The 72,089-nt window shown below is 35.8% G+C and overlaps 2 protein-coding genes across 2 annotated transcripts; both read right to left on the bottom strand.

Annotated features, from left to right (window-relative positions):
* Positions 1-32,649: 32,649 nt before the first annotated feature.
* Positions 32,650-35,445, bottom strand: LOC149139712 (short-chain dehydrogenase reductase 2a-like). The gene is made up of 3 exons (XM_089447869.1): positions 35,295-35,445; positions 34,723-35,145; positions 32,650-33,206 (listed from the first exon to the last, which is right to left on the bottom strand). Exons 1-3 carry the CDS (start codon positions 35,363-35,365, stop codon positions 32,819-32,821), a joined length of 882 nt encoding a protein of 293 aa, XP_089303995.1. The 5' UTR covers positions 35,366-35,445; the 3' UTR covers positions 32,650-32,818.
* Positions 35,446-39,429: 3,984 nt separating this feature from the next.
* LOC149139711 (short-chain dehydrogenase reductase 2a-like) lies at positions 39,430-40,682 on the bottom strand. The gene is made up of 2 exons (XM_089449599.1): positions 40,528-40,682; positions 39,430-40,360 (listed from the first exon to the last, which is right to left on the bottom strand). The coding sequence occupies exons 1-2, from the start codon at positions 40,596-40,598 to the stop codon at positions 39,556-39,558; spliced, it is 876 nt and encodes a 291-aa protein (XP_089305725.1). The 5' UTR covers positions 40,599-40,682; the 3' UTR covers positions 39,430-39,555.
* Positions 40,683-72,089: the final 31,407 nt, after the last annotated feature.

Here is a 72,089-nt window from a genome sequence, read left to right as displayed (position 1 = left end):
ATATATTCAAAAAATATGATGGAAAGATTAACTACGTAGACCATGAAACAATAAATCAGTCACATTTTCGTAAAAAAAAAATAAGTCACTATACAGTTTTGAAATACCCAAATTGCAAAGTTGAGAATATTGCAATCTCTATGTCACAATTTGAGTTGAATCCTCCATAAAAAAAATATGGGAAATTAGGACTGACAGTTTCACCATGTGCAAATTTTATTTCTTTTCCCATGTAAATGTAAATGAAGATTATAAGACTCTTTTCCGGTTCCAATTATTAGTCTTTTGGTAAATTTTTATATAAGGTTAATTAACGTTATTAATAATGTATATGTAAATGCCTTATATATAAACCTTTTAAATTATAAATTTTTTATTGATCAAGAAGCTTGTTGAGAATGATTAATCTAAGCTTCAGGCCACTGTTAAAAAAAATATTTAAAACTTTAAAAAACTATATAAAATTGGCATTGATACAACCATAATTGGTAAATGAGGATTAATGAAATGCTATAGGTTTAGTTCCATAATTAAATAATGAACGAGTACATTAATACTTACCATAACATAACACAAAGATGAATTTGATATATAGTTTACTTTTCATGAATTCCAGAGCAGGTCGATTCCCGGAATCGACCTGCTCTGGAATCCCATTCATAACACAAAGATGAATTTGATATATAGTTTACTATTAATAATCCCACGTTGTGGACATGCTCTGGAATTGCAGTAACATCAACTTTCAGTTTGTTCTCGGTTTTGAGTGTCCACATTCTTGTTTTTGTTTTCAAAGGATGGGGAGGATTTAGTATATATATAGATATATTCAAAAAATATGATGGAAAGATTAACTACGTAGACCATGAAACAATAATTCGGTCACATTTTCGTAAAAAAAAAATAAGTCACTATACAGTTTTGAAATACCCAAATTGCAAAGTTGAGAATATTGCAATCTCCATGTCACAATTTGAGTTGAATCCTCCATAAAAAAAAATATGGGAAATTAGGACTGACAGTTTCACCATGTGCAAATTTTATTTCTTTTCCCATGTAAATGTAAATGAAGATTATAAGACTCTTTTCCGGTTCCAATTATTAGTCTTTTGGTAAATTTTTATATAAGGTTAATTAACGTTATTAATAATGTATATGTAAATGCCTTATATATAAACCTTTTAAATTATAAATTTTTTATTGATTAAGAAGCTTGTTGAGACTGATCAATCTAAGCTTCAGGCCACTGTTAAAAAAATATTTAAAACTTTAAAAAACTATATAAAATTGGCATTGATACAACCATAATTGGTAAACGAGGATTAATGAAATGCTATAGGTTTAGTTCCATAATTCATTAATGAACGAGTACATTAATACTTACCATAACATAACACAAAGATGAATTTGATATATAGTTTACTTTTCATGAATTCCAGAGCAGGTCGATTCCCGGAATCGACCTGCTCTGGAATCTCATTCATAAGACAAAGATGAATTTGATATATAGTTTACTATTAATAATCCCACGTTGTGGACATGCTCTGGAATTGCAGTAACATCAACTTTCAGTTTGTTCTCGGTTTTGAGTGTCCACATTCTTGTTTTTCTTTTTCAAAGGATGGGGAGGTTTTAGTATATATATAGATATATTCAAAAAATATGATGGAAAGATTAACTACGTAGACCATGAAACAATAATTCGGTCACATTTTCGTAAAAAAAAAATAAGTCACTATACAGTTTTGAAATACCCAAATTGCAAAGTTGAGAATATTGCAATCTCCATGTCACAATTTGAGTTGAATCCTCCATAAAAAAAAATATGGGAAATTAGGACTGACAGTTTCACCATGTGCAAATTTTATTTCTTTTCCCATGTAAATGTAAATGAAGATTATAAGACTCTTTTCCGGTTCCAATTATTAGTCTTTTGGTAAATTTTTATATAAGGTTAATTAACGTTATTAATAATGTATATGTAAATGCCTTATATATAAACCTTTTAAATTATAAATTTTTTATTGATTAAGAAGCTTGTTGAGACTGATCAATCTAAGCTTCAGGCCACTGTTAAAAAAATATTTAAAACTTTAAAAAACTATATAAAATTGGCATTGATACAACCATAATTGGTAAACGAGGATTAATGAAATGCTATAGGTTTAGTTCCATAATTCATTAATGAACGAGTACATTAATACTTACCATAACATAACACAAAGATGAATTTGATATATAGTTTACTTTTCATGAATTCCAGAGCAGGTCGATTCCCGGAATCGACCTGCTCTGGAATCTCATTCATAAGACAAAGATGAATTTGATATATAGTTTACTATTAATAATCCCACGTTGTGGACATGCTCTGGAATTGCAGTAACATCAACTTTCAGTTTGTTCTCGGTTTTGAGTGTCCACATTCTTGTTTTTCTTTTTCAAAGGATGGGGAGGTTTTAGTATATATATAGATATATTCAAAAAATATGATGGAAAGATTAACTACGTAGACCATGAAACAATAATTCGGTCACATTTTCGTAAAAAAAAAATAAGTCACTATACAGTTTTGAAATACCCAAATTGCAAAGTTGAGAATATTGCAATCTCCATGTCACAATTTGAGTTGAATCCTCCATAAAAAAAAATATGGGAAATTAGGACTGACAGTTTCACCATGTGCAAATTTTATTTCTTTTCCCATGTAAATGTAAATGAAGATTATAAGACTCTTTTCCGGTTCCAATTATTAGTCTTTTGGTAAATTTTTATATAAGGTTAATTAACATTATTAATAATGTATATGTACATGCCTTATATATAAACCTTTTAAATTATAAATTTTTTATTGATTAAGAAGCTTGTTGAGACTGATTAATCTAAGCTTCAGGCCACTATTAAAAAAAATATTTAAAACTTTAAAAAACTATATAAAATTGGCATTGATACAACCATAATTGGTAAACGAGGATTAATGAAATGCTATAGGTTTAGTTCCATAATTCATTAATGAACGAGTACATTAATACTTACCATAACATAACACAAAGATGAATTTGATATATAGTTTAATTTTCATGAATTCCAGAGCAGGTCGATTCCCGGAATCGACCTGCTCTGGAATCCCATTCATAACACAAAGATGAATTTGATATATAGTTTACTATTAATAATCCCACGTTGTGGACATGCTCTGGAATTGCAGTAACATCAACTTTCAGTTTGTTCTCGGTTTTGAGTGTCCACATTCTTGTTTTTCTTTTCAAAGGATGGGGAGGTTTTAGTATATATATAGATATATTCAAAAAATATGATGGAAAGATTAACTACGTAGACCATGAAACAATAATTCGGTCACATTTTCGTAAAAAAAAAATAAGTCACTATACAGTTTTGAAATACCCAAATTGCAAAGTTGAGAATATTGCAATCTCCATGTCACAATTTGAGTTGAATCCTCCATAAAAAAAATATGGGAAATTAGGACTGACAGTTTCACCATGTGCAAATTTTATTTCTTTTCCCATGTAAATGTAAATGAAGATTATAAGACTCTTTTCCGGTTCCAATTATTAGTTTTTTGGTAGATTTTTATATAAGGTTAATTAACGTTATTAATAATGTATATGTAAATGCCTTATATATAAACCTTTTAAATTATAAATTTTTTATTGATTAAGAAGCTTGTTGAGACTGATTAATCTAAGCTTCAGGCCACTGTTAAAAAAAATATTTAAAACTTTAAAAACTATATAAAATTGGCATTGATACAACCATAATTGGTAAACGAGGATTAATGAAATGCTATAGGTTTAGTTCCATAATTCATTAATGAAAGAGTACATTAATACTTACCATAATATAACACAAAGATGAATTTGATATATAGTTTACTTTTCATGAATTCCAGAGCAGGTCGATTCCCGGAATCGACCTGCTCCCGGAATCGACCTGCTCTGGAATCTCATTCATAACACAAAGATGAATTTGATATATAGTTTACTATTAATAATCCCACGTTGTGGATATGCTCTGGAATTGCAGTAACATCAACTTTCAATTTGTTCTTAGTTTTGAGTGTCCACATTCTTGTTTTTCTTTTCAAAGGATGGGGGGGAGGTTTTAGTATATATATAGATATATTAAAAAAATATGATGGAAAGAATAACTACGTAGACCATGAAACAATAATTCGGTCACATTTTCGTAAAAAAAAAATAAGTCACTATACAGTTTTGAAATACCCAAATTGCAAAGTTGAGAGTATTGCAATCTCCATGTCACAATTTGAGTTGAATCCTCCATAAAAAAATATGGGAAATTAGGACTGACAGTTTCACCATGTGCAAATTTTATTTCTTTTCCCATGTAAATGTAAATGAAAATTATAAAACTCTTTTCCGGTTCCAATTATGTCTTTTGGTAAATTTTTGTATAAGGTTAATTAACGTTATTAATAATGTATATGTAAATGCCTTATATATAAACCTTTTAAATTATAAATTTTTTATTGATTAAGATGCTTGTTGAGACTGATTAATCTAAGCTTGCTTCAGGCCACTGATAAAAAAAATATTTAAAACTTTAAAAAACTATATAAAATTGGCATTGATACAACCATAATTGGTAAACGAGGATTAATGAAATGCTATAGGTTTAGTTCCATAATTCATTAATGAACGAGTACATTAATACTTACCATAACATAACACAAAGATGAATTTGATATATAGTTTACTTTTCATGAATTCCAAAGCAGGTCGATTCCCGGAATCGACCTGCTCTAGAATCCCATTCATAACACAAAGATGAATTTGATATATAGTTTACTATTAATAATCCCACGTTGTGGACATGCTCTGGAATTGCAGTAACATCAACTTTCAGTTTGTTCTCGGTTTTGAGTGTCCACATTCTTGTTTTTCTTTTCAAAGGATGGGGAGGTTTTAGTATATATATAGATATATTCAAAAAATATGATGGAAAGATTAACTACGTAGGCCATGAAACAATAATTCGGTCACATTTTCGTAAAAAAAAAATAAGTCACTATACAGTTTTGAAATACCCAAATTGCAAAGTTGAGAATATTGCAATCTCCATGTCACAATTTGAGTTGAATCCTCCATAAAAAAAATATGGGAAATTAGGACTGACAGTTTCACCATGTGCAAATTTTATTTCTTTTCCCATGTAAATGTAAATGAAGATTATAAGACTCTTTTCCGGTTCCAATTATTAGTCTTTTGGTAAATTTTTATATAAGGTTAATTAACGTTATTAATAATGTATATGTAAATGCCTTATATATAAACCTTTTAAATTATAAATTTTTTATTGATTAAGAAGCTTGTTGAGACTGATTAATCTAAGCTTCAGGCCACTTTTAAAAAAACTATTTAAAACTTTAAAAAACTATATAAAATTGGCATTGATACAACCATAATTGGTAAACGAGGATTAATGAAATGCTATAGGTTTAGTTCCATAATTCATTAATGAACGAGTACATTAATACTTACCATAACATAACACAAAGATGAATTTGATATATAGTTTACTTTTCATGAATTCCAGAGCAGGTCGATTCCTGCTCTGGAATCCCATTCATAACACAAAGATGAATTTGATATATAGTTTACTATTAATAATCCCACGTTGTGGACATGCTCTGGAATTGCAGTAACATCAACTTTCAGTTTGTTCTCGGTTTTGAGTGTCCACATTCTTGTTTTTCTTTTCAAGGGATGGGGAGGTTTTAGTATATATATAGATATATTCAAAAAATATGATGGAAAGATTAACTACGTAGACCATGAAACAATAATTCGGTCACATTTTCGTAAAAAAAAAAAAGTCACTATACAGTTTTGAAATACCCAAATTGCAAAGTTGAGAATATTGAAATCTCTATGTCACAATTTGAGTTGAATCCTCCATAAAAAAAAATATGGGAAATTAGGACTGACAGTTTCACCATGTGCAAATTTTATTTCTTTTCCCATGTAAATGTAAATGAAGATTATAAGACTCTTTTCCGGTTCCAATTATTAGTCTTTTGGTAAATTTTTATATAAGGTTAATTAACGTTATTAATAATGTATATGTAAATGCCTTATATATAAACCTTTTAAATTATAAATTTTTTATTGATTAAGAAGCTTGTTGAGACTGATTAATCTAAGCTTCAGGCCACTGTTAAAAAAAATATTTAAAACTTTAAAAAACTATATAAAATTGGCATTGATACATATCTTCCACGTCACCAACGTGTCGTTGGCTTGGATTAATTGATGCTCTAGGTACGCACATTATCGTTGGCTGGAATTAAAGCGCCATCGACCACATTCCCGATGTGTCTTTGTGCTAGCTCGTTGGATATCGAAAGATAGAATAGCTGCGTCACACTTGCAAGTTGTAAATAAGACCCAAACTAAATGACTGAGACTTGCTAGCACCCGCATTTCCTTCTTGTTAGCATAAGGTCTACGAAAATGAATATTTTTTGAAATCCAAGTCTTAACCATGAATAAAGCAACTTAGGTCATTTTATTTGGGTCAATCTAACTGTAAGTCAACCTCTTTGGACTCTGATAAAAACCGTCGGATGTTCTTCTTCCCATTGGATAGACAGTTAAAAGCCTAAACATAATATTTCAAAAAAATACAATTATTAAAAACTAACGTGGTTGACTTTATCAATCTCGTTGCCAACTCGCTCTTGTAAATCGGCTGGACTGTATCCATATGAATATGCTGGTCAATCGATCTTTGGAAATCTAGCGGAGCGAAATCTCCTTTGTTACTTCCTACTGATCAGCACCGTCTTATTAACAAAAATGTCTCAGCAACATGAGGTAGTGAATCTGCAGGTGGATGCTAAATGCTGCGGCAACGTAACTACTCTATCCTTACGCGGTCAAGCTTCTCTTTCTCTTTTTTGGCCCTCAAACATATGATTCATAACCACCCACGGATCGCTGAATCATATCACAGAAATGTCGAAATCGATGGAGCAAAACTGACAGAAAGGCGTTCTAGAACATCCCACAGTAAAAACAACGTAAACGAAGCTGAAGAAGCTCACGAAAATGGCGCCCTTCAATTTATAAAGTCTGAATGTAACCACTGGCGCTTGTAAAACCGTCCGAGAAAGGATGAAAAATTATCGTACTCATAAATATATATGTAGCACGTCTATTTATAAATTATAATAATTTAATAGGTGCAAAAGGGTGGAACTTCTAATAATTCAAAGAAATGGAAAAGATTAAATACATTTACTTAAAAATATCACAATATAATGCAATTTAAAAAGATTTATGACCCACAAAATTTGCAGCTGAGGAATGCCGAGAGGCCTTTCAGCAATGGGATTTGGGTGAAGAGGGCCATACATTTGGACATTCCGGTAGTCCCAGACGAGGTAACCTACAGAAATGGTGATTAACGTTGACTGCACTCGTATGGATAATGGGGAGTAGGTTGAAAACATCCCTCATTCATATTTAAATTATAAAACGGGTCGATTAGGTTGGAATCGACCCGCCGCTAGTCGGGCGGGGCGGGGCGGGGTGGCCCGGGGGTGGCGTTGCCACGCAGTAATTATCCTTAATTTAATATAATATAAAACAATATTCTTTCATGTCAACTGATTAGAATTTTTAACGTCCTTGCTCTCAAAAGAACTGTGCATTGCTGATTTGGTTTCTAAATATGCACACCGTGATTCAAGCTCTCAATGAGGCACCCAAATCCTTCATAGCAAACCATCAAAACTCGAAGGACTAACTGTGAAATCTGACAACTTCTCAGCCTGTCTATTCGATCATATCTTGATCTTGATATGAGCTTCAACGAGGCCTTGATACTTAGTCATAAACCTAGATATATAACTGCACAATCTTGATCTACTACTTCTAGATATTCAGGTTATGCTTGATTGCGAAATTTCTGTTTTTAAATTTTTTAAAAAGCAGCAGCACACACCACAGATTGTTCTGCTACTATGATATAAGATTGGAAATGCACCAATAAGGTCAAAAGAAAACATGATATTGACAAAGGAGAACACCTGGTTGGAAATAAAGTAAGTTTATGCAGTGTCATGCCCTTTTTCTTGATAAAATAATGGTGGATTGTTAAAATCTAAATCCATAAAGCTTATTGCAAAACTATGATATTATGGTGCTTTTCTCCTATGCTCTATTATATGCTTCCTCTCATTGGATGCTTTATTACAGAATATATAATCTAAAAAATATCTGGTAAAGTGTTTCTCCTCCTTTAAAGGCCTTAATCATTAAAGTTATTGAAGATAAATAAATAATAATAAATGTCACTGGTGTATGTGAGCAGACTAATATTAATTATCTGTCCAATTAGAGTATATACAAAAATCGAAGCACAATAGGGAGCCAAACCATGAGGTAAGTTTATAAATGAGTTGTATTGGATGTCCAGCCATGAAAAAGATTCCTTCAATGAAATTAACTATTTTGTATATGTATATGGTATGGTTTGGAATGGAGTAATTATTATATATTTTTTTATTTATATTTATAAATTTTAACTATTTTGTATATATATATGGTATGGTTTGGAATGGAGTAATTATTATATATATTTTTTATTTATATTTATAAATTTTGAGTGAGATTTGGGGTTTAGAACTTTATATAGTTATTTAGACATTTCAATCAACCAACACTTTTTTGGGTTAATTTTTTTTATTATAGCTCACAACTCCTAAACATTATTATGAAAATAAAGACATTTCTAACCATGTAAAAAGCACCAGCATTTTGACAACCATGACGTAACTAGATGGTGTGTTATGCCTCATTAGCCACACATTTATGGCTAGCCATGTGTGGACTTCAAAGTTGAGGGTGAAGCATGAAAAAAACCTAATTTTAATATATTATTAAGCTATGTTAAATATAGGGCCAATAGGAAGAAAGGGATTCCATTATTTAGCATTTTAAGCCTTCCATAGTTGACTAGAACATCTAGAAATGGTATTTGAGAGCATAAAAAGGGAGGAAAATAATCTTTAGTTGTTATTCACACCATGGTGCCAAAGAAAACTCCATGGTGCGCGTCTCTTTCTTTGTATTTACATTCACATAACTAAAGGAAAAGTGGCAAAGCATAGGCCTCACATTCTAGATAGGTTTTCTCCCACATCCATTTATTTGGCCACAAAATGTGTCGAATGAACAAGAGGAAGTAAACATTGTTGAACAACAACAAACTCAAGGTATTATTAATTCTTCACAGGCAATGGAAAGAGAGATGTATATTGGTTCCATAAGATCTCGTGCACAACGTGAAGCCATGGAAGACCTTTATAGGGGCTCAGTACATGATATTAAGGAGGGTTGCATGATTGCAGTGCTAGCAGATGGAGATCCCAAAGGCTATCCATTTTGGGTTGCTAAAGTTATAAAGGTCTTTATAGAAAATGAGGATGTTACAAGTGTTGAAGTACATTGGTATGCCACAAATACACACCCATTCAATGGTGTGTATAAGCCAGAGATGGTAGTTGACAAAAAAAATGGTGGAAAAAGAAAAAGAAAGGGTACAAATATAAATCGCCACCGCACAAACATATTACAATTGGAGGATGTTGACATACTTGTTTATGACTTCAATTTAACAAAGAGAGGAACTCTTCGCTTCAAGATGACAGAGATTCTGAAAAGGTTGTTACCAGAAGGAATAGTGTTGACATGGGAGTCTGCTGAAACCAGTCGTAGATCTAGAAGACTTTTGAAACCTGGAATGTTGGGCATGCATGTGGACTCAGATGGGGCACTAGTTGATGAAAGAGAAGAATATGGAACATCTTCGTCAGCATCCAGTCACTCATCTGAAGATGCGAATTGTGATGGTGTGCAAGAAAATATGAGTGATTTTGAATAATTGTTTAAGACAGATTATATAACTGATGTATGCATCATATCTTCAAATAAAATTAATGTTTTCCATATGTTGTTAAATGATAAGTTATGAAGCATTTTTATGTTGTTGGATTATGTCTTAAGTATGATAAATTTTATTGTTTAAATATCTACAATGCAATATCAAATTAGAGATATAATGTCTGTCTTATTCAGTATACAAATAAAGACTTTTGATTTCATTCAGTGATATAATTTATTCATAATGTCATGGTTTTTTAATTTTATAGTTGAAAAAATTTCAATTTCTTTTGTATCTAGCATAGTGTGGTTGAAAACATGTTAAATTTATACTTAGGAAAGAAAAATGATATTCTACCAGAAACATTAATGTGTTTTTTCCTTAAAAATTAACTTTGTTTGAGACATAAAAAATTGGTTTTATTAGCATTTTTTAAAAAGTTTGAAAATTGACCCTAAAAAAAAAAAAATCATTATTCCAGTATCATCACTTTCGTTTTGAAGCTATATTTTGCACGAAAATTTCGTAGTAAATTTCGTAGTCACTGCCATTTTTAAAACACGTTCAAAATTGACACCTAAAAAAAAAAAAACATCGTTCCAGTATACACACTTTTCGTTTTTAGCACTGTTTTTGATGTTTTTTTGGGGTTTTTTGGCCAGAGTTCCCGTTTTGAGTTTATAGTTCCCGTTTCAAAGTTTACATTGTTCACTGCCGAGGCAACTGCTTCAGGCCATATAATGACTTCTTGAGCCTGCAGACAAATTTCTCATTGCGATGGTGAACAAAACCTTCCGGTTGTTCCATATATATTTCCTCATCTAAGTCTCCATGTAGAAATGCAGTCTTAACATCTAATTGCTGCAACTCTAAATCAAACAAAGCCACTAATGCTAACACAATTCTAATTGAAACAATTTTAACCACTGGTGAAAATATCTCATGAAAGTCTATGCCAGCTTTCTAAGAAAACCCTTTTGCAACCAGTCTCGCTTTGTACCTATCTTCCGTATCATTCACACCCCGTTTCACCTTGAACACCCACTTGCATCCCACAGTTTTCCTGCCTTTGGGAAGTTCAACCAGATCCCACGTGCCATTCTTACCTAAGGCCATCATTTCTTCCTTCATGGCTGCTTTCCATTTGTCACTATTTGAACCTTCTACATCTTCCTGATAACACAAAGGTTCATCATCATTAGCGATCAAAGCAACTGAAGTAACATGATCATCATACCTTCTCGGAGGCGTTTGATCCTTGTAGACCACCTTAAGAATGTTTCTGGTGCTTCCACAATTGGCTGTCTATCAACTGTAGGAATTTCTTCATGATCGCCATCTGAGACCTGTTCATGTCCTCCATCTGAACCCTGTTCATAATCTGATTCTGAAACCTGTTCATGACTAGAATCTGAACTATGGTCGTTATGACTATCATTAGAAATGTTGTCAAACTGAATATGCTGGAAATCAGATACATCATCCTGTTTCAATCTTCTATCTACATCTAACTGTACAAGAGAGGATTCATTAAACTTTACATCTCTGTTGATGATGATTTTGCGGGTAGTAGGATCCCACAATCTAAATCCCTTTGTTCCATCACCATACCCAACAAAGACATACCTTTTCGATTTCGGATCTAATTTAGTTCGCTGATGTTTAGGCACTAGAGCATATGCATCACAACCAAACACTTCTGAGTTTAGAATAGTCACAAGGGTGTCCTTTCCATACCTCTTGCGGAATCTTGCAGCCTATTGCCGTTGATGGAGATCGGTTTATCACATAACAAGCTGTTGCCACTGCTTCCGTCCACAACTCCTTTTGCAACCCGGCGTTACTCAGCATACACCTTGCTCTCTCTAGAAGAGTCTTGTTCATGCGTTCAGCAACTCCATTCTGCTGAGGAGTATAAACCGTGGTCTTATGTCTTTCGATCCCTGCATCCTTGCAATAGCTGTCAAACTCCTTGGAGGAAAAATCACCACCATTGTCAGTTCTTAAACATTTTATAGTTCTACCAGTGTTGTTTTCTACCAATGCTCTAAACTGCTTGAAAACTGTAAAAACATCAGACTTCTTTTTCAACATGTAGACCCAGACCTTCCTAGAAAAGTCATCAATGAATGATACAAAATATGATGAGCCACCATACGACGCTGTAGGGGCTGGACCCCACACATCTGAATGGATATAATCAAGTATGCCTTTACTAGTATGTTTGCTTGTTTTAAACTTTTGTTTACTTTGTTTTCCAAACAAGCAATGTTTACAGAAATCTAACTTTCCAGATCTTAGATTAGGTAGTAACTTACGGTCAACCAAAATTTTCAACCCTCGTTCGCTCATATGGCCCAACCTTTGATGCCATAGGCGAATGGAACTACTGTCCTGTTCAGACACCGACACATGATCTAACCCAGTTCTACCTTCTAATTGAAAAAGATTTCCTACCTTCTTAGCCTTCATCACTAGTAAGATACCTTTATAGATTTTCATAACTCCACCTTTAATTACAGTTTTATATCCATTTGAATCAAGTGCTCCTAATGAAATCAAATTTTCCTTAAATTTGGTACATGCCTCACATCAGTTAATATTTTGGTTGTGCCATCAAACATTTGTAGTTGTACACTTCCTATTCCCACAATACTGCAAGTGACATCATTACCCATGTACACAACTCCATCATCAACTAATCTATATGTTTTAAACCAATCTTTATGAATACACATGTGGTTAGATGCCCCGGAATCTAACAACCAATGTTGATCATGTTTTGAAATATTAACTGACAATACTTCATCACTCATACCTGAACCGGATACTGAACCTGTATCTGTGGTGTTGGCTTCCTTCTTTTCTGTCGAAGAGCCTTCTTTAGCAGCCTGCTTTCGCTTCCAGCAATCCTTTTTCAGATGTCCAGCCTTGCCACAATGCCATCACTTCACCTTTGGCTTCTTTCCTCTGGAATTTGAGCGAGAGTCGCTATGCTTTCCCCCGGATTGTCTCTCTCGTGAGCGACCTCTGGCCATCATTACCTCTGATGTAGAGGTGTCTGCATTCGACCTCTTCCTCGTCTCCTCAGCCAACAAGGCTCCAACAACATCGTCAAACTCAAGGATATCTGATGTACTAAAGCTTATGGAAGTAACAAAGTGATCCCAGGATTCAGGCAAAGAACATAATAGAGTTATTGCCTTATCCTCTGAATCAAATTTCACATCTAGACTGTCTAATTGCACCAATAAGGTATTAAAAACATTCAGGTGATCAACAATTGAGGTACCTTCTTTCATCCGCAAACCGTAAAGCTGCCGTTTCAGGAGAATCCGATTTGTCAAAGATTTCGTCATATAGAGCTTCTCAAGCTTCGTCCACAGGCCTGCGGCGGTTTTGTCTGACACAATGTTGAACAGAACATCGTCCGCCAGACATAACCGAATTGCGCTCAGAGCTCTATCGTCCATCTCATCCCAATCATCCTCCGTCATGGAAGGAGGTCTTTTGTTTTTCCCCAACAGTGCTTTCGCCACACCTTGTTGAACCAGCAGATCGTGCATCTTCACCTTCCAGATCTCAAAATTATTCTTGCCATTAAATTTCTCAATTTCAAACCGGGCACTTTGAGTTTTCGCCATTTTTATCAACAAAAAAACACAATAATCTCCAATATCCAACCAGCAATTAAAAAAAAAAACAATTGCCTATGCCTTTGTACTTTTGCCTTTAAAAAACTGCCCTTTGGCACTTCACACAAAAAAAGTTTCTTGTGTGCACTTTATTTGTAGCGCATAAACATTCCCACATACAAGTGGCACTGCGTTTTTTTTTTTTTTTTTTTTTTTTTTTTTTTTTTTTTTTAAATTGACTGCGCACTTAGATGCCTTTTTGCCAAAAAAAAAAAAAAAACAACTGCCTATGATAATGTTTCGTGTGGTTTTAGGTTCTAGGCTTTACACGCCATTGAAATACATAAATCCACCTGTACGCCGTTTTAACGCAGGTGTCCATACACATACTAAGCAAAGCAGTTTCAAAACGCAGTTTCAATAGATATCCACGCCAGTTTAGAACATAAAACCGTGTTGTTTTAAAATGTATAATTCATTGCTACGCAGGTTATAACAAATCCACGCTGTTTTAAAACACCATATCCATGCTGCTTTAAATATATATCAATGCCGTTTTAGAATATATCTGCATCGTTTTCAATAAACATCCACGCTGTTTATAAATCCATACCCCCGCTGTTCTAATATAATAAACGCTGATGTATTAAATACATCCCCACGTAGCACCGATGTTAATATGTATCAACACCGTTTGATACAAAAAAAAAACAAACATCTCCACGCAGGTTGTGTATACCAGATCCACGCCGGATTTATAAATTTAAGTCACACCGTTTTCAAATATGTATCAACGTTTTTAAATGCGCATACCTTTACTCCTCACTATGATGTAGTGCCTTTCTTACACTCATTCCTCCAGCAATCCACGCACAGAACAATCAAGCACCAGCGCCTCCACGCCTTAGCGCTCCAGCCAATACAGCTCCACGCTCACCGCACCAGCCAATACAGCTCCACCCGCACGAACAACAACCAAAACTCCGGCTGCCTCCAGCACGCAATATTGCTTATCCACGCAGCATGTCACATCCACGCAGCAACAGTCACGTCCAAAACAAACGCACCCTCAACGCTCCAGCACAGCCAGCGCTCCACCTTGAGCTCTGATACCAATTGTTGGTCCCAAATGCACAGCTAAACAATAAACACACAGCAGAATATCAAGCACATAAACACAAGAGTTTAACGTGGTTCACCCAACCAATCTGGGCTACGTCCACACAACATAGGCATCAGGAATTTATTAATCAAATTGGAGATTACATCAAGAAATCCTCACAAAAACCTCTCACATTCTTAGCAAACCATCTGAATGGTTGCCTGTTATATAGCATAGAGAATCTAACAGCCTCATTAACTCCCTCACATCAAATATAGGAGGCATTAACTCCCTCCCAACAAACTGGAGTTAATCTAGGACCTGAATTCTATTGTTGTCATCAGCTGAGATTTTTCCTATTTTGCTCCAAACATAAAATCTCAACAATCAAGTACACTGGGAAGCAATTTTACACAGGAGAATATGGGGCACTCACAAATTGTAATTATAATTCTGGTAATTTAGATTATTTTAGAAGTCATGGATCACGTTTGTATGGTATTTTTGGAATGATTGAAGCACTATTAGATTTAGGAAATTTTCTTCTTAGAAATAACATTAAAATATGACAATTTTGTGAGAGATTAGCCTATGCATTCAAGAGGGAGTGCATAAGGAATTATATTTGAGTGGATCAATGAATTGAGGGAAAGTATTAGGTTATGATTTGAGTGATGGAACACTAGGACATTCCCTATGAATGGGAGAATGAACCACTATAAGATGAACCACTATAAGGTATATAAGGTAAGTGGTAGAGGGAGGAAAAAATGAGATATCCTAAATGGGGACTATATTGTTTGATTTTCACATTTTATTGGTGTGAGAAGATATTTTTTTAAATGGGATGCATATATCATGAATTCATTCCCAACTAATGATGTAGGTTCAAGGGTTTGGACACCACTTTGTAACTTAGAGACAATACCTATGAAAAAGAGCTAAACATGTGGCTCACAAATAATAATTTAATGGTGAGGTATAGAGAGGAAAGGTAAATGTTATCAATTGGATACATTAAACTCATAAGGAATATATGAGATTTTGTTAAATTGTGTTTATAGTACAACCCATTTTTGACATTTCTATGTATACACAAAGATGGGGTCACCATCATTGACATCTTTAGACTTGGATCACACTAGTAGGTAAGGATAAGCTAAGAGGAAAGGGGGTATACAACACAAAGAAATTAATGGATACTCACAACCTAAATAGCTCCCCGCCACCCCTCCATATGTTCTATAAACCTATTATAAACTTGAATGTGAAGGTTTTCATAATTAGTCATCATTTTGTTGAAAATTTCTCGAAGAAAACTATGTAGAAGTCTTTAAAATGTCCAATGTTTCATGTGGATACTCTAGCCATTATCACATACACATAAAGCTACAATGATAGTAAAAAGAGTGCAAGTGCAAGTATTTAAAAGAGTTTACTTGTTATTCGATGGAAAATAATAATAACTCCTTTAAAGTCGTTTAAATACTTGTTCTTGTACTTTTTTTACTATCATTGCAACTTTATGTCATGATGATGGGTTTATCAAACATTTCAAAAATATCTACACACTTTACTTTAGAATAATTCAACAATGTTATGAACCTCTACAGATTATAGCTATCTATCTCATGTTTTTTTCATTTGCTAACAAAATTATATTGATTTGACCACTCCATTAAACGAGCATTTCTAGCCACTAACATGTTGGCATTCAAGTCAACAATGACACTTCAACATTCTCATGAAAGAATACAAAGTTAAAATGCTAGAAATAGAATAAGAAAAAATGTTTTGAATAAGGAATGTATGAGATTTAAGGAGGATTAAACTAGTTAAAATACATGTGAAGGAAGGTGTCTTTGAATCTCATTACTCCTCCTTGCCATGGGAAACATCCACACACAACACCTCAAGTGGCATATTTGTTGGAAAATGTTTTATCCTTAAGATATGACAATGATCATATGGCATTATAAGGGAAAGGAAGGGAATCCAACTTCCATTTTCATTTTGGTATATTATCTTAGTAATATATCAAGAATTAACTAATTCTCATTTTGGTATATTATCTTAGTATTATATAGAATTAACTAATTATTACCTAAGAATATTCTAATCTTGGAATGGATCCTTCTTCATATTGAATATAATACCGCCATACTCATGGTGAGAATACATAATGGTGTCATAGGGGAAATATCTCACTTGGAAACTCTGCAAAATTTTATTTTCCTACTAAAATATGACATATTTTGAAGCATGATGTGAGGAAACTTTGGGAGTAAGTTTTCATCCTCAAGGAGGAGATGAAAGAGATTGAATATCATCAAAATTCATGAAATAATGTATCATATATATTCCATCATGAAAGGGTTCAATAATTTCAAAGAGATGTGAATGCTACACATGACTCTTATTTTCTTCGATATGGTGATATTTAAGAGTATCGTATTGAATACCCAGAGATAGATTGTCACTAAGACAATGAAGTAGATTCTCTCTCTCAAGATCAACATGAGCACTTAAATAGAAAAACCTATTATAGAAAATAAAATCCTTTGAAATGAGAACATATAATCATTGTGAAAATTTCACTACTAAAATCATATTGCAGCAATTGGAAATTATTTTTTTAATTGTCAATTAATTTAACAATTTATCTACCATGAAAAATACCAAATAATTCACACTACAACCTTCACAAATAAAACTGCAGAAAAATAATGGCGATGAAAATTGAGAAATGCTAGCACACACACATAAGAAATTAACACATATTTTTTGGACAAATGTCCCCAGAAACCCAACTTGGTAAAACCGATGTAGTAGCTGACAATTTTTATTATTATGCAGCAATGAACAATTATAGGTACAATTGGACGTCAAATTTGGATATCCTACAAAGAAAAATACTAGTAAAAATGTAATGAAGAATTGTCCTCATCCCATAGGCAATTTTGGGCTCTGACTACAGCTCCAAGTAAGCCGTCCAAAATGGTCAGCATAGACTTGCATCACCCTTGCGCAGTCTCTTCCCATGTACAACTTGAATATGTTGCTCATATAACTATCATGTCTGCCACTAGATGATAAATTGTCTCTTTGGCCTTATGGAACCCTTTACTAGCCTCTGGAACTGAAAATTTGCTTCTCTCCATCAAAATCGAACTTCCTCTGGAAGCTTCTATGCATTCCCCTACGTTAGCCTCACTATGGCTATCTATGCCTCTCTGCAAATGCACTCGCTGTATCTAGAAATCTTCCTCTGACCTCACTGCCCCTTGCCCTCTATGTCTCTACTTCCTTCTGAATCTTGAACTCTTCCAACAATTGTTGGCTCTTTAGAAAAATCGAACTCTCTAAGGAAATTGAACCCCTTAAGTGTGTTCTCCATCTACCCATCGACTTCTTGTTATAATATTTTGTTGGACCTCCAACGACTGAGATAATCAAGGGCCCATATTATTTTCCTGTCGATCCGTGTGAGTTTCTATATGATTCACACCTTATCCCAATTAATTCTGATTAATTAACCAGATTTCCTAAGTTTAGACTTAGGAAATATTAAAAAATAGGCTAATAATCTAATTGAGACACTTCTAGGTGGAATTTCCATAAACGATTTGTGGGCTATAGTGAAATCCTCTTTCTTAGACTCTCCACAAAGTTTCAATACTATAACACCTCCAATGCTACAGAAACCAACACTCCCTCTTAGCGTGGAAGGTGTTCTTTCCAACTCTAGTGTTGAACCTCCTGCCACAACACCTTGTCTATGTACCACCCTCTTTCACGCTACTAATTTCTGGACACTATGACTTCCTGTCACTGCCCACTAACCACTGTGCAACTCTAATGTTGCATCGATGCTATTGTTGACGTTGTAGTGTTGTAGCCAACTCTGCATTTGCACTGCAAGTCCTCCAATTGTTGTTGCTCCAACTGAAACTACTGCAACTTAGAAGCATCCTAAATACTAAATAAAATGTGTTCTGTATGATGCATATGTCTCCTGAGTCCTTACTACTACTAGCCACTACATTCTCTACTAAAGAATCTGCGCTCATGTTGACTCTACCACTGTTCCACTCTGCGTTGTTCCCAACACTGCATTGTGCACCTTTGTACATGACTTCTAGTAGTCTGCAACGACGAATCCAGAATCTCACTGCATAAACTGTCATTGATCCATCCTGCTACTAAATATTGTGGGCCCCTATAGCAAGGTAATGATCCATAAGGAGGACACCTCAAGGATCATGCCCAATCTCTATATTTATGGGCTACATCTCCAAGTCACTCCACCTCACTCCTAAAGTTATGGCTGCCATCATAGTGAAGTATTCCTCCAACCTAGTGGACAACTTGTCAATCTTAGTTGACGTTTCAGCCTAGTCCTGCTTCTCCTACTTTTCCTTCTTCCTGAGACGACATTGCGTAATGTAGTGACTAGACTCACCACATTTGAAGCACTTCACCTTTGACAAGTCCTTCTTATTCTTCTTTTCCCCCTGTCCTTGACTGGGACTTTTATATGCTAGGGCCAAATGTTCTTCTTCCTTTGCACTCTTCATGACCTTGTTGTTGCTTCTGCTAATAGTACTCTTCAATAAAGCACATCTTAACTCCTCCTATTGTAGATCGGCCCACATCCTATCCCATCTTAGCAATGTGTCTCTACCCAAAATGCCTCCCCAACAACTGTTAGTTGATCACAAACCTCTTGAATCCTAATGAAGAAGCCATTTATTCTCTCGCCCTTCTACATCCTTATGCTTCTCACCTTCTCCTAGAGAAATATCTTCCACTCCTTAGAAGAACCCTAATATAGCATGGAGAGAGGATCCCACATTTTCTTGGTCACCCCTTGGCCATCTACATGTGATACTATATGATCTCGAACTCCATCCAAGATCATTTGCTTCACCTTTGCCATTTCTCTTTTGTACTCCTTCAGTTGTTCCACATCTTGGGGTACTACTACAACATAGTCTGGATAGGCTTTCAAGCCATGTTCATCTAGAAGGAAGGACATCCTAGCCTTCTAGATGGCATAGTTGGAGGCTCCCTCCAACCTATCCTGACCTCTAAGCCCAGTTGTGTACATCTCAAAAAACTTATCGAAAAATCCCTCTTTCCCTCTGCTCTAATGTTGGTTTTGCTATATGCACTCCCTTATGGAGTGAAGAAATCTGCACTCAGATATTGCCAATCTACCTTAGAAAATCAGACTTCTAAAACTCTAAGTCCCCGGAGAGAATTTTTCCCTCTATGTGTGTGTTATTCTCTTCCACCCGATGTTGATTCTACTATTGCAAAATCCTTTGCATCCAACCAAGGAATCTACTTAGCGAAAATATGAGTTGTTGCTACTCCCTCTGCCTGCTGGAATTACTATTCTCAGCAAATTAACTTTTTTTTTCTCTCTGCAACTGAAAATCGAACCTTTTCCCGAACAATTCGTATTTCCTGGCTAGGTATTGTGTAGCACCAGATAATTTCAACCTGTTTCTCCCTCTAAACAATGAAATTCTCTTCTTCCGCTTCTGAGCTTCCCAGTTGACCAATCACGCTTTGATACCATGTGAAAACGTTACCACTGAAATCCTATTGCAACAACTAGAAATTATTTTTCTAGTTGTTAATTAATTTAACAATTTATCTGCTACGACAAATATCAAATAATTCAAACTGCAACCTTCACAAATAAAACTACGGAAAAGTAATAGTGCTAGAAACTAAGAAATGCTAACACACACACATAAAAAATTAGCACAATTATTTTTTGGACAAATTGCCCCAGAAAAACCCAACTTAGAAAAGCTGGTGTAGCAGCTGAGGGTTTTTATTATTATGTAACAGGGAGAAATTTTGAGTACAACTCTATTTTGAATTTGGCTATCCTACAGAGAAAAATAATGGCAAAAATCTAGTGAGGAATTTTCCTCATCCCACACGAAAATTTGGGCTCTAACTGTAGCTCCAAGTGCACTGTCCAAATTGATCTTTGCAGGGCTGCGTCACACTTGCACAATATCTTCCCATGCACAGCCTGAATTTGTTGCTCCTGTATCCATCCTATTTTCCACTAGCGAAGAAACTCTCTCTCCAGCCTTCTGGAGCCTTTTCTTAGCCTCTAAAACTAAAACTCGACTTCTCTCCAGCAAAATCAAACTGCCTATAGAAGCTTTTGTGTCAGCCTCATTGTGGCTATCTCTATCTCTTTGCAAATGCACTCGATGGATCTGGAAAGCTTCCTCTGACCTCACTATCTTTGCCCCTCTCTAACTATGCTTCCTTCTGAATCTCGAACTCTTCTGAGAACTGTTGACTCTCTGGAAAAATCAAACTCTTGAAGGAAATCAAACCGCTCAATTGTGTGCTCCCCCTACCAATTGACTTATTCTTATAATCTTTTGTAGGACTTCCAATGGCCAAGATTAAAACTTAATCAAGGGACCATATTATTTCCCTATTAATATATGTGATTTTCTAGATGATTCACACATTATCCCAATTAATTTTGATTAATTAACTAGATTTCCTAAGTTTAAACTTAGTAAATATTAAACAATAGGGTAGTAATCTAATTGAGACACTTCTAAGTGGAATTTCCAGAAACAATTTTTTGGTTATGGAGAACTCCTGTGTTTTAGCCTCTCCACAAAGTTTCGAGACTAGAACACCTCCGATGCTACATAAACTAACAGTCATTTTGTCTGACCCCATGTAGATGGAAGCTACATTTGGAAAGTTGGAGATTGACATCAAAATAATATATGATTTGCTATCAAGGTTTAATTGCACTAAACAAGATTAAGAACAAAATCCAATTTAGTCCCATTCTAAGGATACCATGGATAAACACAAGATTGTTGTTGAAGATATTGCTTTTGAGGGATACTATCAAGAAAACAAAGAAATTTCCCTCTTTGAAGGCGGGGCTGAAATTTTCCAAAATATTGCACCAATTTATCTTATTTCTTTAAAGTTTTCATGGTAGAGAGATTTCACCGTTACAAACAAAGAGTATTAGGAGGTTGAAACACTTACTCTTTCTTTAAAAAATACAATATTTAAAGTTCATCCTTATTGCATATATGTATTGTCTTCTTGGTTCCAATTAGCCCAGATGCCACAATTAACAGAAGTGAAATTATAATTAAATTTCCAAGGTTATTAAGGATATTTTCTCCCTCCCCTATTCCTTGTTGATGTTAATTTCCATTAGGGTGTAGACCCAAGGAATAATTTGAGAATTTACCAAGGCAAAGGTCCCACTTGGAGGCCTTACCTGCTAGGTAAAGAGATTATTAAGGAAGGGATTATGTATTCTCCATCATTTTTAATATAGTGGTAACATTTCAGTGGGTAATACAATTGGACTAATAGAAATACTGAAATCAAATCTTATAATAATTTAATAAAATAAAATAAAGTTAATATTTAACTAAAAATCCAGAGAGACTTTTTAACATACATAAAAAAAGAACCTTAATATTTTGGACTAACATCGTCCTTAAAAAAAGACAAATATTTGACTAATGTCAACATAATTTACTAAAACTCCTACCTTAACAAAATTTTGTTTTCATCCAAGTTTATCAAGGCATCTCAACCACTCAACAATACAATTTTCTCTATTGAAGATATAAAATATGATTTCAAGTATCTGTTATTAATGGAAAAACTAAATACATTGAAGAATACCAAGACAAGACCTTAAAACTTGGGAGCTTGATCTTTGTGCTGCATATTAAACGTTTTCTCAATCAATTTGTTTCTTCTTTCCAATAAACTTGTGATTTGATCTACAAAAATCTATTACTAAGATGAAATATAACAAGTGGCCTGTAGACATTAAATGGGTGTTAAGAAAGAGTGCAAATTTTCCCAAACTTTTTGACATCTATATTAAAAAAATTGAATAATGTTTAGAACATCAAATATGTATTAGTATGGTTGAACTCATTGCATGTTGATGATATTGTCCTACTTGCAAAAATAATTGAATATATTCACAAGCAACTCAAAGTCTTTCAACAATTTAGTAAAAAATTATGAGTTTTCTATAAATATCAATAAAATGAAATATTATGAAAAATAATCTAAGAACATAATTTATTCTCATTTCTACATGGTGATTACGCCCTTGAAGAGGTGTGATCCTAATCTTACAAGTATTTGAAGGTATCAATTTGAGGGACCATTGTGTCGGGAAAAAAATATTAGTGATTTGAAATCTTATTATAATCCTAAAGAAAATGTATAATTTTTTAACTCTAGATAAGAAACTTATTTTCATCACTTTAGATACCCTAAATATTATTTAAGTTTTATGAAATTTAGTCTTACAACAACTCATGAAATTTCTAAGAATAAAATTGTGCAAATCCAAAAATATTTCATAACCTATCATTTTAAAAGTAAATACAACATCCCTTACACCATTCTATTCATTGAAACTAAATGTACATCCATAGAATATAAATTCATGATTCAATTTTTGGAATATACAAGTACAAAGTGCTCAAGATGAGAAAATATAGGCTTCTTATTATTACTTATAGTATGAAGAGTAGCCACCATAGACTTAACACATATTTTAAAATTACAAATAATAATAAAAAAACAAAATGAAAATAAAATTACAAATAAAAATATGTTGAATACTATATTTAAATTTTATAAATCTTAATTTAATGATCAAAACTATTGTTATGATAACTTGATCTTAATAAACAAAATGAATATTGTCAAAATTAGGACAAATGCTAAACTAACCCAACAACACTTTATAATAAGAAAATTTAAAAAAATTGTGACATAGAAGAGGTTGAGGATGCACAATAACTCCTACTCTTAATAATATAAGAATAACTTTTCATAGTTTCATAATCCAACCACTCTTCCACCATTTTTTTTTTAAATTATAATAATTTTAGTACTATTATTTATATTACAATTAAATATAAAAATAATATTTAAAAAAAAATTATAATAATTTTAATACTATTATTTATATTACAATTAAATATAAAAATAATATTTAAAAAATATTTACTCCATTATATTTTATTTATTAAAAACAAACCTCATTAATATTAAAAAATAATAAACATCATTTTTCCAAAATTTTACTACTTTCTTAACAAAGGTCTAAATCATCTTATTTCTACATACCTTCTTTTAAAAATATTAATTCATATATTAAACAAATTTTCCCTCTCACCGTCATTAACATTATTAATGAAATAAGGTTTTATTGCTTTCTTAACAAAGGTCTACATCATCTTACTTCTACATACCTTCTTTTAAAGATATTAATTTATATATTAAAACAAGTTTTTCCTCTCACCATCGTTAAAATTATTAATAAAATAAACTTATTTAAAAAAAAGGAAAACTAAATTTATTTTGGCAAGGGAAAATCAGCTTTCTTTTATATATACTATAATAACATTCAATGTATTTAAAACTCGACATAATTTAAATATAAAATATAAATTAATATATAATATTAATATTGATTATATTCTAAGTGATTTTGGAAATTTTGAGTGGTATTTTTACATTGATTAAAATTATTTTAATTAGTGGTAGAGTTTTAAAATTGGATTCAGAAGTGGAAATAAGTTAAGAGCTAGAAATTGCAGAATTGTGACTTCTTTCTGTCAAAAATTTGTTACAATTATGCTTTCAAAATGAACTAAAGAAAAAGAAAGATATAAATAAATTGTTATCATAAGATTGATTTTAAAAAATTAGATCAGGCTCATTGCAAAACCCTACTTAATTTGATTAAGTAATCACCATACAAAATCCAATCCAATTATGATGTTGCCATCAACACAATTATGCTCTAACCATCAACCTTACCTCTTTCTTAGTTAGAAATTTTGATGCCATGAAAAGTTAAAATGACCACACCCACCAAAATGATCACACCCATTTTTTCCAACTATGTCGATAGAAGCTTAACATGATTAGACCCTTAACATCTACCTCGCCCCTTTGTTAACTAAAATTTTGATGCCATAGAAAGTGAAAATATATTTTGAGGCTTTGTTAATGTATTTTTACATATCCCTCGAAATGGAATGGAGTAACACATTAACTACTTTCTTGCAAGAAAAAGTAAGGATCTACAGTGAAATATTATGGATAGTTCTATGATTCTTATGTATAGACTGTGATTGCATTCATCTCTACATAAATTGAATCTACTAATAATTTGAAAGTAAAAATGTGAATGAAAGAAAGGTGATCATTAACAAAATAAGTACAATAATAACAATCTAACACAACACCCTTCTTTTAATTGAATGTGTAACAAGTACATTATTAACAATCTCAACAAACTTAATTCTGATAAATGAATAAGTGTGTTACAATACATTATTTTGTCTGTGTTTATAAGGATTTATAACATATCACATCACTTTTCATCTATACTCTTTTTTCATATACTATCCACTTACGGCGTTTCCTTTACAACATTTGATGCAATTGCTAATATACAATTATTTTAATTAATAATATATAATTATTTTATAATATATATTAAATAATCATAATACTTATCAACCAGCATCTAACATCATTAAATAGCAGAGTGTTGTTCCAACAACATTACACCTAAAATACATAATCCATCCGGAGTCATCTTCAACCTGACTTATAAATTAAATCATTCATATACAAAAAGTAGACATTCGAGAAAGCTCTCCAAATTAGGAAAAGGTCCAGCGGTTGAGGCTTCTGATGAACCTGGTAGCTTCGAAAATAGCAAACACCCTGTAGCGAAGGATGGGGATGCATGTTGTCAACTGAGAGCTAAGGTTGATAACGTGGTAGTAATCAATTCAACTATGGAGAATGGAGTAATTCCAGCATCCAAGATAGGTGACACAGTAGTAGTTCCATTGAATGTCGAGAACGTAGTGTACGTTGTGAGCATAGTGGACGCTAAAGGAAGAAACACATTAATGAGCGATGATGTCTCCTGCGTTGATTCTAGCATTCTCGATGTTGGAAATTACGTTTGTAAGGGGGGCATTGATAGCGAGGATAGTGAACAGGGTAAGATTAGTGATGAAACTGTTGACGACAATGTTGCTGATAGAGCAAACATTGAAAGGTTGGATAATAGAACAAGCATTAGTGACAATAAGAGCACTAAAAATCTGATAAGAGAAATGATAAGAACAACAATGACGTAGAGTGTGATAGTTGCGCTCCTGAAATTAATATAGGATGTCGAATTAATCCGATAGGTGAGCACAGAGGTTCTACCATTAATGACAACAGTCCTAATAATATTGATATGAACAGCGCCAATGTGATCTGCGTAGATACTCAATTTAGGGCAAACCCAGGGAATATGGGGGCAGTAAAATGCCTAATAAGAAATTTGTTAATCTCTCTTCCTTATTGTTCACTCCTAAAGAAATTAATACTCTTAGCAAAGGCTTGGGGTTCGCAGTCTCTCCCAAGGACATTCCATTTGAAAGCATCATCTGCAACATTGAGAATGGGACTCAAGGCTTTTCATTGGATGACAAAGGAGTATTAAGACAGGAGTGTTCCCTTATTATGATGAAATCTAAACAGCCAAAGAGTAATTTAAATAAAGAAGGGCAGGTTGCTCTTAGATCACTTCGTAATAATGATAAAATAGTGGTGCTTAAGGCTGATAAAGGAGGAGCGACTATTGTTTTAGATAAGGATGATTACATTCATAAAATGAATGAGCATCTAAAGTCTGGTAGTTATATAAGAATTAACTCGAACCCCATTCCTAAGGTTATAAAAACAGGTCAAGAAGGCTATCATGGGATCAAACCTTGATGATAAAATGAAAAGAGGCTAATTCCATCCTGTGAGGTTATACCTCGAATTTATGGATTACCAAAAATTCATAAAGAAGGGATCCCTCTTAGACCAATAGTCAATAGCATTGGTTCCCCTACCTATGAATTAGCTAAATATGTGGCTAAGATCCTGAAGCCTCTGGTTGGAAACACAGACTCTTTTATAAAGGACTCCAATTATTTTATGAAACTTGTCAAGAATGAGAGGGTTGATATGGATGATATTCTAGTGAGTTTTGATGTGGTCTCTTTGTTTACAAAGATTCCTCTAGATGAAGTTGTTCATGTTATAAAAGAAGTCACTGATCCAGAAACAACAAAACTTGCGGAAATTTGTTTACATTCCACTTTTTTCAGTTTTCAAGACAATTATTATGAACAGATATCGGGAGTCGCCATGGGATCCCCGCTCTCACATATTGTCGCCAACTTATACATGGAGTACTTTGAAAGAAAATCCCTTGACTCATACCCATTGAAACCGACATGGTGGAAAAGATTTGTTGATGACACCAACTTAAAATGGACTCATGGCAAGGCTGAGCTTGAGAAGTTTTTTAATCATCTTAACTCTATATCATCCAAAATCAAGTTTACTATGGAGCTTGAAGAAAACGGTAAAATTCCTTTTCTAGATGTCCTGATTAGTAGAAAGGAGGATGGTAATTTGGGACACCGGGTCTTTAGGAAGAAAACACATACGGAAAGCTATCTACATGCTGATTCATACCATCATCCATCACAAAAAATTGGCATCTTAAACACTCTTGCTGTTAGGGCTCTTAGAATTTCTTACTCTGATCACCTAAATGAAGAAATTAAACACTTAACCTCTGTTTTTAAGGGTATAGGATACAAGGAGTTTAATATTAAGAAAGCTATAAAAAGAGCTCAAGAAAAGGTCCTCTCTAGGGGTCCCCGTGAAAACTGCGGGAAAGAAAATTGTGGGAAAGTGTACCTCCCATTCATTCAAGGGGTTACAGATAAAATCACTAAAATTTTAAGAAAGAAGGACATAGACACTCAGTTTACAACATGTGGAACAATTAGGCAGAAAATGAGGTCGGTTAAGGATAACATAGATCATCAGCAACTTAAGGGTGTGTATAAGATTGATTGTTCGTGTGGCAAGAGTTATATTGGGGAGACATGACGATCTTTGAAAAAAAGACTTAAAGAGCACAGAGCTGATATTAAGAATGGGAGATCTCGTACATCAGCCCTTGCAGAACACTCATCCAAAACCAAGCATCATGTGTGTTTGGAGGATGCCAAAATTATTGCAAGAGAGGATTATTATCAAAAGAGAAAATTAGAGAGGCTATCGAAATTATGAAGTTTCCTCATAATCTCAACAAGGACAATGGAAATGAGATTAGTGGAAACTGATTTCCCCTGATTAGACATATCAATCCCTCTAGATCTTTCGATATGTAGTATCCTTGGTATCTTCCTCCCCCTTCCTTAATTAATAATAGCATCTGTCTTAGTGAAAGAATTTTTTTTTAGGAATTATTTATTTGACATAATAACCATTTATTTGTAAATAGATAAATAAATTATTATTATTAATAATAAATCATTATTAAGATTATTTTAAGTTAATATAGATTATTATTAACTCATAAACAAATTAAGTAACTAAAAAACAAAACAAAAACAAAATAATTTTTTTTTATTCAGTGACAATAGATTTTAACATTAAATTTACAAATAAAATTAATCTATAAATAATTTATTTCTTTGTTAGTTAGGTACTTAGGGGATTAATTATTTATCAATCAAATTAATCTATAAATTATTATAAATAAAAATAAAATAATCTAAATCTAAATCAAATCAAATCATTTATTACTTTCCTAGTTAGATATTCAGTGGATTAATTTATTTATTTGTTTGTTTGTTTGTTTGTTTGTTTCAGTAAAAATTAATTAGACTTATTTATATATATATATAAATTATATAATAATTTAGTAATCCATATTAGGTTAGAATAAAAATTTGAATTTAAATTGAAATATACTAATTATATTTAATTAAGTTACTAAATTAAAAAAAAAAAAAATTAAAATTAGATACTAATTAAAATTAAAAACTAACTATACAAAATAAACTTATTACATTATACAAATAAACTTATTACATTTAATCTATTTAAACCTATTTATTCATTTGTTATTTCCATAGAATTAATTAGTTTTATTATTTACTAATTCATATTAGGTTAATTAAAATAAATTAATTAAAATTAAAATAATTAAAACTAAAATAATAAAAATTGAATAGTATATGTAGTTTAGTTTTTGAATTAGTCGGCTTCTACTTGAATTTATCATATATTAGGTATTTATTTATCTGTTCTGGTCGGTAGATTCTTCTCTTAATCTATCATTAATTTTTTGCCCCAGGGTATTTATTATTTTATTGAAATCAAAATATAGGAACTAAAATTGTAGTCATGACAAATTACAACCAAATTCGAATTGGTGAATGATGTTAAATCATTTATACATAAACTGAAACTTCCCAAAAATACATAGTTGCAATTTCATTATAATCAAAACATATATATTACTGTTTCATAAATTATAACAATTTATTAAAGAATCTGAAAATTGAAATTGGTGGATGACGCTGTTTGCACATATTACTAAAAACAAGGGAGCCATTGTCGTAGCGTTAGTCCCTGTCGGGGTGTAGCTTTTTGCGGTAGTCCCTGCCCAGAAGTGCAGCTCTTCACCTGAAAAGAAGAAGAAATAAGAAGGAATAATTTATCAGGTTCATCTGAAACGGGTGTGCATTCTATTGGTTGAATTTCCCCCAACTTCGACAAATAAATGGTGTGCATGCTCTCGGTTGTTTTTTCTCCAATTTCTACCAATTAATTCTGTTGATAAAATGCATACGTATCTTTTGTTGAATTTTTCGACCAACTAATTCTGATTGAGAAAAGGAATTCTGTTGATAAAATGCATACGTATCTTTTGTTGAATTTTTCGACCAACTAATTCTGATTGAGAAAAGGCATGCGCATCTTTTGTTGATTTTTTTTTAAATTACACGTCAAGCTCTACCGTCCTGGCCCAACAGGCCCACAGGCTGCATATTTATACTGATGTTGAAGTTGGGCCTTTCATTATTGAACTCACACTTTATATCTGACGGAACAAAAGACAGAACACTGTATCAATATGCTGAAGGCACAGATTTTTCAAGTAAATGTCCGGATATATTATAATGTATTGCCGGCAAAAACGAAAATAATTCTGTGAAGTAATCACCCTATTGGATCGTACTTCCAATTAGTCAACTTGTATTATTCGAATTTTTTTCATGGGATGGTGACCCTTTTGGGATCCAATGGCGTACGTTACAATCCTAGTGGAGTGCCGGTAGTGCCACTTTTCTTTCCAATCATGTCCATCCATCGCTAAACGCTATACAGTGATTCTTATCATCGAAAATTGTTCACTTTTTATTAGGAGGAGCAAAGGATAATACGGAACAGTGAGATTGCTGAATGTACGTTGACTAGACGAGTTACAAAAGGGACGGTGAAATTAGGTTTATGGTGCCCCACATGATACGCAGTCATATTTCTGAATGTACGCTAACTAGATGAGTTACAAAAGCGACAGTGAAATTAGGTTTACGGTGTTCCACATGGTACGTAGTCCTATAACATTGGTTAGCGATATAAAACATTAATAATATTTTTAAAAATTAGGGCACTTAATATGGTATAAGATTAAAGATAAAATGTCAATCAACAATGAGTGACACTCCCTCGTTTTTTATTTGAGTCTGTCTAAAATTCTAAGTGGCCCTATTTTGCCATGCAAGGTGCCATATGTGTGACCTTTCTACATGTATGGCATATGTTTTTGGTAGGAGAATCCGTTTGAGGTGCAGAAGCAACATTAGCGAAGATGGTTAGACCACAATCATGCGTTGATTAACCTAATTTGTGTGTAGCGCCTCCGAAGTGAGTAATCTTTTAGGTTCCCTAAGCTTGGTTCTCTAAGCCGGGTTCTATCTAAGCCAGGTTGGTATTTCATAGTGCACTGACTAGCTTATTGCATTGGCTATTAGCCACTTTCATGATTTCTTTATCAGGAACCAGGGATGAACAACATTCTCGCTGGTAGAATAAAGGTACTGTCTTTTAAACTTCACGATGAACTGAAGCCTTAATTCTGTTGCTCGCTGTTATATCCAAGGTTACTGCAGAAATCATTCTAGATGAAATTCAAACGGCAAACTATGTGCTTTTCATTTCAACAATAAATTGTTGAGCAAAAGGAAAACATTTAACTAAAAGTTTGGATAATCACCTCAAGTCACAAGTAAGTCTTGAAACCTACGTAGTAACTCATACTCATTTGAATCCTACTTTGTTGTAATTTACCTTAACTGATGCTTACCTACAGTAACCAAACATGTGAGTTTTGCCCACTAATACCTCAATTCTCAAAAGAAATGCGGAGTGTCTTAGGAGGATAAAGTCAGTGATAAGTTATGATGAATCTGTACTTCAAGAAATCACTGGACGCTGCGTAATTTTACAAATTTCAATTTACGGTATTTTAAAACTTTATGTCTCCTACCTCTAAGTCTCCTTTCTCTTTCTAGTCCTCTATTTGTTCAGAGTCCAATTATTTTTAACTTTTCTTGTTCTTGCCAGTATTAAACAGTTTCTACCCACCATCTCTCCATTAGACACATTTCTAAACTCAAAAATGAAGATGCTAACCTTCAAAGTACCCAATTGTCTAATTTCACCAAGACCTTAAGACCAGTAAATTCAGTGAATTTTGAATTCAATTCCCAGCTTGATTTTCCTCTTTTGTTGCCCAATGCAACCCATCTCATTTTATTTTGAGTGGATCACATCAGATTGATAAGCAGCTTGAGAGGTAGGCTCAAAAGAAGGGAAACGGATTGCATAAGAAATGGTAGATGAATTCTTACCTCTTGAGCCTTCTCCTCTTTATGTTCAATATTATTTATATCGTCTGCAGTAAATAAACACGGTTAAACCACAAAATATGCATTCATTTAAAGGCGAGGAAATTAAAAAATGAAATCGCTGCATTTTTTCTGTTCTACAAGAAATTTTCTTTTTCTATGAAAAGCTTTTGCACTTTCTGTCATGTTATGTCTTCCCAAACTGGTGTCGGAGATGCAGGTTAAGGAAAATTTTAAAAATTATGTTAAATTAGCTAGCTTATGTGTGAATAAACCCCTGAAATTTTCCTTTTCTATGATACAGGTTTCATTTAAAGACGCAGATTTTAGCAAATTTTAGCATAGAAATACCAGGGGTTATGCCGATTCCAGCCAAGGATGTGCCGACTCCCGTTCAGGACAGGTCTGGCGATGCCTTTCACTGGTTCGTGAAGCATTCCTTGCGCCTGTCGGAAGCCACAGGGATTTTGATAAACACTTTCAAGAAACTAGAGGGTGAACAGATCAAAGCACTGAGGATGGAAAGGTTGATCCCACCGATGCTAGGCGAATGCCCCAAATTTATCCAGTCGGCCCGCTCATATCATCCTCGCCCGTTGAATACAAAGCAGATTGCCTCAAGTGGTTGGACTCTTCAATTCTGAACAAACAACCGCCCTCTTTGGTTCTGAGATCATTTCAATGAACTTTCATCTCGACAGTGTGAACAAACCCATCTCGGCAGCTGTAAACAATCCTGGCAGCCAACAGTGACAAGTGTAAGCTTTTAAGCTATGTAACTTGCTCGTTCAAAAACTTAGGATAAAATAGCTTCCCCTCGCTAAAAACAACATTGGGGCAGGTGAAGCCTGCAATAAGAGGCTAAATTCAGAGGTTTGATTATTGGGGCAGGTGAAGCCTGCAATAAGAGGCTAAATTCAGAGGTTTGATTAAAATTTTCATAACGCAAAATTGTTCCCAATAAACTTTAGTTAAAATAAAAGTAACCCAAAAACAAACGAGTAAACTGATGAATTAATAGATGGTCAATGCCATATGGAACACTATAGTACCTGCTATCCCAAAAGCAAGGACTAATAACTAGCTTACCGATAAAAATAACTAACTTAGTAATTGACTATAAATATATCGAACGGTATATATGCCCATAATTGAATTTTAGCAGACTAATAATAATCCAACGGTGGACAGTACTTTATTACACGTGCATGCTGGTTATTTCTTGCACATACTACGAATTAATATTATTATATTATATATGGTAGTACTAGCACTCTTGCTTCACTTACAATCGGCAGTAAGAGCTGTCAACGGTAGAGCTTCCAAGAATGGTTAACAACAGAGAATCCCCCATCCACAACAAGGTTATGGCCGCTAACATATTTAGCCTCATCGCTAGCCAAGTACAGCCCCGCCTCCGCAATATCCTCCGCTTTAAGAGTCGCTCCCTCTAAGTTGGCGGTACTATTGCAGAAGGCCTCCATGGCAGCCTTATCCTCTTCGGAAATAACCGAGACGTTGCCTTGTTTCATGTAATTGACTGCAAGGGCCGTGGCCACGCCATAGGGAGAGACAGCGTTGACTCTGATCCCGTATTTCCCGAGCTCAGCTGCTCCGTTCTTAGTCAGCCCTATCACTGCATGCTTCGAAGCTGTGTATGCGTGAGTTGACATTCCTGCTACAACACCTGCAACGCTGGCAGTAGAGATCACAGTTACCAAATTCGGCCGAATCGGGCTGAAGAATTCGAAAATTCGGCAATTCGGTCCGATTCGTCCATTAATACGCTGAAATTCGGTTCGGACAAATCAGTTTCTCCTAAATTTATCTTTAAATTTTTCTTTGATTTGTGTTTTCAAGAATTCGTATTCCATTTTTTGTGCTTTAGTTTCGTCATCCAATTGAACGGTTGAGCGTAAAAATAGTAAACCATTGACTTAATTCTCCCTGTTTGTTCTGCAATATAGGTGTGATTGATGATTACAAAATTCATATGTTAATGATTAAAAAATTCATAGTTTTATTTATATCAAAGTTATTTTGATGCGTTAATGAATTTGATTTGTTATTAATTTTTACTTTATTTGTTTAATTTTTATATTAAAAATAAAATTTTTTCTAAAAGTAAGTATAAAAACTAAATGAATAGTTGTCTTATTAAATTTTTATTTTGACAATAAAATAGTTTTTTGTTTTTTGATTTTCACAATAAAATATATTTTTTTTTTCTTTTTTAACTTTAATCTTTTTCTTATAATTTTTTGGCTAGTGAATAATGTAATTGGAATTATTTATTCACAATAAAATTGTTTGTAATTTAGTTTTTTATCTTTTTTATTTTAAGAAATTTGTAAGGAAAATATAATATAGTTTCTAAATCTTTTAAACTATTAGCAAAACAACAAGATAGTCCTATTTTGATGATTCTTGATAGTTCTATTTTAATGATTTTTTATCTATATTTTATTCAATTAGTTACTATTTTTTGGTACAATTAGGAAAATAGCAAGATAGTTCTAGTTTTATGATTCTTGATAGTTCTAATTTAATGATATTTTATCTATATTTTATTCAGTTAGTAATTAGGAAATTGTCTAAATATTTATCATTAAAAATTACAACATTAGTTACTATTTTTTGATTGACCAAGAGGAATTGTTTCTACTAATTCCAATATCTTATTCACTTCCATTTGAACAATTAGGCAAAAAACAAGAATTCTAATTTGATGATTGTTGATAGTTCTAATTTGATGATTTTTTATTTATATTTTATCTTAGTAATTAAGAAATTGCCTAAATATTTATCATTAAAAGCTATAACATTAGTTACTATCTTTTGATTGACCAACTAACAATTTTAAGGGTTCCTTTTTTTCTAATGTTAGAGTTTTTTCTCCCCATTGTATCTTATTCACTTCCATTGAAGAGGAGTTGTTTCTACTAATTTCAATATCTCATTCAATTCCATTGAAGAAAAATTGTTTTTACTAATTTCAATGTCTATTTTTATTTGCAGCGTTTATAATATAATTCAAAATTGTTAATTTAGATTATTCAAAATTTAAGAAAAAATATTATTAATAATAGTGTAAGATGTATATTGGTGAATAGTGTAAGATGTATATTGGCGAATTTTTTCCGTATTAAATTTTAAAGAGTCGAATTTTTTTCGTATCGAATCGAATTCGTATTCGAATTCGAATTCGAACTTGGTAACTATGGTAGAGATTATGCAACCCTTCTTCCGCGGGATCATCACCCGGGCAGCGTGCTTAATGCCCAACATCACTCCTCTCACGTTTACCCTCATTACTCGATCGAATTGCTCCATCTCATACTCTGCCACGCTGTCAACCGTAACAGATTCGACAGTTCCTGCGTTGTTATACATGATATCCAGTTGACCGTATTTCTCCATGGCCAAATCCACCGCAGCTCTGATGTCTTTCTCATTACTCACATCACAGCGCACGTAAGTTGCCGGAGGAGAAAGCGATCCGGCGAGCTTTTTCCCACCTTCCTCTGCAATGTCTGCGATTATGACTCTGGCTCCATGCTTTGCGAAGAGCCAAACAATGGCTTCTCCGATGCCAGTTGCTCCGCCTGTTATTATTGCGACCTTGCCGTCCAATCTGCATTGAAAGATCATTAGCCAAAATGAGTGAACAACATATATATTACCAAAAAAACACGAGATTTTCAAATAATTATGAAATCCCATAAATTCAGAGAATTGAATTCTGAAACAAATAGAGTGCAAGCACTTGTATACTGTGATTACCGTTGCTGTGGCCCATTAAAGCTCGGATTACCAACACAAGAAGCCGCTGCATTAAGCTCTTCGTTAGACATGGTTGGGGAGCGAGATGGGTAGTTCGATGACAGGCAGAAGTGATGAAACAAAATCAGTACCTCCGACTGCAGGTCTAGGAACGTGTACTTATACCAGAGAGGCAAACTTAACCAAACCAGAGTCAAAATTAAGACGAAGCTCGCAACCCCAGAAATTAACGTATAGTCACGTGATTCTCGTTTGAGTGGGGTAATATAAAGTAACCCTTGTAGCGATGTGAATCTCCTTTCTTTGCATGAGTGTAAAATGGAACTTACCATGTGTATTAAGTCCTATCAGAGTATGGAATAATTTATTTTTATATTATAGAATTTTAAATAATTTTTTAAAGTAATTCATAATGGAATATTTTGTAATATTTTCAAAAGTAAGCTTTTTTAAATAAAAGTAAATTTTAATATTTTATTTGTTAATTAATATATATATTTTTTAATAAAAATAAATTTTAATATTTTATTTGTTAATTAATATAAATTATTTTAAATATATAAATATTTAATGTAGCTATTTATTTTTTAAAATTTTCAAAATTTAATATGGCTGTTAGAAGTGTTATATAGCAACTTTCACATGTTATTATTGACTTTTGATATAAAATATTCAAAATTAAAAAGCATTGTAAATTTTCACGTGTAATATCTTATATTCATTATACTCTTATAATGGATATAAAAATGATTTGTTAAATAAGAAGAAAAGAAATAATAAAAGAGAGTTATCATTTCTATTTTGATGGCGCAAGTCAGTTTAATTCCGCTTCCAAAATTTAAGAGTTGGATTAAAAACTTGTGTTTTAATAATGTTAAACGAACCTCGATTTTAATTAGCGGTTACTAAATTTTTAACTAATGGAATCTTAAAATTGGGTTATTAGCAGGTTGCTCTTAGATCACTTCGTAATAATGATAGAATAGTGGTGGTTAAGGCTGATAAAGGAAGAGCAACTGTTGTTTTAGATAAGGATGATTACATTCATAAAATGAATGAGCATCTAAAGTGCAGTAATTATAGAAGAATTAACACCAACCCCATTCCTAAGGTTATAAAACAGGTCAAGAAGGCTATCATGGGATCAAACCTTGATGATAAAATGAAAAAGAGGCTAATTCCATCCTGTGAGGTTATACATCAAATTTATGGATTACCAAAAATTCATAAAGAAGGGGTCCCTCTTAGACCAATAGTCAACACCATTGGTTCCCCTAACTATGAATTAGCTAAATATGTGGCTAAGATCTTGAAGCCTCTGGTTGGAAACACAGACTTTTTTATAAAGGACTCCAATGATTTTGTGAAACTTATCAAGAATGAGAGGGTTGATATGGATGATATTCTGGTGAGTTTTGACGTGGTCTCTTTGTTTACAAAGATTCCTCTAGATGAAGTTGTTCATGTTATAAAAGAAGTCACTGATCCAGAAACAGAAAAACTTGTGGAAATTTGTTTGCGCTCCACTTTTTTTAGTTTTCAAGACAATTATTATGAACAGATATTGGGAGTCACCATGGGATCCCCGCTCTCACCTATTGCCGCCAACTTATACATGGAGTACTTTGAAAGAAAATCCCTTGACTCATACCCTTTGAAACCGACATGGTGGAAAAGATTTGTTGATGACACCAACTTAAAATGGACTCATGGCAAGGCTGAGCCTGAGAAGTTTTTTAATCATCTTAACTCTCTGTCATCCGAAATCAAGATTACTATGGAGCTTGAAGAAAATGGTAAAATTCCTTTTCTAGATGTCTTGATTATTAGAAAGGAGGATGGTACTTTGGGACACCAGGTCTTTAGGAATAAAACACATACGTAAAGCTATCTACATGTTGATCCATATCATCATCCATCACAAAAAATTGGCGTCTTAAATACTCTCGCTATTAGGGCTCTTAGAATTTCTAACTCTGATCACTTAAATGAAGAAATTAAACACTTAACCTTTGTTTTTAAGGATACAAGGAGTTTAATATTAAGAAAGCTATAAAAAGAGCTCAAGAAAAGGTCCTCTCTAGGGGTCCCCGAGAAAACTGCGGGAAAGAAAATTTTGGGAAAGTGTACCTCCCATTCATTCAAGGGGTTACAGATAAAATCACTAAAATTTTAAGAAAGAAGGACATAGACACTTAGTTTACAACATGTGGAACGATTAGGCAGAAAATGAGGTCAGTTAAGGATAAAATAGATTATTAGCAACTTAAGGGTGTGTATAAGATTGATTGTTCATGTAGCAAGAGTTATATTGGGGAGACATGATGATCTTTGAAAACAAGACTTAAAGAGCATGGAGCTAATATTAAGAATGGGAGATCTCGTACATCGGCCCTTGCGAAACACTCATCCAAAACCAAGCATCATGTGTGTTTGGAGGACGCTAGAATTATTGCAAGAGAGGATTATTATCAAAAGAGAAAATCAGAGAGGCTGTCGAAATTATGAAGTTTCCTCATAATCTCAACAGAGACAATGGAAATGAGATTAGTGGAAACTGACCTCCGCTGATTAGACATATCAATCCCTCCAGATCTTTCAATATGTAGTATCACTGGTATGTTCCTCCCCCTTCCTTAATTAATAATAGCATATGTCTTAGTGAAATAATTTTTTTTTAGGAATTAATAATTATTTATTTGACATAATAACCATTTATTTGTAAATAGATAAATAAATGATTATTATTAATAATAAACAATTATTAAGATTATTTTAAGTTAATATAAATGATTATCAACTAATAAATAAATTAAGTAACTAAAAAACAAAACAAAACAAAAAATAAAATAAAAAATAAAAAAATTACTCTAGTGACAATAGATTTTAACATTAACATTATTAAATTTATAAAAAAAATTAATCTATAAATTATTATAAATAAAAATAAAATAATCTAAATCAAATCAAATCAAATCATTTATTACTTTCCTAGTTAGATATTTAATGGATTAATTAATTAATTTATTTGTTTGTTCCAGTAAGAATTAATTAGACTTATTTTTATATATAAAAATTATATAATTATTTAGTAATCCATATTAGGTTAGAATAAAAAATTGAATTTAAATTGAAACATACTAATTATATTTAATTAGGTTACTAAATTAAAAGAAAAATTAGAATTAGATACTAATTATACAAAAATTAAAAACTAATTATACAAAATAAACTTATTACATTATACATTTAATCTATTTAAATCTATTTATTTATTTGTTATTTCAATAGAATTGATAAATTTATGCAAAATAAACTTATTACATTTAATCTATTTAAACTTATTTATTCATTTGTTATTTCAATAGAATTAATTAGTTTTATTATTTACTAATTCATATTAGGTTAATTAAAATTAAAATAATTAAAACTAAAATAATAAAAATTGAATAGTATATGCAGATTAGTTTTTGAATTAGTCGGCTTTTACTTGAATTTATCATATAGTAGGTATTTATTTATGTGTTCTTGTCGGTAAATTTTTCTGTTAATCTATCATTAATTTTTTGTCGTGATGATGGATCTTCTTTGAGATTGTAAAAATAGACATAATAAACATAATACTGTAGATAATCCGGATCATACTTTTCCAACATATTTATTATTTTATTGAAATCAAAATATACAAATAAAAAATAACATATTTAATATTTTATTGAAATCAATATATATATATTATACAAGTATAAAAAATAACATATAAGTTAATATTTAGAACAACTTTCAAGGAACTAAAATTATTTTCATGACAAATTACAACCAAATTCAAATTGGTGAATGATGTTAAATCATTTATACATAAACTGAAACTTTCCCAAAAAACATATTTGCAATTTCATTAAAATCAAAATATATACATTACTGTTTCATAAATTATAACCATTTATTAAAGAATCTGAAAATTGAAATTGGTGGATGACGGTGTTGGACATACTACTAAAAAGAACTAGCTTACTAATTGACTATAAATATATTGAACTGTATATATGCCCATAATTGAATTTTAGCAGACTAATAATAATCCAACGGTGGACGGTACCTTTATTACACATGTGCATGCTGGTTATTTCTTGGATAGTACCTTTATTACACATACTATGAATTAATATTATTGTATTATATATGGTAGTAATTCATATTATTATATTATATATAGTAGTACTAGCACTCTTGCTTCACTTACAATCGGCGGTAAGAGCTGTCAACGGTAGAGCTTCCAAGAATGGTTAACAACAGAGAATCCCCCATCTACAACAAGGTTATGGCCGCTAACATATTTAGCCTCATCGCTCGCCAAGTACAGCCCCGCCTCCGCAATATCCTCCGCTTTAAGAGTCGCTCCCTCTAAGTTGGCAGTACTATTGCAGAAGGCCTCCATGGCAGCCTTATCCTCTTCGGAAACAACCGAGGCGTTGCCTTGTTTCATGTAATTGACTGCAAGGGCCGTGGCCACGCCATAGGGAGAGACAGCGTTGACTCTGATCCCGTATTTCCCCAGCTCAGCTGCTCCGTTCTTAGTCAGCCCTATCACTGCATGCTTCGAAGCTGTGTATGCGTGAGTTGACATTCCTGCTACAACACCTGCAACGCTGGCAGTAGAGATTATGCAACCCTTCTTCCGCGGGATCATCACCCGGGCAGCGTGCTTAATGCCCAACATCACTCCTCTCACATTTACCCTCATTACTCGATCGAATTGCTCCATCTCATATTCTGCCACGCTGTCAACCGTAACAGATTCGACAGTTCCTGCGTTGTTATACATGATATCGAGTTGACCGTATTTCTCCATGGCCAAATCCACCGCAGCTCTGATGTCTTTCTCATTACTCACATCGCAGCGCACGTAAGTTGCCGGAGGAGAAAGCGATCCGGCGAGCTTTCTCCCACCTTCCTCTGCAATGTCTGCGATTATGACTCTGGCTCCATGCTTTGCGAAGAGCCAAACAATGGCTTCTCCGATGCCAGTTGCTCCGCCTGTTATTATTGCGACCTTGCCGTCCAATCTGCATTGAAAGATCATTAGCCAAAATGAGTGAACGACATATATATTACCAAAAAAACACGAGATTTTCAAATAATTATGAAATCCCATAAATTCAGAGAATTGAATTCTGAAACAAATAGATTGCAAGCAAAAACTGAAAGAACATTTCTGGTATACTGTGATTACCGTTTCTGTGGTCCATTAAAGCTCAGATTACCAACACAAGAAGCCGCTGCATTAAGCTCTTCGTTAGACATGGTTGGGGAGCGAGATGGGTAGTTCGATGACAGGGAGAAGTGATGAAACAAAATCAGTACCTGCGATTGCAGGTCTAGGAACGTGTACTTGTACCAGAGAGGCAAACTTAACTAAACCAGAGTCAAAATTAAGAGGAAGCTCGCAACCCCAGAAATTAACGTGTAGTCACGTGATTCTCGTTTGAGTGGGGTAATATAAAGTAACCCTTGTAGCCATGTGATTCTCCTTTCTTTGCATCAGTGTAAAATGGAACTTACCGTGTGTCTTAAGTCCTATCAGAGCATGGAATAATTGATTTTTATATTATAAAATTCAAATATTTTTTAAAGTAATTCATAATTGAATATTTTTTAATATTTTCAAAAGTAAGCTTTTTTAATAAAAATAAATTTTAATATTTTATTTGTTAATTAATATATATATTTTTAATAAAAATATATTTTAATATTTTATTTGTTAATTAATATAATTTTTTTTAAATATAAAAATATTTAATGAAGCTATTTATTTTTTAAAATTTAATATGGCTGTTAGAAGTGTTATATAGCAACTTTCACATGTTATTATTGACTTTGGATATAAAATATTCAAAAATAAAAAGCATGGTAAATTTTCACGTGTAGTATCTTATATTCCAGTATACTCTTATAATGGGTATCTTTTAACTCTCAAAAATATCTTATTCTTACCTCTGACTTAGAGCGAAATGATTTCTTAAATTATAAATAAGAAGAAAAGAAATAATAAAAGAGAGTTATCATTTCTATTTTGATGTCGCAGGTCAGTTTAATTCAATTTTGGATTAAAAACTTGTGTTTTAATATTGTTAAACGAACCTCGAGTCTGAAGAACAATTTTAATTAGCGGTTAGTAATTTTTCAACCAATGGAATCTTAAAATTGGGTTACTGGTGGATAATCTAATTTTAAGGCATAACCAGACCTAATTGTAGTGGGTAAATGATGGATACGAAAATTATATTAGTTGGATTTGGTCGATTTTTGAAACCAACTAAAACTACATTGATTAGTTCGAAACGTCAATCAAATTTTAATAATGTAATTAATCCAAAAAAATTATCAACAATTATCTCATATTAAAATCTAAAATAGAGAGTCGTTAAGCATGAGTTAGACCCCAACGGGACCAGACGGTGAGCTATTGATTGGATCAACCTATCACAAAGCAAGCATATTGGAGAACGAAAATGAAGTGTGCGACATTTAATGTTAAGTTGGAACCCGATAAGCTCTAACAGTTCAGATATAAAGTGATTTAAAGTTAAGTTGGAACCCTATCAGATCTAACGGTTGATATCTAAAGTGGTCCATGGTTCCCATCACACGTTGTGTTCCAAAGTACGGCCATTTTAAATATCTGCCATGGTCTAATGGAAATTTAAAACGACAAATAAATGCAATATATATTGAAAGGTGAGCTTTGTACGACACAATCTAATGGGACCCACTACATATCCACGACCTGCAAATTCTGTCATTTCGCATTTAGTTTGACAAATGATGGTATTTACTAAGCAGTAATAGGATACTATTGATATCGAATCTTGCGATTTCTCCAAGGTAAAGGGAGTTCATTGAAACCGGAATACAAACACGCCGAGTTACTTCAAAGTGTATCGGCTAGGTGTTATTAACCCCATGTTGTGAATTCTAGACTCATTCAAATGTCTAGTGCAAAAAAACTACCAAGATAAGAAAGTCGTACCTTAAAAACTTAATGATGTTTTAATAGATACTTCAGCTAGAATTAGGGATAACCGGATCCTGAATTGATACATTACTAAAGTTAAAGGTCATACCCATCAATAACATGAGTCAAGGATTGAAGAATCCTTTCTTTAAAACTCTGGCTTGCTTCACGCCACCCTACCCGCAATAGTGTTTCTTACCAAGTATTATAATACACAAAAAAAAAAAAATGCCCATAATTACCCTATGGATTCAAAGTTAGTTATCTAAATATTCGACCAGGTCATAGCTAAAATGTTAGGATTTACACAAAAAAAAATGCCCATAATTATCCTATGGATTCAAAGTTAGTCATCTAAATATTCGACGAGGTCATAGCTAAAATGTTAGGATTTGCCAAACTGTGGCAAAATTGTAAAGGAAGAACAACATCAACAAGAATGCTTGGCTTGGTTAGAGGAAAGGAGGCAACAACAAGCCTTAAGAGAAGTTTTAGCAAATCCTTTTGTCACTACCAAGGCTAGCTTACTTGTCAACACCTTTATGCTCCAACTGAAAGTCAAATATACCCTCTTTTGATGGTAATCCTAGGGTATTAGGTCAACTACCAAATGGATGAAGTACTACTAGTGTGCATCCAAGATATAAGGGCTAATATATCATAAATGATATTTAACTTTACTAAATTCATTATTAAAGCGATGAATTTCCAGTTGAGCATTCACGATAAATTTCTTCATTTCTTCATTTCGAATATTAAAAATATTTGATGCATTTGATTCTACTTAATTACCCAACTTTCTTATAAATAATGGTTTGGATTTGAACATACAAAATGATGAGGGCAAATAAAACGAAGTTACAGGTTTGACATCCATTTTATGTCCAAATACTCTGTCCAGTAGTTATGTGAAATATCTAAATGTTTTCGTGGAAAATATTTAACATTTGATAATCAATGAAATCTCATTGAGAATATCAAAATAGTACAGGATTATTTTATAGTTGAGTAAGGAAATAGTATTGGTGACTTGTTCTTGCATAAGGATTATAAGGATATATGGGTACAAAAGGGAACCTATAACAACATCAGCGTTACCCCTATTTTTGTAAATTGAATTATACTTGTGAGTGCTAGCATAGAAGCCATGGTTGGCTAAGGAAAAATCTTGTGAATACTTGAAAAATAAATTAAAATTTCAATGATGACTTGAAGGAACGGACGCCTACAGATCCATTTTTTGAGGGAGAGCTTGTTTCATGCCTTGAAAAGCCACGAGTCAGGGAAAATTAATTTATGGATTTTGTTGCACGCCAATCGAGCCACCCTCCCCACTAACAAGAATGCAAGAGACATGATTGGGTTGGTGGGTAGGGGATGATGCCCATCCCCCTCATGGATTGAGGAAATAGGTCGAACAACCTCTTAGAATCGTGACAGAGGTAGGGATAAAGAGATGGATCCTCAGAAAATATAAGAGAGGCAACAAAAATAGTACGCAATGAAACATCGGGGATATGGTGAGAAACTAAAGGAAGAAAACACACAAGAGAGGAAAATGCACAACTGAAAAGGACTCGTTGGTTGTTGTGCATCAACTCCCTCTATTGCTTTCGCTAGAGGACAAAGGATGTTCAAGGCCGATTATGGATTGCATGGAATTGTGGAGTAGTGATAGTAGTAGACAGAACAAGGATGGAATTGTATGTGAAGCCCTATGTTTGAATTGACTTGTTCTAAATTTGAGTAATATCCCTTGTCAGCCATTAGACCATGCCATCTAAGCCTATATGGTCATAAAAGGTTCAACGAGTGACTAAATTTCTATGGTGCTTGTTATATTGCTGATAAACCACTTAAACAGAACAATCTGAGTCACTTTAGTGTTTGATAAACCGAGTGGTGCTTATTATAAGAAAATTTATTCTTATATTATAAAATTTTAAATATTTTTAAAAATAATTCATATTCATTAAATTTAATTACTTTTTAATAAAAATAAAATTTTAATTTTTTATCATTTACTTCTTAATTAATAATTTTAAAAATTAATTAAAATATAGTCACTTTAATTAATTAATTTTAATTACTTTTTAACCACTCTATTTTTAAATTTTTAAAAATAAAATTTAAAAATGTTAAATGTAGTATAATTTGACCTAAGTGTTATGTAACAACTTTCACATGTTATTATTGACTTTTGTATATAAACATAAAGTATATTGTCAATTTTCACATATCATATGAGAAACAATAAAAGAGAATTATCATTTCTGCATAACGTCACAGCTCAGTTTATTGTGCCTTACAAAATTCAGGAGTTGGATTAAAAAACCATGTTTTAATAGTGATAAACGAACCTCGATTCCTAAGAACAATTTGAATTAGCGATTGGTAAATTTCTAACTAATGGAATCTTAAAAATGGGTTAATTGTGGATAATCTTTTTATAAACGAATTAATTTTTATAATTATTGGATTCTAAAATGGAGGGTCGTTAAAACGTGAGTTAGATCCCAATGTGATCAAACTATTGACTGGATCTATGGATCACAAGGCATATCGGAAAATTAAGTGTGTGACATTTAAAGTTATGATGGAACCCAATAAGATTTAATAGTTGAGTTGTCAAGTGATCTATGGTTTCCATAACACATCAGGTTCCAAAGTGCAGCCATTTTAAACATTACCCACGGTCTAATGGGAATTTAAAATGACAAAAGAATGCAATCTTTATTGAAAAGGGAGCTAAGTGTGACACAATGTAATGGGACCCACACTACGTAACTACAAATCGCAAATTTTATCATTTTGCATTTAGTTCGATAGCTGATGGTATTTATTAAGTAGTAATTGCCTAGTGTTGATATTGAACTACCTTCCTATTAGTCATTTTACCACTCTCTATATATCTATGGTGATTGCTCCAAGGTAAAGGGAATTCGCTGAAACCAAAAAATAATGCCCCTAGTTACCTCAAAGTGTACCATGTAAGTGTTATTAACCTCATGTTGTGAATTCCAGACTCATATGCAAATGTATAGTGTAAGAAAAACTATCGTGGTAAGGAAGGTTGCTCCCAACAAAGCTTGATGATGTCATAATAGATAAGGAAGGTTACTCCCAAAAAAAGCTTGATGATGTCTTAATAGATAGTTAGCTGGAATCAGGGCTATCCGGATCTAAATTCACGAACTACTCAACTAAAAGGAAAAACCCATCAAAGAAATAGTTAGAGACTAAAAATCTCTTCTTTAACAGTCTTGCTTGCATTATAGCAACCATTTTTCTTCACCCCCATGTATGTAGACATAATTGTGTATTAGTAGCATGAGAGTCATGACTAACTAATACTAAACCTGTAAGCACTTAAAAATTAAATATGAGATGTGATTGGTAGTTGAATGGAGGAGGGGACACACATATCCAAATCCTAAGGGGCAGGGCCTATTGTGTGTTGTGAGCAGATGATAGTTGAACCCATTAAATTCTTCAACACCCTTTCGGATCACTCAACCGTTGGCGCTGATAGAAATTGAAGAGATGGGATTAGGCACATGAGCAAAGGATTGCACGCATCCCTATTCCCCCCTTGTGGATCGAGGCTGGGGAGATCCATTATATCAAGAGAAAAGACGAGGGTCAACATTGAAGCAGAAGAGTGAGGAGAGAAAGAGAACATCTAGTTGAATGCAAGAAACATTGGAGTGAAAACAAGGATCAATGTTAGAGTTGTGATTGACCCTAGTGCTTAGTAATTTGGGGTGATACTCCATGTATTGATGTGTTTTTAAGTCCACTAGACTGTCTGTCTAAGCCCATGTGGTCAATGGGAAGCTCAATGGATGATCAATTCACTGTGATGCTTGTTGTATGGTTGTTAAACCACTTGGAAAAGGAAATATGAGCCATAATGGTGCTTACGAGAAGAGTTATTAAACCACCTATAGACCCCTATAGTGTTATCTATGAGAATACAGTTGTGAAACCACTTAAATAGTGGATTCAGTCTCCTAGAACTAAGCAATAGCCCATCGGGCCCTTGGGTGAATCCCCATGATTGAACTTAGAGAGTAAGTGAATCAATATGGTGCTTACTACTAAAGAGCAATTGTTGAACCACCAAGATAGTGAACTCCGTCTCTTGGGTGTCTACCAAGCTTTGGTGTAAGTTTTCCCTAAGAAAGCATCCTCTCAAACTTTGGATCCGACTTGGGGGTGGTCAACTATAAGAAAGTTGTAGTGCAACTGGTCTATGGTTGGGTGTAGATTTAAAATCCCTCCTTCAATTGCCAACCATCTTAACATACCCAAATATGTCTTTTGTAGTTACATCTTTGAGTTATGGAATGTGATGTTTCTTGCATTTCATATGTTTGGTATAAGCTCTTACATACCTTTGAATGTCAATGGATGTCTGAATGGTGATGTTTGTTATTATGTGCATAATTGGCATGAAATCTCTTATGTATATGGAAACAATGATTGATTGGACTATGTTGTCCAATATAATTGTGTTTATGGTTGATACGTTAATTGTGCACGTATGCTCCTTCACATGAATGTTATGACTAAGGAATGTAATTGACAATTCACTCAATGGACTTATGTTGCTTTACTAGAGGGTCTACAATTCCTCGTGTATCATTATCAGCCTTGATTGCTTGAACTATGATGTGCTGATAAATTCTTAATTCATGAAAAATGTGATAATTAGTGGGTTTATGCACACCCATATTGTTGTTGTGGCCGAAGATTGTGATGGTTTTAATGCTCAGGGTTTTCTCATAGTCTAAAAGCTAGATTGTAACACTACTACATGGAGGGGTCTTCTAAGACATTTTTTAAAGACAAATGAAGTATTTTATCTTAAACATTTACTTTTGTATTTCAATTATTTTAATTGTTGTAATGGCATCTAGGGAAGTTGATTTTTCTGTCTGGCAAAGATGGCGTCGGTTTCAGGTGAAGCGCGGGTGTGCTTTTTCCAAAAGGAGTCGTTGGACATCGATCCGACAGCCGAAGACCTCCTCGCCTGTTGGGGTTTGGAAGAATCAGAGGAGAACCTGCATCATTTCTTCCTGATGTAGGCAGTGAAGTCAGTTAGCGTGGAAAGGTCAGCGGATGCGGGAGTTAAGGTAACAGATGCTATCGCCCGGAGCCCTGGGGGAACTATAATGCGGGAAGGGTGGCTATCTAGCTCTGCTCGGCCCTCGACGTTTGAAAAGCCGGGAAGAGATGTTAAAGTTTCAGGAGAAGAAGGTCAAAATCTAAGTTATCTGGTAGGATCGGTGGGTGGGGGTTCCAGGAGGGCTGAGGAGCCAAATGAAGGCATCTATCTACAGACTGATAAGCGTTCTGAGTCTTTCGAGGCTGTAGAGGGAGGAGATAAGCCGGAGGATCTGGGTGGAAAGAGGAAGAAGCCCAAAATTTGCAGGAAAAAGGCGGCAAGACCCAGTTGTGTCTTTGGAGTGGATATCCACATAGACAGGGCATTGGAAGCATTGGAAACCCTTCTTGTCGGCAGAGTTGGTGGAAGGAAGTTCTCGGTGGCCTTCATTAAGAAATGGGCACTGACTAAATGGAAAGAAGCTCCGGGGCAACGAGAAGAGGTCAAGATGCTTGACAGAGGCTGGTTCTGTCTTTGTTTTGGGCAAAAGGAGCATGTCGAATGGGTGTTGTCAAAGCACTGGAGCCTAGGGAAGAGGCCTATCTTATTCAGGAAATGGACGCCTCTCTTTGATGCCCAGAAAGAAAAATCAGAGGAGTTTCCAGTCTGGGTCAAACTAATGGGACTTCCTATTCATTTCTGGACTGACTCAGTTTTTTCCTCAATCGGAAATACTCTGGGTAAGTTCCTTGATGCTGACAAATCCTATTTACATTCTCATGACTGGAGCGCAGCCCGCCTTATGGTAAGTTTAAATCCAAAAGAAGGTTTGGCGGATGATATACTTTTAAAGTATCGCGGCCAAGAGTTCATCCAGACCCTGGACTACGAAAACCTCCCGTTCAGATGTCACCGGTGCAAAGTATATGGTCACCTGGCTCGGGATTGCCCTCGTGGTCATCGTAGACGTCGAAGGCAGAGGAAAAATGGGTTTAAGGCAAAGGAAAAGGAAAAATTGAAGATCACTGCTCAAAAGGAAGAGTTTCAGTCCAAGGAGGTCGAAGCTCTGGCAAATGTCCAGGAGTTAGGACCGGAACCTATGGAGGGCATTGGAATATCTCAGTCGGAGGTGACAACGAGTGCTGTTGTTTCAAATCAGCTCTCTGCAGCTGGTTTCTCAGCAGTCATTGCAATGGAAGAACTGAATCAGGCTTGTCCCCCCCCCCCCCCCAAATACTCCTCCCCTCTCTTTCCAAGCGCTTTGCATGTGTCGTGTAGTGGTGAGTTAGATCGTTTATGCCAACTCTCAAAAGATAAGACAGACTCGAAGAAGGGACTAAACACAACTGACAGTGTTCTAATGTCATTTCCATCCCCCCCTCCTCTTGCTCCTACGCATTCCGGAGATGGAGGACGTGAATCTCATTACAATCTAAGGCCTTTAGCTATCAGAAAAGGAAAAGAGCAGGTAGCAGGCAGTTTGGCAATGGATGAGGTGTCCATAGGTCCAAAGAAGTTAAGAGGGAGGAAGTCGGAAAAATCGAAAGCCAAGCTGAAGGCAATCATTGATATTGCTGGAGGAAAGCAGTTGTCATTGCCAGGGGTGCTTAGAGCAAAGCAATCACCTCCCGAAGGTTTTAAATGATCATTTTATCTTACAATTGTAGGGGTCTTGCTAGTACCCCCAAAAAACTAGCTCTGAAGGATCTGGTCAGGGCTAACAAACCTGATATCCTCTTTCTTCAGGAAACGCTTGGGAAAGGAGATGATATTATAGGCTGTCTGCATAAGCTTTTGCCGGGATGGAGTTTTCACGCAGTGGATGCTAATGGGCATTCTGGAGGTGCGGCTCTGGGGTTTAATGTGAAGGTAGCGCGTGAAATCTCATCATGGGGAGCAGAAAATGTTTTGGCGGTGGAACTCTATTCCAACGAACTCTGTATTCCTTTTCTTTTTCTGAATATCTATGGTCCTAATTCGGAGCGGGAGAAGTTCTGGAACTCTTTCTTTGCGAAGTCCTTTTTGGCGCATCCAAATCTTATTATTGGTGGAGACTTCAATTTTTCGTTGGGCCTGACTGAATCCTGGGGGGTTAATGCTAGAGCGGATCCCCTCTCTGCTTTCATTCATCAGAAATTGGCCTTGTCGCCTCTTGTCGATGTTAACCCATCAAAGATGCGCCCCTCTTGGAGCAATCGCAGGATTGGCGATGACTGGATTGGGAAGAAATTAGACCGCTTCTTAATAAGCGATATGCTGGCGGAGAAACTACAGGCGTTCAGGCATTGGGTTGGAGATGGTGGCCTCTCTGATCATTTCCCGGTTCTTCTGGAGGTGAAAGGTGATTTAACTAAGCCAGGTATCCCTTTCAAGTTTAACTCCTCTTGGCTTTTGGATGCATCTTACATTAGTCTTTTTCATAAAACTTGGAGGAAAGCCGTGGTAAATGAGAATGAGAACCGAAGTCAGCTGTTTATGGAAAACTTATTAAGGATGAAGGCCGCTTCAAAATGCTGGGCTCTTCAAAAGAAGCTAAAGGAGGAAGAAATAATGCAAGCGGTGATCTCAGAACTTGCCCTTCTCGAGGATCCAGACAGTCAGGGCTATGGCTCAGGTGCATCTCGATCGAGGATACATGAGTTGGAAATGGAAAGAAGGAGAATTCTGCAGCTCAGGGAGCAAAGTTGGCGTCTTAAAAGCAGAGCGATCTGGTTACAGGCAGGGGACGAAAATTCCAAGTTTTTCCAGAATTATGCGAAAGGGAGAAAAAACACAAATACAATATGGGAAATGAAGAAAGCAAATGGTGACTTAGCGCTCTCTTTCGAAGATTTGGCTACTGAAGGGGTAAACTATTTTAAACACCTCTTTAAAGCCCCAGGTGAAGCCACAATCGCAGAAGTTATAAGGGTTGCCCAGATTTTTCCTCGGTTCATAGAGGAGGAAGACAATGAATTTCTCATGGCACCTATTTCTAAAGAGGAGGTTGCAAGCGTCCTCAAATCGATGCAAAAAGAAAAAAGTCCCGGCCCGGATGGCTGGACTGTTGAATTCTTCCAGCATTTCTTTGAATTCATTGGTGATGAGTTAGTGGAGGTGGTGGAAGAATCCAGACTTTCAGGTTCTATCTATCAACCCTTTAATGCTACATTTTTAACTCTCATTCCCAAGTCTGATCTCCCAGGTTCTTTTGCCGATTTCAGGCCCATTTCTTTGTGTACCTGTGTTTACAAACTTATTGCTAAAATCATTGTTGTCAGGCTAAAACCCTTCCTTTCTAAAAATGTTTCCCCGGAACAGTTTGGCTTTTTAGATGGCAGGCAAATACATGAAGCTGTGGGAGTTGCTCAAGAAACGCTCCACAGTCTCAAAGTTGGAAAGAAAAAAGGAGTCGTTGTAAAAATATATTTATCGAAGGCTTATGATAGAATCAGTTGGTTGTACCTGAGACTCTTGCTAACTCATCTGGGCTTTAGTTTTGAACTTGTAAGATGGATTATGAGCTGTGTCTCGTCTTCTTCCATAGCTGTTCTGATCAATGGAGCAGCCTCCAGTTTCTTCAGTCCTGAACGTGGCATGCGCCAAGGCTGCCCTCTATCTCCCCTCTTGTTTTTGCTGGCAGCAGACGGAATCAGTGGTTTGATCCATGAAGCAAAAAGTCAAGGTTTGTTGAAAGGAATAGAAGTTGCTCCAAATTTCTGGGTCACTCACCTTCTCTTCGTGGATGATATTATACTCTTCAGCAAAGGTAGCCTTGATGATAGCAGGATGCTTAAGAGGATCTTGGACCTCTTTCTGAAAGCGACTAGCCTCTGTATACATGAGAGAAAATCTACTATTACCTGTTCTGGTTTGGCTAGAGAGGAGGTGCGTAGGGTGACCTTGGTTCTAAACTTTGCAGTTAAATCGCTTGAGGATTCTTTCAAATATCTGGGGTTCTATCTGAAACCAGATAATTACAGGATAAAAGATTGGCAGTGGATCCTTGTAAAATTGGAATCGAAATTGAAACATTGGAGCCACAAGTGGCTCTCCCGGGCAGGTAGGCTTGTTTTAATAAAATCTGTTTTAATGGAAATTCCAGTGTATTGGGCGAGCTTGACTTGGGTGCCCAAAGGTATTATAAACTCAATTGAGAAACTTTGCAGCAGCTTTCTGTGGGCGGGGTCAAAGTCTGAGAGAGTTACCCCGTGGATCGCATGGGATAAAATTACTCGCCCTAAAGAGTGGGGGGGCTGGGGTATAAAAAACCTTGCTAATTTCTCCCAATCCCTTGCAGCAAAGTTGGCTTGGAGGATCATTACAACGGAAAATCTATGGACTACAGTGACTAAAAGGAAATATATAGATCCATTATCAATGCTAGATTGGATCAGACTGCCGCAAAAGTCGTCCAAAAATTCCTCGGTGGTCTGGAAAGCAGTGGTCGCTTCTGTTCACATCATTGAGAAGGGGTTGGCATGGTATGTAGGAGATGGAACTCAGATCCGCTTGGGGCGCGATCCTTGGATTGGCTGTTCTGAGGGGTTTAATCTATCTCAAGGTTTGGTTGCAGTTTTAAAAGACAGAGGTTTATTCACTTTAAACCAGGTAGCTGATCCCCGGGCCTCTTCCATTTGGAATCAGGGGTGGCTTAAAGGACGAGACTTAGATTTGACCGAAGACAGGTTGGAGGAATGGGACAGGTACACAAGGGATCTCGTCAACTCTTCGGTGCGGCTTTCTGACTCTCCGGATGAGTTAAAATGGGTTTTTGCTCAGAATGGCTTTTATTCCCCAAAGGAAGGTTACAAATGGATGATGTCTCAAAAGGGTTGGGAAATTCCGGACTGGTGGGCTAAACCGTTATGGAAGTTAAAAGGACCAGCTAAAACGAAATTGTTCTTCTGGTGTGTCCTTTTCCAGAAAGTTCCTACGTGGGATTTCCTTCAAAGAAGAGGCAGAATTGGTCCTGGTAGATGTCCTCTGTGTAAAGACAGCGCCGAAACTGTTCAGCATTTATTTCTCTTTTTCCCTTTCAATTCCAGTCTTTGGGCAGCAATGCTAAGCTTAATAAATGTTCCTCATAGATGGGAAGGGCAGGGACTCTTAGAGGCCTGGCAGAGTTGGTGGAACATTTCATTAAATGAAAGGGAACGATCCATTCCTTTACTCATTACATGGGGGACCTGGCTGGCCAGAAATCAAGCTATTTTCAAGGACTCCGCTTTCCCTATTGGAAGACTTGCCGCTGAGGGAGCGGCCATCTATGAAAGCATTCCTATCCCTCAAGCTCCTAATTCCTCCAGAGCTGTTTGTCAAGAAGTCATTAGACACTCTATGCCGTGGGCTTATTTTGATGGGGCTTCGGATATTAATGGTCGGTGTGGGGCTGGCTTGATCATACATTTTTCAGAAGAGAAGATTGTTAAAGCCTCAGTAGGTCTGGGACAGGGTTCAAATAATTTTGCCGAATTGAAAGCCCTTCATCTCCTCCTCTGCTGGCTTATTCTCCGTAATGTGCGAGAAGTTCAGCTTTTCGGGGATTCCATGAATGTGGTGCAATGGTTCAACGGGGCTCATCGCTGCTACAATCTTACTCTGCTTCCTCTGTTTAGAGAAGTTTCTCGGCTCAGGAATCGTTTCATGGAGATTTCTCTTAGTCATATATACCGGGAAAGGAATTCTGAAGCGGACCGTCTTTCTAAAGAAGGAGTAGACCGTGAGATGGGGTCGTGGGCTGTCTCAGAGGTTGATAATGGGTTTGTTCGGCCTGTTGAACAACCCATCTTCGCTTAATCTTTCTTCTCGTTTCCTCTGTTCCTGTAAATATATGTGTGTTGTTCTTTTTTTTCCATGTCTCCATCTCTCTTATTTTCTCCCCTGCCGGATTTCTTGGGCTGTTTTCCCTATTTGTGGATGCCCGGGCAGTGGTTCCAGTATTTTCGCAGTGGCTTCCAAATCCTCAATGATATTGTGGATGTCTATTGTGGATCCCCGTGGTCTTTTCTTCCAACGTTACTGGTGGTTTTGGGGGCTTTGTTCCCCTTGCGGTGGCTCTTCTTTGATTAGCTGCGGGTCGTTAGGGTTGTGCTCAAATGCTTTGAGCGGTTTGGGAGGAGTTCTTCCCTCCTGCGACGGGTTTTCTGTCAGCGAGCAGTTTTGCTAGCTGAGTCTCGCCCTGTTTGCTGGCGGTTTCAGGCTTGGCGTCTTACTTACATATTTTATGTAACCCTTTTTATTAATAAAAGGTTGGAATTTTTCTGTGGAAAAAAATAAATTAATTGTCGTAATGCAAAATTTAAGACAAAAACACCTCTCATCAAAATTTAAGACAAAAGTTTTAAGACAAAAAGGAAAGGAACTCTGTTAAAATTTGAGACAAAAGGAACTCTCTACGGTTGACAAATAGCACATTAATGGGAACAAGTGGCACTCCACTAGCAAATTTTCCATTAATTTCACGTTTTGAGAATTAACAGTAAGTCTGATGGCTTTGCAGCTTAGTTCAACCATTTCTTACAGAAGGGGGGTGAATTGAAACCATGGCAAGAAATAAGGTGAAACGAAACCATGGTGTGTGGACTTAATTTTGCTTCTATAGGGGAGAGGGTTTTGCATCCAAGACACTCAGACTAGGTACTGATTGTCATTGTAGTCAACAATGTAATATAGTTATAATTCCTGTAAAATTTTACTGAAATAATATTTCTGAACTGATTGGATGGCTTTAAAATAGTTAGAATGGATTTCAAAGCACATTTTTGACAGTTAAAGAAATAAATGGATTCAGTGCCCCTTCACGAAAGCGAGATGAGATCTAGGAGAGGGCCATTCAATCAGTGCCTTCCCGCCCATAGGTTTTTGTTGGTTCAATCACACCAATCCAACCTGGGATGTTATTCAATCCCACCCATCTCGCATGTATGTTGGTTCAAGCTACCCACGTTGTTGTTGTTTCAAGCCCCAAAGGGTAAGGCGATCCCAACTGTACTATTTAGGGTCCTATGCATCTGTTGGTTCCGATCATTATAGGCGTGGTAGGTTTGGTCCAACCCCCGTTATTTTTCCTAAGCATGGAAATAATGGTGATTTGTATAACATAATTTTTTTATCTTCATTCATTCAAATATAGGGGCAAAGCATATTGTTGAAGCTGCAGATTGAACCAAATAGAGAGACGATACAACAGATATCGTTAATCATAGGGCAAGAAATAACAAAACAAATAATTTCTAAGTCCTTTATTTATATCCTAATAGGAAGCATTGATTACATTGACTTTTGCCTATGCAACATTTGTGGTTTTCCCACATTCCTCACACTATGGGAATTCAACCAATTGCATGTTGATGCCATCAACACAATAGTTGAGATCATTTATCCTGCAAATCTTCACGTTTAGGGTTTAGGGCATTTGGAAGTGAGTTGTTCTCCTAATCTAGGGTTTCTTGACAATACCAATAATAATCATTTTAGTCTTGTTTAGTTGAATAACAATATGTGTGTTTTTATGATTCCAGTTGAATTGAATTGCAATTTGGGTATATTTATGATTGTGAAGCATTTGTATAATGAGAATGCAAGTTTATGTACGTGGGAATAGGGCTTTTGGGATGTGCACCACATTTCGTGTAGGAGTGTAACAACACTAAAGGTGAATGTGTTGAGGAAATAAATAACATGTTGATGGCATACAATTTTGCTCCGAGGTACAAGTTGGATCAGCTCAACAACAAAATTTTGCAATTGAAAACTAAAATTGTAGATATGATTGTTTTTCCTCACTTTGGACTCTTAAACTTAGCTATACCAAATTGTTTGCATGTAATGTCACTCTATGCTATTCTAGTGTGTGAATTGGAAAATTTATTGTCACTCTATGCTACTCTAGTACGCAAGTACAAGGCCTCCAACAACAAATGACTTGCTGTAAGAAAGCTACTCCACACTCACTACCTTGTCACTAGATTCAATCGGAATACTCACTCTGCGTTTCCATTTGCGACCATGTATGCAATCAACAGTTGTGTGGGTAAAGCATGATGTTTTTATCTTAATAGAAAAACCAAGTATCTATTTATGAAACATGTTGATTAGACAAATTTATGAAATGGCCCTTAAGCTTTATACTTCTCAAATGCAAGATGCAAATAGAGAACCAAACAACTATTTTGACAGTTCTGCAAGAGGGAAAAATATTCTTCATCAAATAGTTGAAATTAGAAACGAGTCCAATGCTTTTCTTGGGCATTAACCTCATAGACATGTATGGTAAATGCAAGGTATCAAATATTTCACATGATGTGTATGCAAAAGTGTAAGAGGTATCACACCATGGAATTTCATGTTTTCCACGAATGCATTGAATGGTTTTAAGTTTAAAGAACCCTTGTGAAAAACAAACTAGCGACTAAAATATTAAGAAGCTTGTCCAAGAGAATAACCTTTCTTTTGATAGTTACTTTGCACAAGAAATAATGGCTAGCCAGTGATTAACTCTAAGGGCCTACTTTTGTAATGCACTTGATTTATATCAAAATTCGACATAGTGGAGGACATGGTGGTCGTAGGCTTGGTAGACGAATGTACAGCAAGATTGGCATCACTATAGAGGACAGTAAGCATCCAAACAAGTACTCTAAGGAAAAGTCAAATACGTGTTTCTTGAGAGATGGTGTTGGTCTGAAAAAAATGGTTTTTCATGACCACATTATCCTGTTGTGATGGATGACTTTCGTGGATCTATTAGAATTACCTGTCCAAGGTCTTGAACACATTAATTTAAAAAAATGTTGATTTTGGTTGTTGCTACCTGATAGAGGATCATGGGATCAATTACACAGCTTAAAAAGAATCCTACCACACCGCTGAGGAATGGAAATATCGGGCAGAAGTGTCTGAACGTGCTTTAAAAACAACAAATAGTTTGAGAAAGGCATGTGAATATCACTATGCCAAATTACATATGTCTCTGCAACAATATTTCACTGCCCTCAAATGCTTGTAAGATAGTGTGGCATATAAAAATTTGAAATGTTAAGAGCAACAATAAATATCTATGAATGTCTTACCCACAACCTTAATTGGGGAAGGAAATTTATAGTGCTATAACCCAGAACAAACAAACTAGAATAATGGCAACACTTTTTTTTTTTTTTCAGAAGAAAAAGCAGTATAGTATATATTATGTCCCAAAAAACAGTGTTGTATTTACAAATATATGGTGGGCATAGTCCCAGATATGATCTCCTATTCACCAGAAATTTGCCATCTATACGTCTTTCTTTGTTACATATATAAAATTTTGGACAGCACAATAGAAACCTTTTAAACATAGAAATATTTCAAAGGATTTTCAGAAAAGGTATATACTTGAAAGTTGGGATATTATCCAGAAAAAGGGAGCTTTTAGCATACCAAAATTTTCGACCTTATATGCCTGGCATAGTGAAAGCTTGGATGACATATGAGTTGATTTCCATGGTGATGCTCAGATGCCACATTCCCACTGAAGATTGCAATCCCTTCTTTGAAAGTTCATCCGCTATCTCATTTTGATTTCTTTTTATATGAGAGATAGGGAAAAAACATGCTTCCATAGAGATGCAATCCTAGTCAACCATCCAGAAACGCTGTCATTTTTTATGACATGCATGCCATTACGTGATCTATGATTATTTTAGAGTCCCCATATACATTGATAGGGCCGATGTCCATGAAAATACAGAAAAGAAGCAGCCCATGCAGGGCCATGGCCTCTGCTTTTTTGTTTGTCCCATTGCCACCATTCCAATACAGGAAATATTGGAGAGCATTTGATATGCCAATGTAAACCCACAAGCGCATTTTCCATCTTTTGTCGCACCGTCAAAATGGGACCTTGGGAAGAAAAGTTGCTGAGAGTCCGAAGCTGTCACCTGTAGTTTTTTCTGTAGGGGGAAGTTATGGAGAATGGAGAGATAAAAAGGAATAGCCTTATCTATAATACGCCCAAAACTCTCCTTGAAATTCTGGAAGATTCTTTTGTTTCTCCACTTCCATATGAACCAGCAAACAATTAATGGAATGGGACACCAGATAGTTTTTTGAGATCCCCACCATTCATAAGCATCCTCCATGGATGGATGAGAGATTGTAGGAAATCCAAGGTAGTTCGCCATTTGCACCCACAAACTCTGAGAATGAGGGAATTTTAAAAAAATGTGTAGATTGTCTTCAATATTGGCTGAGCATATAGAGCATATGGCTGGTCCCTGCCAGCCCCTTTTCTGCAGATTTGTCCAAGTGAGGTTTCTATTGTGGAACACTAACCACGAAAATATAATGATTTTTAGTGGGCAGCTTACCTTCCATAGAGAGTATGGAAAGATTTTTTTGAGGTCTCCCTTCTCTGTTCTATCAGAGAAATATATATGTCTCTTACTAATATAGTGGATCAACCTTTTTTAACCTGCCATTCGATGCAATCTCTGTCCTTTGTTTTATAAAAACCTGCATTTTTCATATTCCAAACAATTCTATTCCATTGGGCAGCCATTTCTCCTTCTAGTCTGAGTTCTCTGTCCGATTTCCATTGAGGTATGTCATCCTTCCATCCATTCATAACCTGTGCCCAGAAGAAGAGACCTTTATGGTGGAGGAGCGATAGAAACTGTGGAGTGATTGGAGGATTCATTTCAACTCCTTTGATTTTATCAGCACCAATAAGGATGTTATTTCCAGTTTGTAATTTCCATATACAGTTCCTGCAGAAAAAAGGAAGAGTCTTTTGTAGACTTCTCCAGATCGCCGATCCTTGAGCGGGCCATTTAAAATTGTTCCTGTACCAGAAGTAAATATCTTCGTTCCCCATATATTTCATTCTAATGTTTTGACTCCATAAGCTATTCCCAAAGACCGCTTGCCACATTGATTTGCACAGTAGAGCCATTCCAAAACGACGCAGATTCATGATGCCCCAGCCTCCCTTGATTTTTGGAAGGGTGATGTTCTCCAGTTTCGTAAGATGATACTTTCTCTTTTCCTTGCATCCTCCCCAAATAAAGATTGCCATTAAACTGTTCAGTTTTTTTATTATAGCCGATGGAATGTAGAACAGATGCGCCCAATATACACAGATTTGAGCAAGAACTGACTGAGTTAAGATCATTCTGCTAGCAACAGATAAACATTTAAATTCCCACCCTGATATTCTCTTATAAAATCTGTTTAATGTCCACGACCAATCAGAGGAATTGTAGCCCGTGGGTTTCAGATGATACCCCAGGTATTTTACCCCCTCTTTTATGGAAACAGCCTGGATGTTAAATAGCTGTGAGATATATTCCATATCTTTTGCGTTAACCTTACCATAATGAAAAGTAGATTTACCTCCATTGACATATAAACCTGTGGCCTTTTGAGATAAATTTATAATCTCATGCATTTTATGCCAAGTATTTCTGCAAAGCAAGGCGAACAGTAGAACGTTGTCCACAAATAAGTTGTGCATAAGAGTGTTACCTCTGGATATGGAAAGCGGTCCAATATATCCCACAGCAACCGCATTTTTGATGTGAAGACTAAGTGTATCCATGACCAATATGAATAAAAGGGGGGGCAGTGAGCACCCCTGACGGAGACCTCTTCCGGCCGAGAAAAAAGGTGTGGGGTCCCCATTAATGTGGACCACATAGTTGACTCCTTCCACACACGCCATGATCCATTTAGTGCACAAGTCTGACAGACCAATCTTGATAAGTAAACATCACTATTTCTTGTTTGCATGGAATGCAAAGCCTCCTGAGCAATGGCCACTACTTCTAAAATGTTCCTGCCACTTAGAAACCCATGTTGTTCCTTTGAGATATGTTGAAATAATTTGCCACAAATTCTCTAAGCTATTATTTTAGAAATGATCTTATAGATGACATTGCATAAAGAGATCGGTCTATAATCTGCAAAGGAAAAAGAATCCTTTTTTTCGGGATCAGTGCAATATCGGTGGAAGTAATATATTGATGAATACTGCCCTGTCTTCTGGTTTCTTCCACCATCCCCATAATGTCTCTTTTCATAATATCAAAGAAGTGGATGAAAATGTCTATGGTCCAGCCATCTGGGCTGGGACATTTATCCTTTTTAAATGACTTCATTACAGAGAGTAATTCTTCCTCCTTAACCGAAGCATAAAGCCTTGCATTATCCTCATCATCGAACATTTTTGGGAAAGGGTCTATACCCCATAGGATATCATTTATCTGCCTGTTAGTCTCCCGTTTGTATTGTCTTTTAAAATGATTGACGGCTTCATTGGAAATGTCTTCTTGTGAGTGTAGTTGGACTCCTTCTTCGTTCTTGATTTGCCAAATAGAGTTTGTTGCATGTCTATTACTAGCAAAACGATGAAAGAACTTGGTGTTTCTATCACCCTCCTTCAGCCAAGTGGCTCGACTTTTGAGCCGCCAAGAGATTTCTTCGATCTTTAATATTTTCTGTTTCTTTTTTTCAAGTACCCAAATCCGAGCCCGAGTACTCCATGGAATGATCTGGGAAGTCATACCCTCTGCTATTTCTGTTAGTTCTTTATCAATTTCCTTTAGTTCTTTGTAATTAGAATGTTTCTTCTGAATTTGCCATTCTTTCACTTTTGATTTTAGATTCCTCATTTTACCAATCAAGTTCTCCGATGGAGAGACTTTTGTTGAATAACTGTAGGCCATCCACAGTTCGCGAACCATATTGTTAAAAGCTTCCTCTTCTAACCAATATCTGTTGAACTTAAATGGGTAGCTTTTCCGCGAATTTGGAATCATCCACTGTAAAGAAACCGGCCGATGGTCCGAAATGAAGACAGGGAGAGTATGTGAACTCGTTATTCCATATTTCTCCATCAATTTTTCATGCATGATGTATCTGTCCAATCTCTTAGCAATGTAGGATTCCCCCGAACGATCGTTGTCCCATGTGGGAGACATAGATTTAGGACAGATGTCAACAAAGTTGTTTTGTAGCATTGTTTCCCTGATTTTCTCCCCAATAGAGTCTGCTTTTTTCCCCTTCCCCCAAACTTCATCTGGTCCCATTGTGCAGTTAAGATCTCCCGCGATGAGGAGTGATTCATTGTCCAAAATACCAGAGGCAATAAAGAAGTCCCAGTAGGATGCTCTGTCCTTATAGGGCGCGTAGACATTCAAAATATGAAACCTATCAGCGCATCCTCTATATCTGACAGTTATCAAAATGCCTCCAAGGCATCGAAAAGTACTAGCAAAGATCCACCTCGGATCCCATAACACTGCAAGACCTCCAGAGAGACCCGACGCCTCTGTTGCCGCTATATACCAGGTTGGGAACATTCGCCTGAAGTAAGAGATAGTATCTTGACTGTTATGCATTGTTTCCTGAATTAAAATCAACCTGTAAGAAGATGAACAAAATACATTTTTTAGAGCAATGTACTTGGGGTTTGCTCCAAGACCCCTTATGTTGAATGATAACATATTCATCATTTGATAACAATCTCGGGCAATTCTGCTCTAAGAGACCCGGAATCAGAGAAATGTGAAATGGGAACATCAATAAGGGAGGAATCCTGTAAGTTCAGGTTCCTAGAAGCGTTTCGGCCCCTAAAGTGTCTGCTTCCCCTATTGTTTTTTCGACGAACAGTGATATTTTTGGCAGAATCAAGACTGATGATAGGAGAGGCTGATCTATGGGGTTTATGAATCGTCAGGGGGACCAAGTGGAGCGAGTTCTTCTAAAGCAACATGTCCAAATCACTGCCAATGGAGTTTGTGAGGGATGGAAGAGGATCGAAGGCGGGGGAAATGGGGGGCATGGGAGCTTTTCCTTTGGAGGCCGACCGAAAAGGTGAGGAGTGTATGGGAGGGGAAAGAAAAACATTCGAATGTGAACAATCAGGTCTGTTAGGTGACGGGGAAGACGATGGGATGATGAAGATGTTATCATCCTTCAGGGGAGGACAACAATCTTTGGGTAAGGGAGGGGGAGGGTCAATCGGGACATCCAGAGAGGGTTCAGGAGGGGGAGACACGGGAGAAAAAACAGGATCACATACCGCGTTAAAATTTCCCGAGGAAAGCGACCTCGGTAAAGGAAGAAAGGAAGATTTCTGATGCCGGGGCGAGAGGAAAGGACGCTGAGGCAGCCTCCCTGGAGGTTTAGGCGAAGATGTTAAAATATGATAGCGGGACCGAGAGAGAATATCAGCCGACGGAGATACATCATTGAAATTGTGAAAATCACCATTTTCGCTATTGGGAGACACAGCTGTAGATTTGAAGTTGTTTTTCCTCTTATAGACCTTTTTCCATACCTTACCTTGTATCACCCGAGGGCATTTTTCTTTTAAATGTCTCGTTCTATGACATTGAGCGCACCTAAATGGAACGCCCCAATAGTCCAATCTTTGGCATGCAGATAAGTTACCCCAAAGCAGGTCGATGTGGTCCGGAAAGCCACCCCTGAAATCTTTTTCAATCAGAAGCCAAGCAACCCTTTTATCTTTTGCTCCTAGACATGCAGGATCGACGTAAACAAATTTTCCGATTGTGTTGCCTATGAAGGAAAGAGTTTCCTTCGTCCACAGTTCGATAGGCAACGCAGGCAATTTGACCCAAATGAAATTGTTCTGAGGGGTATTCCGGAGGGGGTCAAAGCCTATGTACCACTTGTGGAGAGCCAAAAAACTATGGCCATGAACCCAAGGGAGTTTCCAAATGATATTGAGATCCTTTACCTTTAAAAAATGGAAGCTATACCAGTCACGCATGAGGCGGACTATGGTGGGAGTGTAACCAATGAGAGGCCTCCATCGAGCACCCAGCCATTTCCGGATCTGGCTATCGTCCATATCGGGGAAGTGCCACTTTCCAATCAGCGCCCTTGATTGCAAGCTAGCAATACGGTCCGCCAGCTTTTCACCATCCAAACAAATTGCAGATGGGGGGGGGGTAATTTTAGCAGGGCGTTGTTTATTTTTGCGTCTGGGAGCAGGGGGAGATTCCAACTTCAGATCAGAAGCAGATGAGATGGCTGGATATGCTCTGCCAGCCTGGAATGCCACTCTGGAGCCTTAACAGTACCGCAGTATTTAGCTTCAGCCTCCATAGCCGCTTTAACCAAGTCCGACGTGTCTGATTCCACGTGGAGGATGTCCATACAGGAGGAAAGTGAACTGCTACAACAAGGACGAGAGGACGTGGATGGACAGGAGTCACAACAGGCCAAATTTAATATCTTATCCAAAAGGAGCCACCTCGGGATCTCAAAAGTACTCCGATAATGGGAAAAATCTATGCAAAATACCGGAAGTACCAAACAGTATCCGAGGAAATAGTACGGGGAAGACTAGAAAACTCCAGGCTTAATATGAAAGGGGAAAAACATCAAGGCAAGGACTAAAAATAGTAATTAGAAGGTCAAGGGTGGCAGTCGAGGAAGTCCTTACGCACAGAAGGGTAGGCAGGAAAATAAAAGAAAGCCTACGGAGGATAGAAATTTGAAAGTCATTGAGTTGTATCCCCGTCAGATCGCCGGATAAGGATCGGATTTAGAAAGCCCGGCGACGGAAAATTACAACAGAGATTCAGACCAGAGTAACAGTCAAGAGGATGCCTCTGGGCAGACAAAACAGCAGCAAACTATACCAAAGATGCACCACCAATGACCGATTTTCATGCGAATATCAGTGCAAGGTCTATATACCACAAAGTGTTTTCTGATGATTTTTAGAGACGACCATAGTCGTTCAGAAATTACCGACCAGGACATGAATGGAGAAAGAATATAACCCTATCTTCAAAGCTTTAACCCGGGAGGAAATTCTCAGAAAGTCCTTAACACGATAAATTCATACAATGAAACCAGGAGCATATAAAGCTATCAAAGGATTACTGTTGCAGTCTTTTGTAAATAAATGAAAACATGTCTGTAATTAACTCATATTCTCTTTGAAAAAGTCGCTGCAAACAGAAATTTTAATAGCATACCCATCCAAATTCTAACAAAACTATATAAGGAATAGAAACTCTGACCTTTTACCCGAGCGAGAGCCGAGGGAGATAACGCCGCGATAGAGTTCAGAGGCGCAGAGCTAGTGAGCCGAGTTGAGAACATACACATCTAAAATCATTCCGCGAGCAGGAAAGAGCCAGACTAGAAAGTATACTAAGGAAAGTCTCAAAGCAGGTAAAGAGCAAAATCTCCCCGCCTTCCCGGGGGCAAAATGTTGCCAGTAGGCAAAGGGAGAGTATATAGAGAATGCAGCCACCTGCTAGGATGATGAGTAAGACTATGGTGGCAAGCGCTACCAGGAAGGTACGTGGCGAGCGGAAGTAGAGAGAGGCATGCAAGCAGATAAGTGATAAGAGGCACGCAGAAGGATAGTACCTGTTACCTTGCGCACCTGCAGTCGATCTATAGGCTCGTCTAGAGATGGAAATGGTGATTGGTCGCTATCGCGGCGCACCTCCACTCAGAACGCACGCTCCCCCACCAGCTCCTAAATTTGGATGTCTATAATATACAAAACAATTTGCAGGGACAGAGAACTGAAAACTGGGTCGAATTGGGCCAAATCAGGTTCAAATTGGACCAAATTAGGGTTAAATCGAAAGATTTCTGCGTCTATTTCCGCAGCCTTGAAGCGGGGATCGAGCTCTCCACGCTCTGACCAGGAATCCTGAATAATGGCAACACTTTAAAAGCACATGACAATATAGAATAATTTTTTCCCTTTTGTTTTTCTTTATGGTGTACACAGAAAAACAGAGGAATTTGATGGAGCGGTTAGGGACAATGTAGTCACAATTAATTAACCGCAGACAAATAAAATAGACACTAGAAAAACAGTAATTACATAATACAGTTGGAATTAGATGAAATAACAGATTATGGAATGATTAAAGGAAAGGTTAGAAAAACAGTAATTACATAATACAGTTGGAATTAGATGAAATAACAGATTATGGAATGATTAAAGGAAAGGTTATGCATCTTATGATAGTAGATTAAGGAACTAATAAAACATATAAAACTTATCTCACGAATTGTTGCTCCACCAGTGTTCAAATAACAAAATAATTTCGCAACTAAGGCTCAAGATGGTGCTATAACTTTTGGAGTATCTTGATGCGCCAACTTTTCCACAAGTTCAGTGTGATATTGAGGCAAGAAGAACAGTTGATGTGCACAATAAAAACTTTCCCCAATGATGCCTTGGAGTTCTTAAAACTCTAGAGCATTTTATGAAGGTCCAGCTCACAAATTATCTGTTTGGTGTTGTGCTTAAATTTTTGTAGCTTAAAAAATGATATGCAACCACATCCATCCCAGGCAATGTTACCTTACCTCTGCCTTTATGTTCAAAGACAAGAGTTTCCTATCTCACATGTGCACTACACTCAAAAGCTCATAAAAGAGGATATAAGCCTATGTGCAACATAAATTCCACGATTCTTATTAAAGGATCTGAGAGCATCCTCATGAATTCTAGCTAGAGCACTTGAGAATATTGAAGATTCTACATTAACAACTTGGAGCTTCTCTCGATTTACTAATATTTCTCCAATAGTTATAGCTAGCTGAACCCTACAGTTTTCAGATCCAACCATAATGACATGAATAGGAGACTCGCTCTTTCAAAAAAATATTGTTCCAACGTTATACAGGATTTTATTTTAGCCTTAAAGACAAAAATATCATGTGGGGGCATGTTGAGGAGTCCTTTGTCAAAAGACGTGATTGACGTTGTCCTCTTACTCATGTTTTACAAAGTAGTGCAAAATTACCATTGCCTTGTTTTTCTGATTTTGGTTGTATCACAATTGACTCAACTTAGCAAGGGTTGGAGGAAAGAGGAGTCGATAGTTTACAATTAAAGAAAGTTTTAAATTTCAAGCGTTTCTACATGCTTGATAATATAGTTCATATGACACAAGGATTTCTTTTCTAAAAGAGAGAGCTCATTACATGTATTCAAAGTTGGAGAGAAATTGGTCCAATTTGTTTCTTAGTTAGATGATAATGTATGTTCTCATGTTATAGAGAAACCATGTTTTAACTATCGTGAAAAATGAGGTCTCCATTCTTTTTATGGAGTAGGCGAAATTGCACTTTCATATTAATATCGACTATGAGCTTTTTATTAATATCAATAAAATCAAATATTATGATAAATAATGTAAGAAAACAATTTATTCTCATTTTACATAGTGATTACACACTTGAAGAGGTGTAATATTAAGCTTACAAATACTTGAAGGTATCAATTTGAGGGACCATTGTGTTGGGAAAAAAATATTAGTGATTTGAAATCTTATTATAATCCTAAAGAAAATGTCAAAATTTTTAACTCTGGAATTCTTAGAAAATGTAGAAAATTATTTTCATCACTTTAGATACCCTAAATATTATTTAGGTTTTATGAAATTTAGTCTTACAATAGCTCATGCAATTTCTAAGAATAAAATTGTGCAAATCCAAAAATATTTCATAACCTATAATTTTAAAGGTAAATACAACATCTCTTACACCATTCTATTCATTGAAACTAGATGTACATCTATAGAATATAATTTCATGATTCAATTTTTGAAATATACAAGTACAAAGTGCTCAAGATGAGAAAATATAGGTTTCCTATTATTACATATAGTATGAAGAGTAGTCACCCTAGACTTAACACATTTTAAAATTACAACAACAAAAAAAAAGATTTAAAATGAAAATAAATTAGAAATACAAATATGTTGAATACTATATTTAAATTTTACAAATCTTTTTATTTCTGTTGAAGCAAGTATGGATCCTTCTATATCATTGAGTCAAAAAATAGTGTACAATATATACGAATGTCCACTCGACGTTAAAGAAATAGAAAATAAATAAAAGCTTAAGCCACCAAGGGCTACACCGTACAACTTTAATTCTAAAAATTCTAGCCTAAGATAGAACTAACATGACTCCAGACTAATCCTCAGAAAGCCCGTGAACTTTCGCACGGCCTCCCTCCGGTGAACCCAAACCCATAGATCCGACCCATCAAATCAAGAAGATCAACAGCTTAGGAGAAAGACACATAACTAAAGAGCCCGAAGTTTAACTGTCCTGCCCCACCAATTTGCTCTGTCCCGGACAACCGTTGATTCGCGACAACCGAAATCAATGGATGAGAAAGATTTCGCGAAGGCCAAGAAGGAGGAATGTTATTCTGCGATGGAGGGCAGTTTTCTGAACCCTCACCCTGCCACGTGTCGCAGGATGAATGGGATTGCTACGAAAACGCCAAAACCATTACCACTCTGAGGGTAGTGCGAACAGTAAAAAACTGCTTGGGGGGTGGTTTTGCAATCTGGACCTTGAAAACTGAAACCATCAATTACTGAATGACCTGGTTCCTCTTGCAGATGCAATCTGCCTCGCCTTGGTTTGGGATACTGTAAGGGTGAGAGTGTTCCATCGAGCAAAGACTTATGGGAATCATCTGAGATCTTCATCACGCTTGCACCTTGAGTTGGGCGACCAAACATGGTTCTCTTCTCTTCAGCAAAATTTTCCCAAAAAGAAGACACATCTAGGGGAAAATCAAAATGAGTTAGTCTCCATGGTTTTGAGTCTAAACCCATCCTTATCTTCTTCCGCCTGTTCGCAGCATAGGGCTCTCAGTCTGCTTGGACTCAACTCCTGCCACTTCATTGACACATTATTCTCTATGCAGCTGACTCCCTGGTTGGCCAGAAGATCCGCCAGCTTATTTGCCTTTCTGCAGACATGGTGGAAACTGATAGTGCGCAGGCCCTGAAGATGGCTTTGAATTCTTTGGAAGACCCGAATTAGTTTCCAATGCTTAGAGACTTTATCCAACGCAGTTCCATTATGAATTTTTTGCACTGAGTTGATAATTACCTCCGAATATGCCTCTATCATGACATTTAGACAGTTGTCCTGCTTCAGTAAATCCAGACATTGTTCCATAGCCATTAGTTCACCCATGTTATTGGTGGTTGTACCTAGTTGGTAATGAAAGATGCTAACGATACTTCCCTCTGTATTTCTGAGGACACCTCCATACCCCATTGTTCCCGGGTTTCCTTTTGAAGCCCCATAAATGTTGTATTTTAAATAGCCTTCTGGAGGAGGATGCCAAAATTCCTTCTAAATATCCGACGAAATGATCTTCCTATCAATGCCTAGTAGGTTGAGCCCCTGCATCCCCAGCTGCCTAAGAATTTTTAGATCTGTGTCTGAGCGGGGATATTTGGGGAAGTTGTGAACAATGGTTCTCACAGTCTCCTTGAGCTATTTCAGGATTAACTCCAGCAGGTGTTGAGGGGACTTTTTTCCTCTCATAAAAATTCTTTTGTTCCTCTCCTTCCACACGTTCCATATGATGAAGCTAGGAGTAAGAGCCCATGCTGAGTTAAGAATTTCATTTTCTGAAAAGTTTTTCCTCCAGTTGATGAGGGTATTAATGATGCTCCCTCTGTCCCTATCAGATTGTTGAAAGATTGAAGCAAATAAGTCCCATAACCAGGATGTGAAAATGCAGTTGTTGAGTAAATGTTCCAAGGTTTCTTCTTGGGCTTCACAGAGAAGGCATCTTGAAGGCCCTTGAACACCTCTCTTCCTTATGTTATCCCAAGTCAGAATTTTCTTGTGATAAACAACCCACATGAAGAGTTTGATTTTCATCCACCCTTGATGCCTCCAAAGGTTTTGCCAGATTTTGTCTGGAACCAGGGGATCCAGCTCAAGGAGAATGCTTTTTGCTTCCTTAAGATTAAAGGTGCCCTCTTTGTTATTTCCCCATCTCAGTTGGTCTTGTCCCTCTGCCACTAAGATCTTCCTTTGCTCTACTATTTTCCTGAGCTCCTCTGCTTTAGTTTTCAGGAGATTGTTATTTCTGCAATCTATGTTTCTCCAGATTCTCCACTTATCCATAAGATGAGATTGTATCTAGAAGTCCTTAACCTTTGTTAAACCTTGGGAATCTGACTCCTGTTTAAGATCAAGGAAGTCTTCTTTTACCAGAATTGATTCTTGCTGCCACTTATCTTCCTAGAAAAGAGCTAGATTTCCTTCTCTGATTTCCCAAAAGCTATTCTCTTGTACTAGTCTTCTATTCTCCCAGGCTTTGTTCCAAATATAAGAACCCTTTATATTTCCTGACATTCTTATAAGATCACTGTTCTGCGAGGAGCTAGCATATTTTTCTTTCCAGATATTTGCCATTGAGTCTCTAGATGCTGGACCCAGTGCCACCAAAGTTTGGCCCCTAGAGCCTTACTGAGAATCTCCTGATCATCCAATCCTAGTCCTCCATGTTTCTTGGGCTTACAAATTTTAGCCCGAGACACCAAGGCCCATTTCCTCTTAGTCTCCTCCCTGCTCCAGAGGAAGTTTCTTTGAATATTTCTAAATTGTTGGAGGACCCCTTTTGGAGCTGGGAGGGTTGATAACATAAAAATAGGGATTGCTTGAAGCACTGCTTTTGTAAGAACTAACTTGCCGGCAAGGTTTAAAGATCTGATGGTCCATTTATTGACTTTGTCCTGCAACTTGTTGATCAAAGGTTCCCATATACTTTTGAGCATTGGTTTTGCAGTTAGAGGGACTCCTAAATATTTTGAAGGAAGGGAATCCCTTTGAAAGCCAAGAATTCTGGAGATGTTTTTCTAAATAGCAATATTGGTATTGAAGAAGAAGATTTTTGATTTGGAGAGATTAACTTCCATACTTGAAGTCGAGGCAAAAAGATTCAAATTTTTTTGGTAATTTGAAGCTTCTTGGACTGTGGGGAGTCCCTGTAGCATGGTATCATCTACATATTGTTGGTGAGTCAGGGCCTGCCCATTATCAGTAATCTGTAGACCTTTAATCTTTCCTGATGATTTCGCCTGCTTAATAGCTCTCCCGAGTCCTTCCATCATGATGATAAAAAGAAAGGGGGAGAGCGGGTCACCATGTCTGAGGCCTCTTGAGGGACTGAAAATCTCTTGGGGAGAGCCATTGACCAATATAGAAAAACTGGAGGAGGTCACGAGTGCCATAACCCATCTGACCTAGATATGATCAAATCCAAATGCAAGCAGCGTTTTCTTAAGGTAGACCCAATTTACCTTGTCATAAGCTTTGGCAATATCTAATTGCATGATCATACCCGCCTGCTTCTTGCTAGTTAAAGAGTGCACCACTTCTTGTGCTTGAATGATGTTATCCAGAATTTGTCTGCCTTCCACATAACCTGATTGCTCCCCTGATACCAGGACCGGAAGCAAAGGTTTGAGTCTGTTAGCCACAACCTTGGATATAATCTTATAGATTACGTTGCAAAGGGCTATGGGTCTGTATTTCTCTGGTGTCTGAGCAATCTCCTGTTTGGGGATCAGGGCGATGAAGGATGTATTGAGGGCTTTCAGAATGGTTTTGTTTGACCTGGAATCCTCCACAACATTCAAAATGTCCTGCTTAACAATATTCCAGCAAGCTTTGAAAAAGTCCACATTGAAACTGTCCGGGCAAAGTGCTTTTCCATTCTGCATGTCTTTGAGGACATCACTTAGCTCCCCTTCTGTTACTGGTCTATTAAGGTTGAAGTTGTCCTCTCTGGATACCAGTTTCGGTACATTACTAGTTATTTCCCTGATGGATTGCTCTCTATCTGAATTGTTCTCCTGTGTTATACCTTGGAAGTGGTGGACTAACACAACTTCTATAGCTTTATGGGAGATCTGAAGTTCCCCTGCTTCATTCTTGATTGAAGAGATACTATTGTGAACTGCATTAGCCATGGTGGTTCTATGAAAAAACTTAGTGTTGCGCTCTCCTTCTTTTAGCCATTGAACTCTGGACTTTTGTCTCCAAAATATTTCCTCTTGTTTACATAGATTCTCCCATTCTTGATAATGTTTATCCGCTTGCTCACTGATATCTTTATCAAAGCCTTCCTTGATTAGAGCTTGGTTGAGAACCTGCATTTTGTTTTCAACTACTCTCTTCTCTTCAAAAATATTACCAAAATCCTTCTTGTTCCATTCCTTAAGCCGGAATTTGATGTGCTTTAGTCTTTTGTGAAGAAGATACATTCTGGTCCCCTGGATCTGCAAGTCCTCTGACCACCATTTCTCAATGTTTCTTGTGAAGTTTGGGTGTGACAGCCATATATTTTCAAATCTGAAAGGTTTGTTTCTAGGAGTGCCTATACCCTTGATTTCCAATTGAATTGGCCAATGGTCTGAGCCTCCTAAGGGATGAACTCGCGTTGTTACCTCTTTAACATTCATCATAAGATTCTCAGAGATGAAGAATATGTCTAGCTTTGAGGCAACAAGGGCATCTCCCCCCCTCCTGTTATTCCAAGTAAAGAGGCCAGTATTCCAATTGGTGTCAACAAGATTTATGTTGTCAGAAAAAGTTTGGAAAGCAATGGAGTCTTTACTTAGAGATCTTGTTCCTTTTTTTCTCTGAAATGGATTTAATCATGTTGAAATCCCCTCCCATGATCCAGGGTATATCGGCATGTCTGTTCCTGAGATCCACCAAGGTATCTAGGAACTTAAGCTTGTCATCTATTCTCTGAGGACCATAAACATTTGTGAACAGAAATGTGTCCCTCTCTCCTACCAGTTGAATAACAACCGATAAGCAATTTCTGGAAGCCTCAGCATCCAGAATGCTAATTTTCTGGGGATTCCATAGAGTGAGTATGCCCCCTGTTGTATTCTCTGCTTTTACTTCTAGAAACTCATAGCTGCTGAGCCATTTGCTGTGGATTTGTCTTACCTTTTGAATGGAACATTTCGTTTCTTGGATGAACATTATATCCAACGTTTCTTGTTTCATTCTGTTACTAAGAATTCTTTGCTTTCTCTTACTCCCTAGACCTCTAATATTCCAAGATGTCAACTTCATTATAAAAGATTTGTAAAAGAGTAGCTGGCTAGATCTTTCATCTTACCTGAATCAATCATCAGCTCTCCACACTCCATCAAGAGTTCATTATGCTTTTTCCTCCTTCTTTTCTTGCCTGGGTTTCTAGTAGCTAATCCCAGTGTAGTTTTCATCGTTTTCACCCCTCAGATGTCTTGCTTATCTATGTATTTCCCTCGCTCTAACTTCCCAGTTTGTGTTTTCCATAGAAACAACTGTTGTATTCTGCTGAGTTCTTCTTGAGGTAGCGAATCCACTCCCCCCGTAGTACCCTGCCTCAAGAATCCTTCTAGGTCTAGGTTTTCTTTGTCAAGAAATTGTAGTAGTTCATGGTCCTTTGGTTCCATATCATTCTGGGTCATTTCCTGATCCATTTCTTGTTCAACATCGCTCATTGTGGTTTCTTTCTGGTACTCATTATTTTGTGTTTGTTCCAGTTTTTTTCCTTCTCCTTTTCTACATAGCACCCTTCCATTGCTTTATCTTCTTTAGTAATCTCTTCCTCTTCTTGAAGCACCTGAAAATTGTTCTGCTTGAATTGTTGTCCTTCGCGCTACTGATTTTTCGGTCCTCTTTTACTTCCTTTACTTCGGTTAACCACTTTCTGGAAGCTATCTGATTCTTTCATTGTGTTGATTCTGCTTTTGTTTATTTCTTTGTTGAGCGGACAGTCTCTGAAAAGATGTCCATGTTCATGGCATTTGCGACATCTGAATGGAATGTGCTCATAATCTACTGTTTGCACCCATTCTTCATC

The sequence above is a fragment of the Pinus tabuliformis genome, chromosome X, assembly GCF_031772625.1.
Source record: "Pinus tabuliformis cultivar Carrire ecotype Pingquan chromosome X, CPIR1, whole genome shotgun sequence".
In the NCBI taxonomy this organism is placed as follows: Eukaryota; Viridiplantae; Streptophyta; class Pinopsida; order Pinales; family Pinaceae; genus Pinus; species Pinus tabuliformis.
The sequence above is the reverse complement of the archived record's forward strand: the minus strand, read 5'-3'. Positions and strand labels throughout refer to the sequence as shown.

Bases quoted from the DNA above. Each gene is read 5' to 3' on its own strand.
- LOC149139711 (XM_089449599.1), bottom strand. From the start codon at position 40,598: ATGTCTAACGAAGAGCTTAATGCAGCGGCTTCTTGTGTTGGTAATCTG. The intron at 40,361-40,527 runs GTAATCACAGTA...CTTTCAATGCAG, and splicing joins TTTAATGGACCACAGAAACG to ATTGGACGGCAAGGTCGCAA.
- LOC149139712 (XM_089447869.1), bottom strand. From the start codon at position 35,365: ATGTCTAACGAAGAGCTTAATGCAGCGGCTTCTTGTGTTGGTAATCCG. The intron at 35,146-35,294 runs GTAATCACAGTA...CTTTCAATGCAG, and splicing joins TTTAATGGGCCACAGCAACG to ATTGGACGGCAAGGTCGCAA. The intron at 33,207-34,722 runs GTTCGAATTCGA...CTCTACTGCCAG, and splicing joins ATCTCTACCATAGTTACCAA to CGTTGCAGGTGTTGTAGCAG.